Source organism: Pongo abelii, chromosome 11, assembly GCF_028885655.2.
Source record: "Pongo abelii isolate AG06213 chromosome 11, NHGRI_mPonAbe1-v2.0_pri, whole genome shotgun sequence".
Taxonomy (NCBI): Eukaryota; Metazoa; Chordata; class Mammalia; order Primates; family Hominidae; genus Pongo; species Pongo abelii.
The window spans coordinates 1,346,949-1,419,037 of record NC_071996.2 but is presented as its reverse complement, the minus strand read 5'-3'; positions in this window follow the sequence as shown (position 1 = coordinate 1,419,037).

Here is a 72,089-nt window from a genome sequence, read left to right as displayed (position 1 = left end):
AAATGTGAGCTGAGATTGTGCCACTGTACACCAGCCTGAGTGACAGAGTGAGATCCTCTCAAAAGAAAGTAATTGAATGGACTGTACTGGAATGCAATGGAATGGAGTGGAGTAGAGTGCCATGGAGTGGAAAGGAGTGGAATGGAATGAGATAGAATGGAGAGGAGTGGAGACGACTGGAATGGAATGGAGTGGAGTGGAGTGGAATGGAGTGGAGTAGAGTGGAATGGATTGGAATGGAGTCGAGTGGAGTTCAGTGGAATGCAATGGAATGGAAAAAAATGGAATGGAATGGAATGGAATGGTGAAATGAAATGTGAGCTGTGATTGTGCTTCTCTGCTGCACACTGGGTGACAGAGTGAGACACTCTCGAAAGAAAGGATTGGAATGGAATGCAGTGGAATTTAATGAAATGGAATGGAGTGGAGTGGACTGGAGTGGAGTAGAGTTGATTGGAGTAAGTGGAGTGGAATGGAAAGGAGTGGAAGGAATGCAGAGGAATTGAAAACAGTAGAGTGGACTGGAATGGACTGGAGAGGAGTAGAGTGGAAAGAATCGGAATGGCATGGAGTTAAGTGGAGTGGAGTGCAGTGGAATGGAATGTAGTGGAGTGGGGTGAAATTGAATGGAGTGGAGTGGAATGTAATGGAATGGAATGGAATTGCATGGAGTGTAGTGGAATGGAGTTGAGTGGATTGGAAAGGAATGGAATGGAGTAGAGTGGAGTGAACTGGAGTGCAGTGGAAAGGAATGGAATGGAATGGATTGGATTGGAATGGAATGGAACAGAGTGGATTGGAGTGGAATGGAGTGGAGTGGAGTGCAGTGGAGTGGAGTGAAATGGAATGGAGTGGAGTGGATTGGATTCGAGTGGAGTGGAATGGGATGGAATAGAGTTGAGTGGAATGGATTGGATTGGATTGGTCTGGATTGGAATGGAATTCAGTGGAATGGAATGCAATGGAGTGGAGTGGAGTGACATGGAATGGAGTTAAGTTAAATGGAATTGAATGGAATGGAGTGAAGGGGAATGGAATGGAAAGTAATGGACTGGAGTTGAATCAGGTGAAGTGGAATGGAGTGGAATGGAATGGACTGAAATGGAATCTAGTGGAGTGGAGTGGAGTGAAATGGAATGGAATGGAACGGAATGGAGTGGAATACAGTGGAATGGATTGGAAAGGAATGGAGTGGAGTGGAGTGGAATGGAATGGAATCAAAGGTAGTGGAGTGGAATGCAGTGGAATGGAGTGGAGTGCAGTTGAGTAGAGTGGAATGGAGTGGAATGTAGTGGAATGGGGTGAAATGGAATGGAGAGGAATGGAATGGAACGGAGTGGAATTCAATGTAATGGACTGGATTGGAAAGGAATGGAGAGGAGTGGAATGGAGTGGAATGGAATGGAGTGGACTGGACCGGTATGGAATGGAATGGAATGGACAGGAGTGGAATGGAGTGGAGTGGAGTGGAATGGAGTGGAATGGAATGGAGTGGAGTTTATCAGAATTTAGTGGAATGGAGTGGAATGGAGTGGGATGGAGTGGAGTGGAATGGAAAGAAATGGACTTGAATGGAGAGGAGTGTGTGGAATGGAGTAGATGGGAGTAGGAAGGATTCTAGTGAAGTGGAATGGAACGCCATGGAATAGAATGGATTGGAGTGGAATGGAGTGGCGAGGAGTGGAGTTCAATGGAATGGAGTGCAGTGGAGTGCAGTGGAGTGGTATAGAATAGAACGTAATGGAATTGAGTGGATTTGAGTGGAATGGAGTAGAGTAGAGTGGAGTGGAGTGGAATGGAATGGAGATGAGTGGAATGGAATGGAATAGAATGGAGTGGGCTAAAATGGAGTGGAGTGGAGTGGAATGGAATGGATTTAAGTGGAATGGATTGGAATGGAATGGAGTGAAGGGGAGTGGAAAGGAAAGGAATGGAGTGGAGATGAATGGAGTGGACTGCAATGCTGTGGAATGTAAAGGAGTGGAATGGAATGGAGTGAAAAGAGGTGGAGAGGAGTGGAATGGAGTGCGTGAAACGGAATGGAATGGAACGGAGTGGAGTGGAATGGAATTGAATGCAATGGAATGGTATGGTGTGGAATGGAATGGAATGCAGTGGAATGAAGTGGAATGGAATACAGTGGAGTGGAGTGGAGTGGAGTTGACTATAGCGGAGTGGAATGAAGTGCAGTGGGGTGAAATGGAATGCAGTGGAGTGTGGTGGAATGGAATGCAATGGAGTGGAATTGAATGGAATGGAATGGATTGCAAGGCAATGGAGATGAGTTAATGGAGTGGAATAGAATGGAGTCGAGTGTACTGGATTGGAATGGAATGGAATGGAGTGGAGTGGAATGGACTGGAGTGCAGTGGAGTGTAGTGGAACGGAATGGAATGGAGTGGAATGGAATGGATTGGAGTGGAATGGAATGGAATGGACTGGAATGCAGTGGAGTGGCGTCTAATAGTGTGGGTTGGAATGTAATGCTGTTGAGTGGAATGGAATTCAATGGAACAGAATGGAGTGGAGTGGGGTGGAATGTAATGGAGTGTAGTGGAATGGGGTGGAGTGCAGTGGAATGGAATGCAATGGAATGGAAAGGAGTGGAGGAGAACGGAGTGGAGGGAAGTGGAGTTGAATGGAATGGAGTGGAGTGTAGTCAATTGGTGTGGAGTGGAATGGGATGGAATGGAATGGAGTGGATTGGAGTGGAAAGTAGTGGGGTGGAGTAGAGTGGAGTGGAATGGAATGGAGTGGAGTGGAATGGAGTGGAGTGGAGTGGAATCGAATGGAATGGAGTTGAGTGGAATGTAGTGCAGTGGAATGGATAGGAGTGGAATGGAATTCAGTGGAATTCAATGGAGTGGAGTGTACTGGAGTGGAGTGGAGTGAAGTGGACTGGAACGGAATGGATTTAAGTGGAATGGAGTTAAATGGAATGGAGTGAAGGGGAGTCGAATAGAATGGAATGGAATGGAGTGGAGTGGAATGAATTGGGGTGGAGTGGGGTGGAATGGAGTGGAGTGGAATTCAATGGAATGGAGTGGATTGGAGCAGTTTGGAAAGAAGTGGAGTGGAGTGGAATGCAGTGGAATGGAATGGAGTGCAATGCAATGGAGTGGAGCTGAGTGGAGTGGAATGAAGTGCAATGGAATACAATGAAATGGAGTGGAATTGAAAGGGATGGAATGGAATGGAATGGAATGGAATGGAATAGAATGGACTGGAATATAATGGAATGAAGAAATGTGTGCTGAGATTGTGCCACTGCGGAACAGCCTGTGTGACAGAGGGAGATCCTGTCGAAGGAAAGTCGTGGAATTGAAGGGATAGGAATGGAATGGAATAGAATGGATTGGAATGGAGTGGAGTGGAATTGAGTGGAGTGGAGTGGAGTGCAGTGGAACATAATGGGAATAAATGGAATGGAAATGTGAAATGAAATGTGTGGTGAGATTGTGCCACTGCACACCAGTCTGGGTGACAGAGTGAGATACTGTCAAAAGAAAGGAATAGAATGGAATGGACTGGAATGGAATGAACTGCATTGGAGTGGAGTGGAGTGGAAAGGAGTGGAATGGAATGGGATGGAATGGAAATGAGGTGAGTGAACTTGAATGGACTGGAGTGGAGTGGATTGGAATGGACTGGAGTGGAGTGCTGTGGAATGGAATGGAATGGAATGGAATGGTGAAATGAAATTTGAGCTGAGATTGTGCCACTGCACTCCAGCCTGGGTGAGAGAGTGAGATACTATCAAAAGAAAGGAATGGAACGGAACGCAGAGGAATTTAATGGCATGGAGTGAACTGAAGTGAACTGGAGAGGAGTGGATGTAGTGGAGTGGAGTGGAAAGCAATGGGATGGAATGGAAAGGGGTAGAGTGGACTGGAATGGAGTGGAGTGCATTGGAGTGGAATGGATTGGAATGGAGTAGAGTGCAGTGCAATGGAATCGAATGGAATGGAATGCAATGGAATGGAATGGAATGGAATGGTGAGATGAAATGTGAGCTAAGATTGTGCCACTGTGACCCAGGCTGGGTGACAGAGTGAGATAATCTCAAAAGAAAGGAAAGGAATGGAATGCGGTGGAATGGAATGGAATGGCATAGAATGGAATGGCGTGACTTGGAGTGCAGTCGAGTGAAGTGGAGTGGGGTGGAATGGAATGGAATGGAATAGAATGGAATGGCATGACTTGGAGTGCAGTCGAGTGAAGTGGAGTGGACTGGAATGGAGAGGAATGGAATGGAGTGGAATGTAATGAAATGAAGTGGAGTGAAGTGGAGTAAAGTGGAGTGCAGTGCAAAGGAATGGAGAGGAATGGAATGTCATGGAGAGGAATGGAGTGGAGTGGAGTGGAGTGGAAAGGAGTGGAATGGAATTGGATTGAATGGAAAGGAGCTGAGTGGACTGGAATGGACTGGAGTGGAGTGGGTTAGAATGGACTGGACTGGAATGCAGTGGAATGGAATTGAATGGAATGGTGAAATGAAATGTGAGCTGAGATTGTGCCACTGCGCTCCAGCCTGGGTGACAGAGTGAGAAACTATCAAAAGAAAGGAATGGAATGGAATGCAGAGGAATTTAATGGAATGGAGTGGAGTGAACTGAAGTGAACTGGAGTGGAGTGGAGTTAGTGGAGTGGAGTGGAAAGGAATGGGATGGAATGGAAAGGAGTAGAGTGGACTGGAATGGAGTGGAGTGCATTGGAGTGGAATAGATTGGAAAAGAGTAGAGTGCAGTGGAATGGAATCGAATGGAATGGAATGCAATGGAATGGAATGGAATGGAATGGTGAAATGAAATGTGAGCGAAGATTGTGCCAGTAAAACCCAGGCTGGGTGACAGAGTGAGATACTCTGAAAAGAGAGGAATGGAAAGGAATGCAGTGGAATGGATTGCAATGGAATAGAATGGAATAGCGTGAGGTGGAGTGCAGTCGAGTGAGGTGGAGTGGACTGGAATGGAGAGGAATGGAATGGAGTGGAATGTAACGGAATGAAGTGGAGTGGAGTGGGGTGGAGTGGAGTGCATTGGAATGGAGAGGAATGGAATGTCATGGAGAGGAATGGAGTGGAGTGCAGTGGAGAGGAACAGATTGGAACGGAATGGAATGAAACGGAACAGAATAGAGAAATGTATGCTGAGATTGTGCCACTGCACTACAGCCTGTCTGAAAGAGGGATATCCTGTCGAAAGAAAGGAGAGGAATGGAATGGAATGAAATGGAATGGAGCGGATTGAAGCAGAGCGGAATGGAATGGAACGGAATGGAACGGAACGGAATGTGAGCTGAGATTTTGCCACTGTGCTCCAGTCTGGGTGACAGAGAGAGACACTCTCGAAAAAAAGGAAAGGAATGGAATGCAGTGGAATTGAAACGGAATGGTGTGGAGTGGAGTGGAGTGGAGTGAAGTGGAGTGTATTAGAATGGAGAGGAATGGAATGGTAAGAAATGAAATGGAATGAAGCGGAGTGGAGTGGGGTGGAGTGGAGTGCAGTGGAATGGAGGGGAATGGAATGGGATGGAGTAGAGTGGAGTGCAGTGCAGTGAAGTGGAGAGGAGTGGAATGGAGTGGAATGGAATCGGGTGTAATGGAATGTAGTGGAAAGGACTGGAGTCCAGTGGAACTGAGTGGAAAGGAATGGAATTGAATGGCATAGAATTGAATGTGATGGAGTGGAATGGAATAGAGAGGAGTAGAGAGGAGTTGAGTGAAATAGAATGGAATGGAATGGGTTGGAATGAAAAGCAAAGGAATGATGAAAAGGAGTGTGAGATGAGATTGTACCACTGCACTCCAGACTTTCTGACAGAATGAGATCCTGTGGAAACAAAGAAACGGAATGGAATGTAGTGGAGTAGAATGGAGTGGAGTGGAGTGGAATAGAGAGGAGTACAGTGGACCGGAGTGGAGTGGAGAGGAGTGGAAGGGAGTGGAGTGGAATGGAGTGGTAAGGAATGGAGTGCAGTGGAGTGGAATGTAGTGGACTGGAATCGGATGTAATTTAATGTTGTGGAGTGGAGTGGAGTGGAGTGGAACAGATTTGATTGGAATGGAATGGAATGGAACTGAGGGGAGTGGAGAGGAGTGAACGGATTGGAATGGAATGTAAAGAAATGGAATGGAACGGACTGAAATGCAATGGAATGCAATGGACTACAATGGAATAGAATGCAATGCAATGGAAAGTTGACATGAAGTGAGCTGAGATTGCACCAGTGAACTACAGCCTGGGAGACACAGTAATATCCCATCGAAAGAAAGTAATGGAAAGCAATGGAGTGAACCGGAATGGAATGGAATAGAATGCAGTGTAGTGGCGTAGAGTGGAGTGGAATGGAGTGGTGTGGAATGGAATGGATTGGAGTTGAAAGAAACGGAATGGAATGGAATGAAATGGATTGGAGTGGAGTGGAGTAGATGGAGGGAAGTGGAATTGAGTGGAATGGAAAGTAAAGGAGTGGAATGGAAAGGAATGGAGTGGAATAGAGTGGAATGGAATGGAATGGAATGCAGTGGAGTGGAGTGGAGTGGAGTGGAATGGAGTGGTGTGGAGTGGAATGGAGTGGTGTGGAATGGAATGGACTGAAGTTGAAAGGAACAGAATGGAATGGAATGGACTACATTGGGGTGGAGTGGAGTGGAGGGAAGTGGAGTGCAGTGGAAATTAGTGGAATGAAATGGAATGGAGTGGAATGGAGTGGAATAGAATGGAATGGAGTGGAATGGATTGGAATGGAATGGAGTGGAGTGGAGTGGAATGGGGTGGAGTGGAGTGAAATGGAGTGGTGTCGAGTGGAATGCAATGGAATGGAATGGAATGGAGAGGAATAGAATAACTGAAGTGGAGTGGAATGGAATGGAGTGAAGTGGAGTTGAGTGGAATGGAATGGAATGGAATGGAATTGAATGGAACGGAATGGAATGGAATGGGATGGAATGGGATGGAGTGGAGTGGAATGCAACGGAGGGGAGTGGAATGGAGTAGAGTGGGGTGGAATGGAGTGGAGTGGAGTGGAATGGAATGAAATGGAATTGAGTGGAAAGGAGTGGAGTGGAGTGGAATGGCGAGGAGTGGAGTGGAGTGGAATGGAGTGGAGTGGAAAGGATTGGAGTGGAGTGGAGTGGAGTTGAGTGGAGTGGAGTGGATTTAATTGAGTGGAGTGGATTGGAGTCTAGTGGAATGGAGTGGAGTGGAGTTTAATGGAGTGGAGTGGAGGGTAATGGAGTGGAGTGGAATGGAGTGTAGTGGAATGGATTGGAATGGAGTGTAGTGGAGTGGACTCGAGTGGAGTGGAATGGAATGGACTGGAATGGAAAGGAGTGGAATATAATGGAGCTGAATGGAAAGGAATGGAGTGGAACGGAATGGAATGGAGTGGAAATGACTGGAGTGGAGTGGAGTAGAGTGGAGTGTAATGGAGTGGAGTGGTATGAAATGGAGTGGAGTGAATCAGAGTGGAAAGGAGGGTCATGGAAAGGAATTGAATGGAAAGGAATGGAATGAAATGGAACGGAATGCAATGGAATAGAATGAGATGCAATGGAAAGTTGACACATAATGTGAGCTGAGATTGTGCCACTGCACTACAGCCTGGGTGACACAGTGATATCCTGTCGAAAGAAAGAAGGGGAATGTAAGTTAATGAAATGGAATGGACTGGAATAGAAAGAAGTGGTCTGGAGCGGAGTGAAGTGGAGTGGAGTGGACTGGAATGGATTCCAATGGAATGCGAGTGGAATGGAATGGAGTGGAGTGGAGTGAAGTGTAATAGAAAGCATGGAATGGGATGGAATGGAATGCAATTGAGTGGTGAAAAGAAATGTGAGCTGAGATTCAGCCAATGTACTCCAGCCTTTGTGACAGAGTGAGATCCTATGGAAAGAAAGGAATGGAATGGAAAGGAGTGGAGTGAAGTGGAGAATGGAGTTGAGTCGTGTGGAATTGAATGGAGTGGAGTGGAGTGGAGGGGAGTGGAGTGGAATGGAGTGGAATGGAATGGAGTGGAATGGAGAGCAATGGAGTGGAGTGGAGTGGATTGAAGTATAGTGGAGTGGAATGGAATGGAATTGAACGGAATGGAATAGAGATTAATGTGGAATAGAGTGCATTGGAGTGGAATGGATTTGGAGTGGAATGGAATGGAGTGAAGTGGAGTTGAATGGAATTCAGTGGAAAGGAATGGAAAGGAATGGAATGCAATGGAATTCAGCGGAATGGAATGGAATGGAATGGAATGGAATGGAATGGAATGAGATGCAATGCAATGGAATGGAATGGAATGGAATGGAATGGAAGCTAAGATTGTGCCACAGCTCTCCATGCTGTGTGACTGAGTGAGATTTTCTTGAAAAAAAAGAATGGAACGGAATGCAGTGGAATGGAATGGAATGGAATGGAATGCAATGCAATGGAATGGAATGGAAGCTAAGATTGTGCCACAGCTCTCCATGCTGTGTGACTGAGTGAGATTTTCTTGAAAAAAAAGGAATGGAATGGAATGCAGTGGAATGGAATGGAATGGAGTGTACTGGAGTGCAGTGCAGTGAAGTGCAGTGGAATGTGGAATGGACTCAAAGGCAGAGGAATGGAATGGGACGTAGTTGGATGGATTGAAGTGGAGTGGAATGGGCTGGAGTGTAGTACACTGGAAAGGAGTGGAATGGGATGGATTTGAATACAGTGGAGTGGAGTGCAGTGGAGTGGAGAGGAGTGGAATGGAGTGTATTGGAATCAGATGTAATGGAATGTACTGGAGTGGAGTGGAGTAGAATGGAATGGAGTGGAGAGGAGTGTAGCGGAGCAGAACGGAATGGAACAGAATGGAACAGCAGCTGAGATTGTGAAACCACACTCCAGACTGGTTGACAGAGTGAGATACTCTCGAAAGAAAGGACTGCAATGGAATGCAGTGGAATGGAATGGAAAGGAATGGATTGGAGTGGAGTGCAGTAGAGTGAAGTGGAGTGGAATGGAAAGGAATGGAGTGGAGTGGAGTGGAATGGAGGGGAGAGGAATGGAGTGTAGTGGAATGGAGTGGAATGGAATTTAGTGGAGTGGATTGGAATGGAGTGTAAAGGAATGGAGTTAAGTGAAATGCAGTGGAATGCAATGGAATGAATGGGTGTGGAAAGGAATGTAATGGACTGGAATTGAAAGTAATGTACTGGAATGGATTTGAATGGAGTGGAATGGTAAGGAATGAAATGGAGTGCAGAGGAGTGCAATGGAGTGAAATGGAATGGAATGGAGTGGAAGGGAATGGAATGGAACGGAGTAGAGTGGAATGGAATGGAGTGGAATGGAATTGAATGGAATGGAATGGAATGGAATGGAAGGGAGTGGGGTGGAGTGGAGTTTAGTGGAGTGAAGTGCAATGGAGTGGAATGGGGTGAAATGGACTGGAGTAGAGTGAAGTGGAATAGAATGGAATGGAGTGGAATGGAATGGAAACGAATGGATTGGAAGGAAATGGAGAAGTGTGGAATGGAGTGTAATGGAATGGAGCAGAGAGGACTGCATTGGAATAGATGGAATGGAGTGGAGTAAAACGAAGTGGATTGGAGTGGAGTGGAATGAAATGGAATGGAGTAGAAAGGAATGGAAGGGAGTGGAATGGAGTGGAATGGAATAGAGTGAAGTTTAGTGGAGTGGAATGGAGTGGGGTGGAGTGGAAAGGAATTGAATAGAATGGAGTGGAATGGAGTGGAGAGGAATGGAATGGAGTGGAGTTGAGAGAATTGGAAGGGAATGGAATAGAGTGAATTAGAGTGGAATGCCATGTATTGGAATGGAGTGGAGTACAGTGGAATGGAGTAGAGAGGAACGGAGGGGAATGGAAAGGAATGGAATGGAATGCAGTGTAGTGTAGGGGAATGGATTGGAATGGCATGCAGTTGAGGGCAGTGGAATGGAACGTAAAGGAGGGGTGTGCAGTGGACTGGACTGGAATGGAGTAGAATGGAGTGGAATGGAGTTTAGTGGAATGGAGTGGAATGGAATGGAATGGAGTGGACTGGAATGGAATGGATTCGCATGGAATGGAGTGGAGTGCAGTAGAATGGAATGGAATGGAGTGGAGTGGAATGGACAGGAATTAAGTGGAATGGAATGGAATGGACGGCAATAAAATGGAATGGATTCGCAGAGAGTGGAATGACATGGAATGGAATGGAGTGGAGAGGTGCGCATTGGAGGGGAGTGGAGAGGAAAGGAGTGGAAAAGAATGGAATGGAATGGAATGCGGTTCAGTGGAGGGGAATGGACTGGAGTGGAGTATAGAGGAATGGAATGGCGTGGAGTGGAATGGAGTGGACTGGAGGGTAAGGGATTGGAATGGAGAGGAGTGGAGTGGAATGCAGTCGAACGCACTAGAATAGAGTGGAATGGAGTGGAATGGAATGGATTGGAATGGAATGGAATGGAAAGGAATGGAATGGAATGGAATGGAATGGAAAGGAATGGAATGGATCGGAATGGAATGGAATGGAATGGAATGGAATGGAAAGGAACGGAACAGAACGGAATGGAACGGAATGGAATGGAATGGAATGGAAAGGAATGGAATGGAATTGACTGGAATGATATGGAATGGATTGGAATGGAATGCAATGGCATGGAATGGGGTGTAGTGGAGTGGAGGGGAGTGAAGTGGAGTGTAAATGAGTGGAATGGAATAGAGTGGAGTGGAGTGGAATATTGAGAAATTGACAGAAATGGAGTGGAGTCTAGAGGAATGGAATGGAAAGGAATGAAATGGAATGGAATGGAATGGAATGGAATGGAATGGTGTGGGGTGGACTGCAATGGAGTGGAATGGAATGGAGTGGAATGGAATGGAATGGAGTGGAGTGGAATGGAGTGGAGTGGAGAGCAATGAAGTGGAATGGAATGTACTGCATTTAAATGGAATGGAGTGGAACGGAATGTATTGGAGTGTAATGGATTGGAATGGAATGAAGTGGAGTGCAGTGGAATGGAAAAGAATGGAGTGGAGTGGATTGGAGGGGACTGGAATGGAGTGTAATGGAGTGGAGTGGAATGGACAGGAGTGGAGTGGAATGGAGTGGAATGAAATAGAATGGAATGGATTTGAGTGGAGTGGAGTGGAGTGCAATGGATTGCAATGTAGTGGAGTGGAGTGGAATGGAATAGAATTGCATAGAGTGAAGTGGAGTGGAATGGAGTGGAGTGGAATGGTTTGCAGTGAAGTGGAATGGAATGGAATGGAGTTGAGTGGAAAGCAGTGGAATGGAGTGGAATGGAGTGAAATGGAATGGAGTGGAATGGAGAGGAGTGGAGTGGAGTGAGGTATAGTGGAGTGGAATGTAATGGAGTGGAGTGGAAAGGATTGGAATGGAATGCAGTGGTGTGCAGTGCAGTGGAATGGAATGGAGTGGAATTGAGTGGAATGCAGTGGAATGGAGTGGAGTAGAATGGAATGGAATGGAGTAGAGTGGAATGGAATGGAGTGGAGTGGGTTGGAGTGAAGTGGAGTGGAATGGAGTTTAGTACAGCAGAATGGAATGGAGTGGAGTGGAGTGGAATGGAATGGAATATATTGGAATGGAATGGAATTGAGTGGGGTGGAATGGAAAGCAAAGTAGTGGAATGGAGTGAAATGTAGTAGAGTGGAATATAGTGGAAAGAAAGGAATGGAGTGGAGTGGAGTGAAGGGGACTAGAATCGAGTGTAATGGAATGGAATTGAATAGAGAGGATTGGAATGGAGTGGAGTGGAATTGAGTAGAGTGGAATGGAATGGAATGGCCTGGAAAGGAATTGACAGGAATGGAATGGAGTGGAGTGGAATGGAATGGAGTAGAAAGGATTGGAATGGAGAGATGTGGAGTGGAGTGGAGTGGAACGGAATGCAGTGGTGTGGAATGAAATGGAATGGAATGCAGTAGAGAGAAATGTAGTGGAATGGAATGGAACGGAGTAGATCAGATTGGAATGGAGTACAGTAGAATGGAATGGAATGGAGTGGAGTGGAATGGAATGGAATGGAATGGAGCAGAGTAGAGTCGAATGGATTGGAGTGGAATTCAGTGTAGTGGAGTGAAATGGAATGGAATGGAGTGGAGTGGAATTGAATGGAGTGGAACGGAGTGGAGTGGAGTGGATGGAGCGGAGTGCAATGGAATGGAATTGAGTGGAGTGGAATTGAATAGAGTGGAGTGGAATGGAATGTAGTGGACTGGAGATGAGTGGAATGGAATGGAGTGGAGTTCAATGGAATGGAATGGAGTGGAGTGGAATTGAATAGAGTGGAGTGGAATGGAATGTAGTGGACTGGAGATGAGTGGAATGGAATGGAGTGGAGTGGATTGGAACAGAGTTGACTGGACTCTAATGCAGTGGAATGGAATGGAATGGAATGGAATGGAGTGGAGTGGAATGGGGTGGAGTGGAGTGGAGTCGAATTCAGTTGAATGGAAAGGAATGGAATGGAGTGGAGTGGAATGGAGTGGAGTGGAATGGAGTACAGTGCATTGGAAGGGAATGGAGTGGAATGGAACTGAATGAAATGGATTTAAATGGAGTGGAGTGGATTGGAAAGGAGTGGAGTGGAGTGGAATGGAGTGGAGTGGAGTGGAATGGAGTGGAATGGAGTGGACTGGAGTGGAATGGAATTGACTGGAATGGAATGTAGTGGAGTGGAATGGAGTGAAGTGCAGTGTAGTGCAGTGGAGTGGAATGGAGAAGAGTGGAATGGTGTGAAGTGGAATGGTGTGGAGTGGAGTGCAGGGGCGTGGTATGGAATGGAGTGTAGCAGAGTGGAGTGGAAAGAAATGGACTGGAATGGAATGGGGTGGAGTGGAATGGAGTGTCCTGGAGTGGAATGGAGTGGACTGGAATGGAACGGGGAGGAGTGCAATAGAGAGCATTGGAATGGAGTCGAGTGAAGAAGAGTGGAATGGAATGGAATGGAGTGGAGTGAGGTGGAGAGGAGTGGAAAGGAATGGAATTGAGTGGAGTGCAGTGGAGCGGAATGGAGTTGAAAGGAACGGAGTGGAAATAAACGGAACAGAGTGGAGTGGAGTGGAGTTCAATTCAATGGAGTGGAGTGGAGTGGAGTTCAATTCAATGGAGTGGAGTGGAGTGGAGTGGAGTGGAGTGGAATGGAGTGGAGTGCAATGGAATGGAAAGGAATGGAGTGGAGTGGAGTGCACTGGAAAGGAATATATTGGAGTGGAGTGGAGTGGAATGGAGTGGAGTGGATTGGAATGGAATGGAGTGAAGTGAAGTGGAATTTAATGCAATGGAGTGGAGTAGAGTGGAATGCAATGGAGTGGTGTGGAGTGGAGTGTAATGGAATGGAATGGAATTGAGTGGAGTGTAGTGGAATGGAGTGGGGTGGAGTGGAATGGAATGGAGTAGAGTGGTTTGGAAGGGACTGGAGTGGATTGGGAGGGAATGGACTGTAATGGAGTGGAGTGGTGTCAAATGGAATGGAACGTAGCTGAATGGCATGGAGTGGAGTGGAGTGGAATGGAGTGGAATGGTTTGGAATGGAATTGAGTGTGGAGTGCAGTGGAATGGAATCAGATAGAGTGCAGTGGAGTGTACCGGAGTGGAATGGAGTTTACTGGAGTGGAATGGAGTGGAGTGGAATGGAATGGAGTGGATTGGAATGGAATGGAATGGGGTGTTGAGTAGAATGGAGCTGAATGGATTGGAATCGCTTGGAGTGGAGTGAAATGGAACGGAATGGAATGGAATCGAATGGAGTGGACACCATTTGAGTGGAGTCGAGTGGAGTGTTGTGGAGTGGAATTGAGTGGAAATGATTGGAGTAGAATGGAATGGAGTGGAGTGGAGTTGAGTAGAGTGGAGTGGAATGGAATGGAGTGGATTGGAACAGATTGAAATAAAATGGAGTTCAGTGGAATGTAGTGGAAGGGAATATAAGGGAGTGGAGGGGAGTGAAGTGGACTGGAATGGAGTGGAAGGGAGTTGAATGCAGTGGAATGGAGTGGAGTGGAATGGAGTGGAAAGGAGTGCAATGGAGGAGAGTGAAGTGGATTGAAGTGGAATGGAAAGGAATGCAGTGCAGTGAACATCAGTGAACTGGAATGGAGTGGAGTGGACTGGAATGGAGTGGAGCGGAATGGAGTGGAATGGAACGGAGTATAATGTAATGGAATGTAATGGAGTAGAGTGGAATGCAATGGAATGGGGAGGAGTGGAGTGGAGTGGACTGGAAAGGAATGGATTGGAGTGGAACGGAATGGAGTGGAAAGGAATGGAATGGAATGGAAAGAAATTCCGTGGAATGGAGTGGAATCAAAGGAGTGGAGTGGATTGAAATGCAATGGAATATAGTGGAGTGGAATGCAATGGAGGGCAGTGGATTGGAGTGGCCTGCAGTGGAGTGGAATGGAGTGGAATGGAGTGGAGTGGAATGGAATGGAATGGAATGGAATGGAGTAGAGTTGAGTGGAATGGAGTGGGGTGGAGTGGAGTGGAGTGGAATGGACTGGAGTTGAGTAAAACGGAATGGAGTGGAATGGAAAGAAACGCAATGGAATCAATGGAAAGGAATGGAGTTGAATGGAATGGATTGGAGAGGAATGGAGTGCAATGGAATGGAGAGGAATGGATTGAGGGGGAATGGAATGGAATGGATTGGAGCGGAATGGATTGGAATAGAATTGAATGGAATGGAGTAGCGTTGAATGGAATGCAGTGGGTTGGAGTGGAGTTGAGTGGAGTGGATTGGAAAAGATTGGAGTGGAGAGAAATGAAATGGAGTGGAGTGGAGAGGAATAAAATGGAATGGAGTGGAGTGGAATGGAGTGCAATGGAATGGAGTCGAGTGGAGTGAAGCAGAGTGGAATGGAAAAGAGTGGAGTGGAATGTAGTGGAATTTAATGGAGTGGAATGGAGTGGAATAGAGTGGAATGGAGTGGAGTGGAATGGAATGAAATGAAATGGAAAGGAGCGGAGTGGGGTGGAATGGAGTGGAAAGGACTGGAGTGGAATGGAGGGGAATGCAGTGGAATTGAGTGGAGTGGAGTGGAAAGGAGTGGAATGGACTTGAATGGAGTAATTCCACTCCACTCCATTTCCCTTCAGTTCACTCCTTTACATTCCATTCCAGTCCACTCCACTCCATTCCATTCCACTCCACTCCATTCCAGTCCACTCCACTCCATTCCACTCCAATACACTCCACTACCTTCCATTCCACTCCACTCCATCCATGGCTCTCCACTCTATTCCTCTCTATTTCATTCCACTCCATTCCACACCACTCAACTGCATTCCACTCCCCTCCTCTCCATTGCATTCCATTCCATTCCACTCCATTGCATTCCATTCCATTCCACTCTACTCCATTCCACTCCACTTCACTCCATTCCAATAGACTCCATTCCACTCCGCTCCACTCCACTACATTCCTTTGCATTCCGCTCCATTCAATTCCACTCCACTCCATTCCATTCAATTCCATTCCATTGCACTCCACTCCACTCCACTCCATTCCACTCCATACCACCCCATTCCACTCCACTCTATTCTACTCCATTCAAGTCCATTCCATTCTACTCCAGTACAATCAACTCACCTCCCCTCCATTCTATTCCATTCCATTACTCTCTACTCCACTCCCTTTGAATCCATTCCACTCCTCTCCACTCCATTCCATTCCATTCCACTCCCCTTCAATGCACTCCATTCAAGTCAATTCCACTCTATTCCAGTCCAATCAACTCCACTCCACTCCATTCCATTCCATTGCACTCCACTCCAATCGATTCCAATCCATTCCACTGCTCTCCATTCCATTCCTCTCCACTCCACTCCATTCAACTGCATTCCATTTAATTCCATTCCATTCGATTCCACTCCATTCCAGTCCACTAAACTCCATTTCACTCCACGCCACTCCATTGCTCTCTACTCAACTCCATTCCATTCCACTCCACTCCACTAAATTCCATTCCACACCATTCAAACACTCCACTCTATTCCATCCCATTCCACTCCACCCAGTCCACTCAAGTCCATTCCAGTACACTCCTCTCCATTCCTCTCCACTCCACTGCATTCCATTCCACTCCAATCCATTCCATTCCATTCCATTACACTGCACTGCCCTCCGTCCACTGTACTACACTCCATTCCACTCCATTGCATTCCACTCCATTTCACTCAAGGCCTCTACATTCCATTCCATTTCATTCCATTCCACTCCACTCCATTCCAACGCATTCCACTGCATTCCACTCCACTCCTCTAATTCCATTCCATTCCGTTCCATTCCATACCACTATAATCCAATCCCTTCCACTCCACTCCATTCCTTTACATTCCACTCCATTCCACTCCACTCCATTCCTTTCCATTCCATTGCTCTCTATTCCATTCCACTCCAATCCATTCCATTACACTCCATTCCATTCCATTACACTACATTCCATTCCATTCCACCCCATTCCATTCCATTCCACTCCACTCCACTCCATTCCACTCCACTCCACTTCATTCCCTTCCACTCCACTCCTTTCTACTCAAATCCACTCCACTCCTTTCAATTCCATTCCATTCAGTCCCATTCCACTCCACTCCATTCCACTTAATTCCACTATATTCCATTCCACTCCATTTCACTCCACTCCACTCCATTCCACTCCACTCCATTCAATTCCATTCCATTCCATTCCACTTCATTCAATTGCACTCCACTCCACTCCTTTCCAGTCAACTCTACTCCAGTAAACTCCACACCACTCCACTCCACTACATTACTTTCTACTCCACTCCATTCAATTCCACTCCACACCCTTTCATTCTATTACTTTCCGCTGCCCTCCACTCCATCCACTCCATTCCACTTCATTCCTCCCTACTCCGTGCCTTTCCATTCCTCAACACTCCACTCCATTCCACTCCACTCAATTCCACTCCACTCCATTCCACTCCACTCCACTCCACTGTATTCCATTCCATTCCATTCCACTACACTACACTCAATTCCAGTCCATTCCACTCCATTCCACTCCACTCCACTACATTCCATTCTGTTCCTTTCCATTCCAATCCTTTCCACTCCACTCCATTCCACTCCAATACGCTCCATTTCATTCCATTGCATTCCTTCCCACTCCATTCCATTCCAATCCACTCAAATACGCTCCATTTCATTCCATTCCATTCCATCCCACTCTATTCCTTTCCATTCCACTCCACTCCACTTCATTCAATTCCCTACCATTCCATTCCACTCGATTCCATTCCATTCCTCTCTCCTCCATTCCATTCCAATCCACTCCATTCCATTACACTCCACTCTGTTCCACTCCAGTTCATTACATTCCTTTCCATTCCACTCCATTACTTTCCACTCCACTCTATTCCAATCCATTCCATTTCACTGCACTCCAGACCTTTCCACTCCACACCACTCCATTCCACTCCATTCCATTCCACTCCCTTCCATTCCATTTAGCACCACTCCACTCCACTCCATTCCATTATAATCCATTCCACTTCAATCCATTCCATTCTACTACCTTCCATTCCTTTCCATTCCACTCCATTCCATTCCATTCCACTCCACTCCAATCCTCTCCAATCCACTCCTCTCCACTCCATTCCACCCGACTCCATTCCACTCCACTCCGCTCCATTCCATTCCTTTCCATTCCACTCCACTACATTCAATTCCTTTCCATTCCACTTTACTGAACTACACTCCACTCCATTACAATCCATTCCACTTAATTCCACTCCAGTCCATTTTATTCCATTCCACTTTACTCCATTCCTTTCCACACCACTCCACTCCACTCCACACCAGTTCATTTAATTCCATTTAATTCCATTCTACTCCTTTCCAATCGACTGCACTCCATTCCACTCCACTGCATTCCACTACACTGCACTCCATTAAATTCCATTCCATTCCACTCTATTCCTTTCCACTCTACTCCATTCTAGTCCGATTCACTCCATACCAGTCCATTCCACTCCAATCCAGTACATTACATTCCACTCCTTTCCATTCCATTCCACTCCACTTCATTCCATTCCATTCCATTCCACTGCAATTTACTCCATCCACTCCACTCCACTCAACTCCATTCCAGTCCACTCCACTCCATTGCATTCCACTTCAATCCATTCCATTCCATTCCATTAAACTGTACTCCATTCCACTCCACTCAAATCTATTCCCTTCCACTTCACTCCATTGCATTCCACCCCTATCCACTCCATTCCAAAACATTCCACTCCATTGCTCTCCACTCCACTCCATTCCATTCCATTCTTTTCCATTTCATTCCACTCCATTCCATTCCTTTCCACTCTACTCCATTCCATTCAAGTACACTCCATTCCATTCCATTCCACTTTGCTAAACTGCACTCCATTCCACTCCATTGCATTCCATTCCATTCCATTCCATTACAATCTTTTCCACTCCACTCCACTCCATTCCACTGCACACCACTTCACTCCACTCCTTTCCAGTCAACTCCACGCCATTCCACACCACTCCACTCCACTCCACTACATTCCATTTCACTCCACTCCATTCCATTCCAGTCCACTCCAATCCATTCCATTCCTTTCCACAGCACGACCCCTCCATCCACTAAACTCCACTCCATTCCACTCCATTCCACTCCACCCCATTCCATTCCATTCCACTCTACTCCACTACATTTCACTCCACTCAGTTCCACTATACTCCGCTCCATTCCTTTCGATTCTATTCTGCTCCACCCAGTTCCATTACATTCAACCCCACTCTGCTCCATTCCACTCCTCTCCAATCCCCTTCACTCCACTCAGTTCCACTCCACTCTGCTCCATTCCACTCCCCTCCATTCTCCACCACTCCACTCAATTCCATTCCATTCCATTCCACTCCATTCCATTCCACTCCATGCCATTCCACTCCAATCCATTCCAGTCCATTCCATTCCACTCCACTCCACTCCACACAACCCCTTTCCACTCCATTCCATTCCACACCACCCCATTCCACTCCAATCCATTCCATTCCACACCACTCCAATCCATTCCACTCCACTCCATTCCACTACACTAAACTCCATTCCACTCCATTCCACTCCACTCCATTCCACCTCACTTCGCTACATTCTAGTCCACTCCATTAATTCCAATCCACTCCACTCCATTCCATTCCAGTCCACTCCACTCCGTTCCATTCCATTCAATGCCACTGCACTCCACACCATCCACTCCACTCCAGTACATTCCAATCCATTTCTTTCCACTCCATTCCACTCCATTCCATTCCAATCCACTCCACTCCATTGCAAACCATTCCAGTGCATTCCACTCCACTCCTCTACTTTCCATTCCATTTCACTACATTCCATTCCGTACCACTCTACTCCAAACCATTCCACTCCACTCCGTTCTGTTCCATCAACTCCATTGCACTCCACTCCATTCCATTCCATTCCATTGCACTCCATTCCATGCTACTCAACTCGATTCCATTCCACTCCACTAAATTATATTAAACTACATCCCATTCCATTTCTTTCCACTCCGTTCCATTCCGTTCCACTGCACTCCACACCATTCAATTCCACTCCACTCCATTCCTATCCACTCCACTCCTATCCCCTCCAACCCACCCCACTCCACTCCACTCCACTCCAATCCTCTCCATTCCATTCCATTCCAATCCACTACACTCCATTCCATTTAATTCCACTGCATTCCATTCCACTCCATTCCAATCCACCCCACTCCATTCCACTCCACTCCATTCCACTCCTCTCCACTCCATTTCATTCTACTCCATTCCACTCCATTCAATTCCACTCCACTTCACTGCATTCCAGTCCAATCCACTTAATTCCACTCCACTCAACTCCACTCCACTACATAACATTCTACTAAACTCCACTCAATTCCACTCCACTACACTCCATTCTATTCAATTCCGCTGCACTCCACACCATCCACTCCAGTTCACTCCATTCCACTCCATTCCTTTCCAGTCCATTCCACTACACTCCATTCCATTCCATTCCCCTACACTCCATTCCATTGCACTCCACTCCATTCCACTCCAGTCCACTCCATTCCATTCCATTCCATTCCACTCCATTCCAATCCATTCCACTCCATTCCACTCCACTCCACTAAATTCCATTCCGTTGCATTCCATTTCAATCCTTTCCACTCCACTCTACTCCATTCTGCTCCACTCTGCTCCATTCCAATCCATTCCTTTACACTCCACTCCATTCCATTCCATTCCAATCCTTTCTACTCCACTCCACTCCATTCCACTCCATTCCACTCCACTCAACTCCATTCCAGTCTGATCCACTTCATTCCATTCCACTCCACTGCACTCTACTACGTTCCATTCCACTCCACTCCATTCCATTCCACTCCACTCCATTCCATTTCATTCCACTTCATCCCACTCCAACAACTACACTCCACTCTATTGCACCCCATTCCATTCCACTGCACTCCACTCGTCACCATTCCATTCCATTCCTCTCTTCTCCATTCCACTCCACTCCATTCTTCTCCACTCCATTCCATTCCTTTCCATTCCACTACATTTCATTCCACTAAACTACATTCCATTCCACTACATTCCATTGCACTCCACTCCATTCCATTCCACTCCCCTCCATTCCATTCCATTCCATTCCACTGCACTCCCCTCCACTATACTCCACTCCACCCCATTCCATTGCACTGCATTCCACTCCACTCCTTTCCATTCCACTACATTCCATTCGGTTCCATTCCACTCCCTTCCATTACATTATAATCCACTCTACTCCATTCCATTTCAATCCACTCCTCTCATTTCCCCGTCTCTTCATTCTACTCCTCTCAACCAAACTCCATTCCATTCCACTCTACTCTTTTCCATTCCTTTCCATTCCGCTCCTTTCAAATCCACTCCACTCCATTCCATTCCACTCTTTTCCATTCCACTCCACTCCATTCAATTCCACTCGAGTCCACTCCATTTCACTCCACTCTATTCGATTCCAATCCATTAAAGTTCACTTCATTCCATTCCGTTTAATTACACACCTTTCCATTCCACTCCATTCCACTTCACTCCTCTCCATTCCAGTCAACTCCACACCATTCCACTCCACTCCACTCCAATGTATTCCATTCCACACCACTGCATTCCATTCCACTCCACTCCAATCCATTCCATTCCATTCCACTACACTCCACTCTATCCACTCCACTTCACTCCACTCCATTTCACTCCATTCTATTCCACTCCATTCCACTCCACTCCATTCCATTTCATTCCACTCCACTCCATTCCATTCCACTCCATTCCATTCCACTCCAATAAATTCCAATCCATTCCATTCCACTACACACCACTCCACTCCACTCCACACCACTCGATTCCACTGCATTCCATTCCATTCCACTCCGGTCTACTCCATTACACTCCACTCCATTCCATTACACTAAAGTCCATTCCATTCCATTCCGTTCCACTCCTTTCTACTCCACTCCACTCCATTCTAGTCCATCCCACTAAATGCCACTCCACTCCACTCCATTCCATTCCATTCCATTCCATTCCACAACACTCTGCTCCAACCACTCCACTCCACTCCATTCCACTCTATTCTATTCCACTGCAATCTGCTCCATTCCATTCTACTACACTCCACTCCATTCCAAACCATTCCACTGCATTCCACTCCACTCCTCTACATTCCATTCCATTCCATTCCATTTCACTCCATTCCACTCCATACCACTCTGCTCCACTCCATTCCACTCCATACCACTCTGCTCCACTCCATTCCACTCCATACCACTCTGCTCCACTCCATTCCACTCCAGTCCTCTCCATTGCATTCCATTCCCTTCCACTCCATTCCATTCCTCTCTACTCAATTCCACTCCACTCCATTCCATTCCACTCCTTTGCCCTCCATTCCATTCCACTCAACTCCATTCCATTCCACTCCAATAAGTTCCATTACACTACATTTCATTCCATTCCATTCCCCTCCATTCCATTCCATTACACTCCGCCCCTTTCCTTTCCACCCCATCCCATTCCTTTCCACTCCACTCCTCTCCACTCCAATCCACCACAAACCATTCCAGTTTAATCCTCTCCATTTCATTCCAGTCTGATCCAATCCACTCCCGTCCAATGCATTTAATGCCACTCCATTACTTTCCACTCCATTCCACTAACCTCCACTCCATTCCACGATTCTCCATTCCATTCCACTCCACACCATTCCATTCTATTCCATTCCACTCCATTCAATTCCATTGCACTTCAATCCATTCCATTGCACTCCACTTCATTACACTCCACTCCACTCTACTACATAACATTGTACTCCAATCCATTCAATTCCACTCGACTCCATTCCATTCTATTACATTCCGCAGCACTCCACTCCATCCACTCCAGTCCTCTCTGTTCCATTCCATTCCTTTCCACTCCATTCCACTCCACTCCATTCCATTCCACTACACTCCTCTCCATTCCACTCCACTCCATTCGAGTCCAATCCACTCCACTCCACTCCGTTTCATTCCATTCCATTCCACTCCACTCCACTTCATTACAATCCATGCCACTCCATTCCACTCCTCTCCACTAAATTCCATTCTGTTACATATCATTCCAATCCTTTCCACTCCACTCCACTCCATTCCACTCCACTCTTCTGCATTCCATTCCCTTCCATTTCCCTCCACTCCATTCCATTCCATTTCACTCCACTCCATTCCGTTCCATTCCCTTCCATTCCGTTCCAATCCATTCCATTCCATTCCACTCTACTCCAATCCATTCCATTCTACTACACTCCTTTCCACTCCACTCCATTACATTCCTTTCCATTCCACTCCATTCCATTCCACCGCACTCCATTCCAGTCCATTCCACTGCACTCCACTCCACTCCACAACACTCCATTCCACTCCATTCTATTCTACTCCATTCCACTCTACTTCATTCCATTCCATTCCGCCCTACTCCACTCCACTCCATTCCACTCCACTCTTCTGCATTCCATTCCCTTCCATTTCCCTCCACTCCATTCCATTCCATTCCACTCCAATCCATACCATTCCATTCCACTCCACTCCACTCCTTTCCACTCCACTCCTCTCCACTTCAATCCTCCCCACTCCTTGCCACTCCACTCCACTCCATTCCTTTCCATTCCATTCCATTCCACTCCACTCCATTCCATTCAATTCCGTTATACTCAACTCCACTCCACTGTACTCCACTCATTCCATTCCATTCCAGTACACTCCAATCCATTCCATTCTGATCCATTCCACTCCACTCCTTTCCATTACACTGCACACCACTCCACTCCACTCCATTCCATTTAATTCCACTCCATTCCATTGTACTCCATTCCACTCCTCTCCACTCCATTCCATTCCACTCCATTGCACTCCACTCCACTCCATTCCATTCCAATGCATTCCACACCATTACATTCCACTCCACTCCATTGCACTCCACTCCAGTCCATACTTCTTCACTCCACTGCACTGCATTACATTCCAATTCACTAAATTCCATTCCATTCCATTCGACTGCAATCCATTACATCCATTAAACTCCACTCCATTCAACTACATTCTTCTTCACTCCATTCGACTCCACTCCATTCCATTCCATTCCACTACATTCCACTCCATTCCATCTACTCCATTCCACTCCACTCCACTCCATTGCATTCCAATCCATTCCACCCCATTCCACTCCAATCCACTCCTTTCCTTTCCATTGCATTCCAATCTTTTCCACTCCACATCACTCCATTCCTCTCCACTCCACTCCACTCCATTAAATTCCATTACATTCCACTTCATTCCATTCCACTCTACTCCCTTCCAGTCCACTCCACTCCACTCCACTCCACTACATTCCATTCCTCTCCACTCCATTCCATTCCTCTCCCCTCCCCTCTATTCCATTCCACTGCACTTCACTCCATTGACTCCACTCCAATCCATTCCACTCCATTCCATTCCACTCCATTCCACTCCACTTCATTCCATTCCATTCCTCTCCACTTCACTGCATTCCTCTCCACTCCATTCCACTCCACTCCACTCCTTTCCAGTCCATTCCATTCCACACTACTCCATTCCCTTCCATTCCATCCCACTGCTCTCCATTCCATTCCATTAACCTCTACTCCATTGCATTCCTCTCCACTCCATTCATTTCCATTCTATTCCACTCCACTCCATTCTAATCCTTTCCACTCCATTCCACTACAGTCCACTCTATTCCATTCTATTCCATTACAGTCCACTATATTGTGTTCCATTCCACTCTACTCCATTCCACTGTACTGCATTCCACTTCACTCCATTCCAATCCTTCCTTTCCACTCCATTCCATTCCATTCCACTCCATTCCAGTCCACTCCAATCCACTAAACTCCATTCCATTCCAGTCCACTCCATTCCATTCAACTCCCCTCCATTCCAATCAATTCCATTCCACTGCACTCCACTCCACTCCAATCCACTCCATTCCATTCCACTGCACTCCACTCCACTCCAATCCACTCCATTCCGTTCCACTCCATTCCACTCCACTCAGCTCCATTCCATTCCAATCCGTTCCACTCCATTCCATTCCACTCCATTGCATTCCACTCCATTCCACTCTACTCCATGACATTCCATTCCACTCCATTCCATTCCGTTCCATTCCACTCCACTCCATTCCATTCCCATACACTCCCCTCATTTCCAATTCTCTCCATTCCACTCCTCTCCACCACACTCCATTACATTCCACTCTACTTTGTTCAATTCCTTTCCATTCCACTCCATGCCACTCTACTCCACTACAATCCACTCTTTTCCATCCCATTCCACTCCATTCCTTTCCTTTCTAATCTACTCCACTTCCTTCCACTCCAATGCACTCCCCTCCATTCGATTCCAACGGATTGAAGTTCACTCCATTCCATTCTTCTCCACACCACTCCACTCCATTCCGTTTAATTCAACTCCATTTCATTCCACTCCATTCCACTCCACTCCACTCTATTCCAGTCCACTCCACTCCATTCTACTTCACTCCACTCCATTACATTCCACTCCACTTCATTCCACTCCATTCCACTCCATTCCACGTAATTGAGCAGTTTTGAGTGAGATTCTTAATCCTGAGTTCTAGCTTGATTGCACTGTTATCTGAGAGATAGTTTTTTATAATTTCTGTTCTTTTACATTTATTGAGGAGAGCTTTACTTCCAAGTATGTGGTTAATTTTGTAATAGGTGTGGTGTGGTGCTGAAAAAAATGTATATTCTGTTAATTTGTGGTGGAGAGTTCTGTAGATGTCTATTAGGTTCGCTCGGTGCAGAGATGTATTCAATTCCTGGGTGTCCTTGTTGAGTTTCTGTCTCGTTGATCTGTCTAATGTTGACAGTGGGGTATTAAATTCTCCCATTATTAATGTGTGGGAGTCTAAGTCTCTTTGTAGGTAACTCAGGGCTTGCTTTATGAATCTGGGTGCTCCTGTATTGGGTGCATTTATATTTAGGATAGTTAGCCCTTCTTGTTGAATTAATCCCTTTACCATTATGTAATGGCCTTCTTTGTCTCTTTTGATCTTTGTTGGTTTAAAGTCTGTTTTATCAGAGACTAGGATTACAACCCCTGCCTTTTTTTTGTTTTCCATTTGCTTGGTAGATCTTCCTCCATTCTTTTATTTTGAGCCTATGTTTGTCTCTGCACGTGAGATGGGTTTCCTGAATAGAGCACACTGATGGGTCTTGAGTCTTTATCCAATTTGCCAGTCTGTGTCTTTTAATTGGAGCATTTAGTCCATTTACATTTAAAGTTAATATGATTATGTGTGAATTTGATCCTGTCATTATGATGTTAGCTGGATATTTTCATCGTTAGTTGATGCAGTCTCTTCCTAGTCTCGATGGTCTTTACATTTCGGTATGATTTTGCAGTGGCTGCTACCGGTTGTGCCTTTCCATGTTTAGCCCTTCCTTCAGGAGCTCTTTTAGGGCAGGCCTGGTGGTGACAAAATCGCTCAGCATTTGCTTGTCTGTAAAGTATTTTATTTCTCCTTCACTTATGAAGCTTAGTTTGGCAGGATATGAAATTCTGGGTTGAAAATTCTTTTCTTTAAGAATGTTGAATATTGGCCCCCACTCTCTTCTGGCTTGTAGGGTTTCTGCCGAGAGATCCGCTGTTAGTCTGATGGGCTTCCCTTTGATGGTAACCCGACCTTTCTCTCTGGCTGCCCTTAACATTTTTTCCTTCATTTCAACTTTGGTGAATCTGACAATTATGTGTCTTGGAGTTGCTCTTCTCGAGGAATATCTTTGTGGCGTTCTCTGTATTTCCTGAATCTGAATGTTGGCCTGCCTTGCTAGATTGGGGAAGTTCTCCTGGATAATATCCTGCAGAGTGTTTTCCAACCTGGTTCCATTCTCCCCGTCACTTTCAGGTACACCAATCAGACGTAGATTTGGTCTTTTCACATAGTCCCACATTTCTTGGAGGCTTTGCTCGTTTCTTTTTATTCTTTTTTCTCTAAACTTCCCTTCTTGCTTCATTTCATTCATTTCATCTTCCAGGGCTGATACCCTTTCTTCCATTTGATTGCATCGGCTCCTGAGGCTTCTGCATTCTTCACGTAGTTCTCGAGCCTTGGTTTTCAGCTCCATCAGCTCCTTTAAGCACTTCTCTGTATTGGTTATTCTAGTTATACATTCTTCTAAATTTTTTTCAAAGTTTTCAACTTCTTTGCCTTTGGTTTGAATATCCTCCCGTAGCTCGGAGTAATTTGATCGTCTGAAGCCTTCTTCTCTCAGCTCGTCAAAGTCATTCTCCGTCCAGCTTTGTTCCGTTGCTGGTGAGGAACTGCGTTCCTTTGGAGGAGGAGAGGTACTCTGGTTTTTAGAGTTTCCAGTTTTTCTGCTCTGTTTTTTCCCCATCTTTGTGGTTTTATCTACTTTTGGTCTTTGATGATGGTGATGTACAGATGGGTTTTTGGTGTGGATGTCCTTTCTGTTAGTTTTCCTTCTAACAGACAGAACCCTCAGCTGCAGGTCTGTTGGAGTACCTGGCCGGCCGTGTGAGGTGTCAGTCTGCCCCTGCTGGGGGGTGCCTCCCAGTTAGGCTGCTCGGGGGCCAGGGGTCAGGGACCCACTTGAGGAGGCAGTCAGCCCGTTCTCAGATCTCCAGGTGTGTGCTGGGAGAACTACTGCTCTCCTCACAGCTGTCAGACAGGGACATTTAAGTCTGCAGAGGTTACTGCTGTCTTTTTGTTTGTGTCCTGCCCCCAGAGGTGGAGCCTACAGAGACAGGCAGGCCTCCTTGAGCTGTGGTGGGCTCCACCCAGTTCAAGCTTCCAGGCTGCTTTGTTTACCTAAGCGAGCCTGGGCAATGGCGGGCGCCCCTCCCCCAGCCTCGCTGCAGACTTGCTGTTTGATCTCAGACAGCTGTGCTAGCAATCAGCGAGACTCCGTGGGCGTAGGACCCTCTGAGCCAGGCGCGGGCTATACTCTCCTGGGGCACCGTTTCCTAAGCCCGTCGGAAAAGCACAGTATTCGGGTGGGAGTGGCCCGATTTTCCAGGTGCCGTCTGTCACCCTGGAAGGGGAACTCCCTGACCCCTTGCGCTTCCCGAGTGGGGCAATGCCTCGCCCCTGCTTCGGCTGGCGCACGGTGCGCTCACCCACTGACCTGCACCCACTGTCTGGCAATCCCTAGTGAGATGAACACGGTACCTCAGATGGAAATGCAGAAATCACCCATCTTCTGCGTCGCTTGCGCTGGGAGCTGTAGACCAGAGCTGTTCCTATTCGGCCATCTTGGCTCCTCCCCCCTCCATTCCTTTCTTTCAAAAGTATCTCAATATGTCTCCCAGGCTGGAGTGCAGTGGCAGAATCTCAGCTCACATTTCGTTTCACCATTCCTTTCCATTGCATTGCATTCCATTCCATTCCATTGCATTGCACTCCATTCCATTCCATTTGACTCCACTCCATCTATGCCATTGCACTCCACCAGATTCAATTTCATTCCTTTCCATTAGAATCCACTCCACTAAACTCAACTCTCCCCTACTCCACTGCACTCCATTCCATTCCATCAAATTTCATTTCATTCCATTCCACGCCACCCTACTCCTCTCAACTCCAATCCACTCCAGTCCATTCCATTCCACTACACTCCATTCCACTCCACTCCAATCCCCTCCACTCCAATCCATTCCATTCCGTCCCTTTCCATTCCATTCAACTCCACTCCATTCCAATCCTTTATATCCCTTTCTGTGCCACTGCAGTCCACTCCACTCCACTCTATTTAATTCCATCCCATTCCATTCCTCTCTACTTCACCCCACTACACTCCTTCCACTCCACTCCATTCAATTCCATCCCATTGCATTCCACTACACTTCACCCCATTCCACTCCTTCCACTCCACTCCATTCCATTCCATCCCATTCCATTCCACTACATTTCACTTCACGTCACCCCACTTCTCTCTGCTACACTCCACTCCACTCCATTCCATTCTGTTCCACTCCATTCCCCTCCACCCCATTCCACTCCACTCCTGTCCACTGCACTCCACTCCATTCCACTTCAAGCCATTCCATTCCATTCCATTCCATTCCATTCCTTTCTTTACACAGGATCTCACTCTGTCACCCAGGCTGGAGGGCAGTGGAACAATATCACCTCACATTTCACTTCACCATTGCATTGCATTCCATTCAATTCCACAACAATCCACTCCACTCCACTCCATTCCATTCCAGTCCACTCCACTCCACTCCAGTCCACTCCACTCCTCTCCATTCCATTCTATACGTTTCCATTCCACTCCAATCTACTCCACGCAAGTCCAGTCCACACAGCTCCCCTGCACTCCTATTCAGTCCAATTCCCTCCACTTTATCCCAATCTATGCCATTCCATTCCAATCCATTCCACTCCACTCCACTCCATTCCACTCCACTCTCTTCCATTCAATTCTATCCAATTCCCTTAAACTCCATTCTACTCCACGCCAGTCCACTGCACACAACTCCACTCCACTAAACTCCATGTCATTCTATTCCATTCAATTTCCCTTCCTTCCATTCCATTACTTTCTTTCAACAGTATCTCACTCAGTCACTCATTCTGGGGTGCAGTGGCAGAATCTCAGCTCACACTTCATCTCACCATTCCATTCCATTCCATTCCGGTCCATCCCATTCCACTCCACTCCACTCCACTTCAATCCACTCCACTCCATTCCGCTTCTCTCCACTCCATTCTACGCAACTCCACTCCTTTCCATTCCATTCCATTCCACTGCACCCCACTACTCTCCACCCCAATCCACTGAATTCCATTCCATTCCATTCCACTAAATTACACCCATTCTTTTCTATTGAGGGGATATCACTCTGACAACCAGGCTAGAGTGCATTGGCACAGTCTCAGCTCACATTTTATTTCGCTATTCCATTCCATTCCATTCCATTCCGTCCCATTCCCTTCCACTCCATTCCCCTCCACTCCTTTCCACTCCACTGCATTCCACTTCTCTCCGCTCCACTCCACTATACTCCAATCCATTCAATTCCATTCTATTCCACTCCATAGCATTGCATTTTTTTCTTTCGACATGATCTCCCTCTAACCCATGCTGGAATGCAGTGGCACAGTGTCAGCTCAAATTTCGTTTCAACATTCCATTCCATTCCATTCCATTCCGGTCCATTCCACTCCATTCCATTCCACTCCACTCCATTCCACTCCACTCCTGTGCAATCCACTCTGTTCCATTCCTTTCCATTCCACTCGATTCCATTCCATTCCATTCCATTCCATCCAAATCCACTCCACTCCACTCCATTCCATTCCACTCCATTCAATTCCATTCCATTCCATTCCATTCCATTCCATTCCATGCCACTCCACTCCACTCCCCTCCACCCCACTCCATTCTACTCAATTCCATTCCGTTCCATTCCATTCCATTCCTTTATTTCAATAGGATCTCACTCTGTCACCCAGGCTGGAGTGCTGTGGCACAAATTCTCCTCACATTTCATTTCACCATTCTATTCCATTCCACTCCACTCAACTCCTCTCCACTCCCCTCCATTCCATTCCATCCCATTCCATTCAACTCCATTTGACTCCACTCGTCTCCACTCCATTCCACTCCACTGCATTCCAATCCATTTCATTGCATTCCACTCCTTTCCAATCCACTCGACTCCATTCCACTCCAATCCACTCCACTCCATTCCATTCCATTCCATGCCATTCCACTCCATTCCATTCAGTTTCTTTCTTTTGAAAGAATCTTGCTGTGACACCCAGTCTGGAGTTCAGTGGCTCAATCTCAGCTCACATTTCATTTTATCATTAATTTCAATTCCATTCCATTCATTTCCATTCCATTCCATTCTATTCCATTACACTCCATTCCACTCCACTACACTTAACTCCACTAGACTCCACTCCACCCCACTCCATTCCATTCCATTCCATTGCATTCCACTCCACTCCACTCCACTCCAGTCAATTCCATTCCATCCCATTCCATTCCACTTCACTCCACACTACTCCACTCCATTCCATTCCATCCCATTCCATTCCTCTCCATTCTACTAAATTCCACTCCATTCCATTCCATTCCATTCCGTTGCTTTCCACGCCTTTACAGTCCAATCCACTCCACTCCACTTAATTCCATTCCATTCCATCGCATTCCATTCCACTCCAATCCATTCCACTCAATTACACTCCATTACACTCCACTCCACTTCATAAGATTCCATTCCATTCTGTTTCTCTCCAATCCATTCCATTACACTTCATTCCATTCCATTCCTTTCTTTCAACAGGATCTCACTGTGTCACCCAAACTGGGGTGCAGTGGGACAATCTCAGCTCACATTTCAATTCACAATTCCATTCCATTGCATTCCACGGCATTCCATTGCAGTGAATTCCTTTGCATTGCATTCCATTCCATTCTACTCCATTCCACTCCAGTCCACTCCACTCCTCTCCATTCCATTCCATTCCATTTTATTCAACTCCACTATAGTCCACTACACTCCTCTCCGCTCCACTTCAGTTAATTTCATTCCACTCCATCCCTTTCCTTTCCACTCCTTTCTAGTTCACTCCAATCCCCTCCACAACATTCCGTTCCATTTCATTCAACTCCATTCCTTTCAATTCCTCTCTTTAGAAAATATCTCAATCTGTCGACCATGCTGGACTGCAGTGGCACAATCTCAGCTCATATTTCATTTCACCATTCCATTCCATCTCATTCCATTCCACTACATTCCACTGTACTCCACTTGACTTTGATACACAGAGGTCTACTCCACTCCATTTCATTCCATAATATCCCATTTCATTCCCCTCCATTCCACTCCACACCACTCCACTCCACTCCGTTCCATTCCATTCCTTTCCATTCCATTCCTTTCCATTCCATTCCATTCCATTCCATTCCTTTCCATTCCACACGATTACACTCCTCTCCACTCCACTCCATTCCATTCCATACCATCCCATTCCATTCTTCTCCATTCCACTCCACTCCACTCCATTCAATTCTATTCGATTCCGTTACACTCCTTTACACTCCACTCCACTCCACTTAATTCCATTTCATTTCATCCCATTCAATTCCACTCCGGTCCTTTCCACTCCATCCCTTTCCATTCCTCTTCACACCACTCCAATCCACTCCATTGCTTTCCAATCCATTCAATTCCATTCCTTTCTTTCATCAGTATCTCACTCTGTCACGAAGCCTGCAGTGCAGTGGTACAATCTAAGTTGACATTTCATTTCACCATTCCTTTCCATTTCATACCATTCTTTTCCATTGCATTCCATTCCATTCAATCCCATTCCATTCCGCTCCACTCCACTACATTCCAATCCATTACATTCCATACTACCATTCCATTCCATTCCATTCCAAACCATTCCACTCCACTCCACTACACTCCATTCCATTCCTTCCCCTTCCATTCCACTCCACTCCACTCCATTCCATTCCATTCCATTCTGTTCCTTTCCACTCCATTACACTCCACTCCACTCTACTTAACTCCATTCCATTCCATCCCATTCAGTTCCAATCCAGTCCATTCCACTCAATTGCACTCCATTCCACTCAACTCCACTCCACTCCACTCCATAAGATTCCATTCAATTCCTTTCCTCTCCATTCCATTCCATTCCACTTCATTCCATTCCATTGCTTTCTTTCAACAGGATATCACCTTGTCTCCCAGGCTGGAGTTCAGTGGCAGTATCTCAGCTCACATTTCATTTCACAATTCCATTCCATTGCATTCCATTCCTTTCCATTCCACTCCATTCCACTACTCTCCCCTTCACTCCACTCCGTTTCATTCCATTCCATTCTATTCCACTCCACTCCAGTCCACTCCACTCCACCCCAATCCACTTCAGTTAATTTCATTCCACTCCATTCCAATCCATTCCACTACTCTCCCCTTCACTCCACTCCGTTTCATTCCATTCCATTCTATTCCACTCCACTCCAGTCCACTCCACTCCACCCCAATCCACTTCAGTTAATTTCATTTCACTCCATTCCACTGCACTCCACTCCATTCCATTCCATTCTATTCCAATACACTCCAATCCATTCCATTCCCTTCTTTCTACAGTATCTCTGTCGCCCTTGCTGGACTGCATTGGCACAATCTCAGCTCACATTTTATTTCACCATTCGATTCCATCTCATTCCATTCCACTCCATTCCACTGCAATCAACTCGACTCTGCTCCACAAAAATCTACTCCACTCCACTCCATTCCATAACATTCCATTCCATACCACTCCATTCCACTCCACACCACTACACTCCACTCCATTCCATTCCAAACCATTCCTTTCTAATCAACTGGATTCCATTCTTTTCTTTAAACAGTATCTCACTCTGTCACGCCGGCTGGAGTGTAGTGGCACAATCTCAGCAGACATTTCATTGCAACATTCCATTCCATTTCATACTATTCCTTTGTATTGCATTCCTTACCATTACAGTCCATTCCATTCCATTCCACATCATTCCACTCCACTCCATTCCGTTCCATTACATTCCATTTCACTCCACTGTACTCCACACCACTAGACCCCACTCCACTCCACTCTACTGTCTTCCATTCCATTCCTCTCCATTCCATTCCGTTCCTTCCTTTCAACAGGATCTCTCTTTGTCACCCAGGCTGCAGTGCAGTTGCACAATCTAAGCTCACATTTCACTTCAGCATTCCATTCCAATCCATTACATTATATTACAATCCACGCCACTCCACTCTACTCCACTCCCCTCCACTACAGTCCACTCCATTCCACTCCATTCCACTCCACTCCACTCCATTTCATTCCACTCCATCCCATTCCTTTCCATTCCATTCCACTCCACTCCACTCCATTTCATTCCACTCCATCCCATTCCTTTCCATTCCATTCCACTCCACTCCACTCCACTGCAGTTCACTCCACTGTACTCTACTCCACTCCATTTCATTCCTTTCCATTCCATTCCATTCCATTCCAGTGCACTCTATTCCATTCCATTCCTTTCTTTCAACAGGATCTCACTCTGTCACACAGGCTGGAGTGCAGTGGCACAATCTCAGTTGACACTGCATTTCAACATTCCATTACCTTCCATTTCATTCAATTCCGCTCCATTACTGTTCATTCCACTCCAATCTACTCAAGTCCACAGCACTCCCCTCCAACGCATTCCATTATATTTCATTCAATTCCACTCCATTCCACTTCATGACAGTCCCCTCCACTCCACTCCATCCCATTCCTTCCCACTCCTTTACACTCCACTCCACTTCACTCCACTCCACTCAACTCCTTTACAATCCATTGTATCCCATTCCATTCAACTTCATTCCTGTCCACTGAACTTCTGTCCACTCCACTTCACTCCACTCTTCACCACACTCCATTCCACTGCACTGCATTACATCACATTCCAACACATTCCATTCCACTCCTTTCCACTCCACTCCTCTGCATTCCAGTCCCCTCCACTCTACTCCAATCCATCTATTGCGTTCCATTCCATTCCAGTTCACAACATTCCATTCCTTTCTTTCGACCGGATCTCACTGTGTCACTCAGACTGGAGTGTAGTGGCACAATCTCAGCTCGCATTTTATTTCACCATTCCATTCATTTCCATTCTATTCATTTTCATTGTGCTCCATTGCATTCCTCTCCATTCCATTCCATTCGATTCCCCTTCAATCCTCTCAACTTTACTCCAGTCCACTCCATTCCATACCATTCCACTGCACCCCACTCCACTACACTCCATTCCATTCCACTCCATCCAATTAGACTCCACCCCATTCCATTCCATCCTGTTCCATTCCACTCCTTTAACTCCACCCCACTCCACTCCATTCCATTCCACTCCATCCAATTCCTTTCCATTCCATTGCACTCCACACCACTCCACTACACTCTATTCTATTCCATTCCTTTACTTTCCACTACATTCCATTCCATTACTTTCCACTCCATTCCATTCCATTCCACTCCATTCCATTCCATTCCATTCCATTCCATTCCATTCCATTCCATTCCTTTCTTTCGATGGGATATCTCTTGGTCACCCATGCTGAAGGGGATTGATACCATCTCGGGTCACATTTTATTTCACCTTTCCATTCCATTCCATTCCATTCCACTCCATTCCATTCCATTCCATTCCGTTCCACTCCACTCCGTTCCATTCCATTCCATTCCACTCCACTCCATTCCATTCCATTCCATTCCACTCCACTCCATTCCATTCCATTCCATTCCATTCCACTCCACTCCATTCGACTCCACTCCACTCCCCTCCACTCCATTTCACTGCATTCCACTCCATTCCATTCCATTCCATTCCACTCCTCTCCTCTTGATTCTATTCCATTGCAGTCCACTCCACTCAACTCCACTCCTTTCCTTCCCATCCCCTTTCGTTCCACTCCACTCCACTCTACTCCACTCCCCTCCACTCCATTGCCTTCCATTCCATTCCACTTAATTCCATTCCGTTCCTTTCTTTCAAAAGGATCTCACTCTGTCACCTAGGCTGGAGAACAGTGGCACCATCCAAGTTCACTTTTGATTTCACCATTCCATTCCACTCCATTCCATTCCATTCCATTCCATTCCATTCCATTCCATTCCATTCCATTCCTTTCCATTCCATTCCATTCGATTTCATTCCTTTCCATTCCATTCCATTCCATTCCATTCCATTCCATTACTTTACACTCTACTCCACTCCACTCCACTCCGTTCCATTCCATCCCATTCCATTCCACTCCATTTCACTCCAATCCACTCCTCCCCATGCCATTTCATTCAATTCCATTCCATTCCATTCCATTCCATTATATTCCATTCTTTTATTTCGACAGGATTTCACTCTGTCTCCCAGGCTATAGTACAGTGGCAAAATCTAAGCTCACATTTCATTTCACCACTACATTCCATTACAGTCCGTTCCACTTCACTCCACTCCACTCCATTCCACTCCCCTTCACTCCCCTTCACTCCCCTCCAATCCACTCCACTCCATTCTAATCCATTCCACTCTATTCCACTCCACACCACTCCACTCGACTCCAATCAAATATACACCTCTTCAATCCTCTCCAATCCATTCCACTCCATTCCCTTCCATTCCTTTCCGCTCAATTCTATTCCATTCATTTCTTTCAACAGGATCTCAATTTGTCACCCAGACTGGAGTGCCGTGGCACAACCTCAGCTAACATTTCATTTCACCATTTTATTATATTCCATTCCATACCACTCCATTCCATTAATTTCTATTCCACTCCACTCCATTCAACTCCACTTCCCTCCACTTCACTCCACTCCATTTCATTCCATTCATTTCCATTCCACTCCATTCATTTCCACTCCTTTCTTTCGACAGGATCCCACTCTGTCACCCAGGTTGCAGTGCAGTGACACACTCTCAACTGACTTTTCATTTCAGCATTGCATTCCATCACATTCTATTCCATTCCAGTCCATTGCATTCCATGCCATTCCATTTCATTCCAGTCCATTCCATTCCACTCCAATCCTTTACATTCCATTTCACTCCACTCCAGTCCAGCTTACTCCACTTCCCTCCATCCCATTCCATTCCACTCCCTTCCACTCCAAGCCACTCCCCTCCTCTCCATTCCATTCCATTCCACTCCACACCTCTCCACTCCACTCCATCGCATTTCATTCCACTACATTCCATTCCACTCCTCTCCTCTCTACACCACTCCACTCCTCTCTACACCACTCCACTCCACTACATTGCACTCCACTACACCACATTCCATTCCTCTCTGTTCAACTGTTCTCCAATCCATTGCATTGCATTCGATTCCTTCACATTCCACTTCATTCCACTCCACTCCACTCCAGACCACTCCATTCCATTCCATCCCATTCCATTCTTCTCCATTGCACTGCACTCCAGTCCACCCCACTTGACTCAAATCCAGTCCACTCCACTCCATTCCATTCCATTCCTCTCCACTCTACTCCTGTCTCTTCCATTCCTTTCCATCTCATTCCATTCCACTCCACTTCACTACATTCCATTCCATTCCATCCCATTCCATTCCACTCCATTCCACTCCATTTTTCTCCACTCCACTCCACACCACTCGACGCCACTCCACTACACTCTAATCCACTCCATTCAATGCCATTCCATTTCATTCCACTCCATTCCATCCCACTCCTTTCTTTCGACAGGATCTCACTCTGTCACCCTGGCTGGAGTGTAGTGGCACAATCTCAGCTCATATTTCATTTCACCATTTCATTTCATTGCATTCCATTACATTACATTCCATTACATTCCATCCCATTCCATTCCACTGCATTCCACTCCAGTCCACTCCACGAAATTCCACTGCAGTCCACTCTACTCCACTCCATTCCATTAAGTCTTATCACATTCCAATACATTCCACTACAATCCACTCCAATCTTGTCCATTCCACTCCACTATACTCCACTCCATTCCCTTGCATTCCACTCCATTCCATTCCATTCCACTCCACTCCACTCCATTCCACTACACTCCATTCCATCCCATTCCATTCCGCTCAACTCCACTTCACTCCGCTTGGCTCCACTTCAGTCCTTTCCATCCGATTCCATTCCACTCCATTCCACTCTATTCCAATCCACTCCATGGGACTCCACTCCACTCCATTCTACTCTATTCATTTCTTTGGAGAGGATCTCACAATGTCACGCAGGCTGGAGTACAGTGGCACAATCTCAGCTCTCATTTCATTTCAACAATCCTTTCCATTCCATTCCACCCCACTCCTATCCATTCCATTCCATTCCACACCATTCCCTTCCACTCAACTCCACCCCATTAAATTCCATTTAATTCTATTCCATTCCACTCCACTCCACTCACCTCCACTCCACTCCAGTCCAATCCCTTCCATTCCAGTCCATTCCATCCCATTCCATTCCACTGCATTTCATTCCATTCCTTTCTTTCGACAGCATCTCATTCTGTCACCGAGGCTGGAGTGCAGTGGCACAATCTCAACTCACATTTCATTTCGCCATTCCATTGCATTTCATTGCAGTTTTTCCATTCCATTCCATTCCACTCCACTCCACTCCATTCCACTCTAATCCAATCTAATCCACTCCACTCGTTGCGTTCCATTCAATCCCATTCCACTACACACTTATCCACTCCACTCCACTCCACTCAATCCCATTCTATCCCATTTCATTCAACTCCATTCCACTGCACTCCACTCCAAGCCACTCCATTCCATTCCATTCCTTTCAATTCCACCCCATTCCATTCCATTCCTTTCTTTCCACAGGATCTCACTCTGTCACCCAGGCTGGAATGCAGTGGCAGAATCTCAGCTCTCATTTTTATTTCACCATTCCATTCCCTGGCAATCCATTCCATTCGATTCCATTGCATTGCATTCCATTCCAATGCATTCCATTCCATTCCATTCCATTGATTTCCATTCCAGTGCATTCCATTCCATTCCATTCCTTTGCATTCCATTCCACTCCAATCCCCTCCACTGCATACCATTCCACTCCACTCCCCTCCACTGCATACCATTCCAGTCCATTCCAATCAATTCCATTCCATTTCATTCCATTCCACTGCTGTCCATTCCAGTCCACTCTACTCCACTCCACTCCATGGCATTCCATCCCATTCCATTCCACTCCATTACACTTCACTCCAGTCTACGCCACTCCACTCCACGGTATTCCATCCCGTTCCATTCCACTCCATTACACTTCACTCCACTCTACTCCACAACACTCACTCCATTCCATTCTATCCCGTTCCATTCCTCTCCATTCGAAACCACTCCACTCTAATCCACTCCATTCCATTCCTTTCCTTTCAATTCCACTCCATTCCATTCCATTCCTTTCCTTCAGCAGGATCTCACTGTGTCACCCGGGCTGGAATGCGGTGGCAGAATCTCAGCTCTCATTATATTTCACAATTCCATCCATGGCAATCCATTCCATTCCCTTCCATTGCATTGCATTCCATTCCATTGCATTCCATTCCATTCCATTGCGTTGCATTCCATTGCGTTGCATTCCATTACATTGCATTCCATTGCATTGCATTCCATTCGATTCCATTCTATTGCATTCCATTCTACTCCTCTCCACTCCATTCCGTACCATTCCAGTCCATTCCAATCAGTTCCATTCCATTTCATTCCAGTCCACTTCTGTCCATTCCAGTCCACTCCAATCCACTCCTCTCCACTCCATGCCATTCCATCCAATTCCATTCCACTCCATTCCACTCCATTCCATTCTACTCCACACCACTGCACTCCGTTCCATTCCATTCCACTCCATTCCATTCCACTCCTTTTTTTCGACAGGATTTCACTTTGTCATCCATTCTGCAGTTCAGTGGCACTATGTCAGCTAACTTTTCATTTCACTATTCCATTCCATTCCATTCCATTCTGTTCCATACTTTTCCTTTCACTTCCATTCCATTCCATTCCAGTCCAGTCCGCTCCAAGCCACTCCACTCCACTCCACTTCAGTGAACTCCATTACGCTACACCCCATTACACACCAATCCACTTCAATCAACTGCACTCCACTTCACTACACTCCATTCCATCCGATTCCATGCCATTCCTTTCCACTCGAATCTATTCCACTCTAATCCACTCCACTGCACTCCTTTCCATTGCATTCCATTCCCTTCCATTCCAATCCATTCTAGTACACTCAACTCCAATACCGTCTACTCCAATCCATTCCATTCCAATCCATTTCATTTCATTCTATTGCATTTCATTCCATTCCTTTCTTTCAACAGGATCTCCATCGGTCACCCAGGCTGGAGTGCAGTTGCACAATCTGAGCTGATATTTCATTTCACCATTCCATTCCATTCCATTCCATTCCATTCCATTCCACTCCATTCCATTGCATTCCATTCCATTTCATTGCATTCCACTACTTTCCACTCCATTCCACTCCATTACACTCCATTACACTCCACTCTAATCCACACCACTCCACTCCACTCCAATCCAATTCATTCAACTCCATTTCATTCTATTTCATTCCATTCTACTCCAATCCACTTCATTCTACTGCATTCTACTCCACCCCATCCCATTCCACACTATTCTTTTCACCTCCACTCCACTCCACTCCACTCCACTCCACTCCATTCCATTCCATTCCATTAAATTGTACACCACACCATTCCATTCCTTTCTTTCCACAGGATCTCACGCTGTCACGCAGGCTGGATTGCAGTGACACAATCTCAACTCACACTTCATTACACCGTTCCATTCCGTTTCTTTCCATTCCTTTCCATCCCATTCCATTGCATTCCTCTCCACTCAACTCCATTCCACTCCAATCCATTCCACTCCACTCTACTCCACTCTACTCTAATCAATTCCATTCCATCCGATTATATTGCAATCTATTCCACTACACTCCACACCACTCGATTCCACTCCATTCCACTCTGCTCCCCTCCATTCCATTCCATTCTGTTCCACTACATTCCACTCCACTTCATTCCATTGCACTCGATCACATTCCATTGCATTCCATTCCACTCTATTCCATTCCACTCCATTCCATTCCATTGCATCAGATTCCTCTAAATTCCATTCCATTCCACTCCACTCCACTCCACTCCACTCCACTCTATTCCATACCATACAATTCCATTCCTTTCTTTCGAGAGGATCTCACGATGTCACCCAAGCTTGAATACAGAGGCAGAATCTCAGCTCACATTTCATTTCACCATTCCATTACATTGCATTCCGTTCCTTTCCTTTCCATTCTATTGAATTCCATTCCATTCCATTCCACTCCATTCAACTCCACTCCACTCCATTCCACTACACTGCACTCCAGTCCACTCCATTCCATTCATTCCAATTCCAGTCCACTCCACTCCACTCCACTCCACACCTTTCCACTCCACTGTACTCCAGTCCACTTCATTGCATTCATTCCAACTGCATTCCAATCCACTTCACTCCACTCTACACCACTCCACCCCACTCCACTCCACTGCACTCCACTCCAGTTCATTCCATTCCATTCCATTCCATTCCATTCCATTCCATTCCACTCCATTCCATTCCATTCCACTCCATTCCACTCCATTCCATTCCATTCCACTCCATTCCATTCCATTCCACTCCATTCCATTCCATTCCACTCCCCTCCACTCCACTCCACCCCATTCCATCCTATTCCATTCCACTCCATTCAGATCCACGTTACTCCACTCCACCCCACTCCTTTCCATTCCACTCCACCCCATTCCATTCATCTCCACTCCACTCCACTCCATTCCATTCCATTCCATTCCATTCCATTCCATTCCATTCCATTCCCCTCCACTCCACTCGAATCCACTCCATTCCACTCTACTCCACTCCATTCCTTTGCATTCCTATCCACTCGTCTCCACTTCCCTCAATTCCACTCTACTCCATTCCATTCCATTCCTTTCTTTTCCACTACACACCATTCCACTCCATACGTCTCCAGTCCATCCCATTGCATTCCACTCCATTCCATGTCATTCCATTCCACTACATTCCACTCCACCGCATTCCACTCCAATCTATTTTATTCCAAACCACTCCATGCCACTCCATGAAACTCCACCGCACTCCACTCCATTTCATTCTACTTCGCTCCATTCCACTCCATTCCACTCCACTCCACTCCATTCCACTCCATTAGACTCCATTGCACTCCACCCTACTTCATTCCACTCCACTCCACTCCATTCAATTGCATTCCACTCCATTCCTCTGCATTCCATTCCATTCCACTCCACTCCACTTCACTCCCCTCCTCTTCACTCCTCTACAATCCATTCCGCACCATTCGTTTCAATTCCAATACATTCCCTTCGACACCACTTCATTCCACACCACTCTACTCTTCTCCACTCCTCTCCATTCCATTCCACTCCATTTCATTCCATTCCTTTTTTTCACAGGATATCACCCTGTCACAAAAGATGGAGTGCAGTGGCACAATCTCAGCTCACATTTCTTTTCACTGTTCCATTGCATTCCATTCCATCCCATTCCATTCAATGCCATTTCACTCCCCTCCACTGCACTCCACTCCATTCATTCCACTCCATCCCATTCCTTTTGGCTCCATTCCAATCCACTCCACTGTACTCCACTCCACTCCATTCCATTCCATTTCACTCCATTGCATTCCATTCCTTTCTTTCTACATGTTATCACTGTCATCCAGGCTGGAGTGCAGTGGCACAATCTCAGCTCACATTACATGTCACTTTCCATTGCATTGAAATCTATTCCACTGCATTCCATGGCTTTCCATTCAATACCATTCCATTCCATTCCATTCCATTCCATTGAATTCCATTACACTCTTTCCACTCCATGTAACTCTAGTGCACTACATTCCATGCCATCTGAATCCATTCCACTGAATTCCACTCCTCTCCACTCCACTGCGCTCCAATCTACTCCACTCCACTCCATCACATTCCTTTCTGATCCATTCCACTGCACTCCACTCCACTCCACTTCATTCCATTCCACTCCATCCCCTTCCATTCCTCTCCATTCCACTCCACTCCACTTCACTCCACTCCACTGCAGTCCACTCCACTCCAATCCATTCCATGTCATTCCATTCCAGTGAATTCCATTCCATTCCTTTCTTTCGACAGTATCTCACTCAGTTATTCATCCTGGAGGGCAGTGGCACAATCTCAGGTTCTATTCCATTCCGTTCCATTCGACTCCAGTCCACTCCACTGCACTCCACCATACTCCATTACACTCCATTCCACTCCATTCTATTCCACTACATTTCACACAACTCCATTCCATTCCATTTCACTCCACTCCACTCCATTCCATTCCAATCCATTCCACTCCACTCCATTCCATCATTCCATTCTATTCCACCCCACTACACCCCATTACATTCCACTACATTCCACTCCACTCCACTCCACTCTATTCCGCTCCATTCCATTCCATTCCATTCCATTCCATTCCATTCCATTCCATTCCATTCCTCTCCATTCCATTCCATTCCATTCCATTCCATTCCATTCCTCTCCATTCCATTCCATTCCATTCCATTCCATTCCATTCCATTCCTTTCCACTCCATTCCACTTCATTTCATTCCACTCAACTCCACTCCATTCCACTCCACTCCATTCCAATCCATTCCACTCCATTCTTTGCCACTCTATTCCACTCCACTCCATTCCACTCCACTCCACTGAATTCTACTCCATTCTGTCCGTACGTTTCCATTATATTTCACTGCATTCCATTTCTCTCCACTCCGCTCCATTCCTCTCCAGTCAACTTCATTCAACTCCACTCCGCTACACTCCACTCCACTCCACTCCTCAATATTCTAATTCATTCCATTCCATTCAATTCCATTCCATTCCACTGCACTCTACCCCACTCCACTCCAGTAAAATCCATTCCACTCCATTCCACTCCATTCCATTCCTTTCCATTCCATTCCACTCCATTGCACTCCACTCCAATCCACTCCACTTCATTCCATTCCACTCCACTCCACCCCAATCCACTCCATCCCATACCACTGCACTCCATTCCATTCCATTCCACTCCCCTCAACCCCATTTCACTGCCCTACACTCCATCAAACTCCAGCCAATTCCACTCCACTACTTCCACTCCACGCTGTTCCATATAATTCCATGCCATGCCACTCAACTAAACTTCTTTCCACTGTACTCCACTCCAGTACATTATGCTCCATTCCATTCCACTCCATTCTATCCCAGTCCACTCCAATCCATTGCACTCCATTGTGTTCCATTCCATTCCATTCCATTCCACTCCACTCCAATCGACTCCAATCCACTCCACTCCACTACTGTCCACTCCACTCCACTCCACTCTATTCCTCTCAACTCCATTCCATTCCATTCTATTCCACTCCACTCCTCTCCATTCCACTCCACTCCCCTCCACTCCCCTCCATTCCACTCCACTCCACTCCATTCCAATCCATTCCACCCGATTCCATTCCATTCAACTCCATTCTAGTTCAATCCACTCCATTCCACTCCACTCCACTCCACTACATTCCATTCCATTCCATTCCATTCCATTCCTCTCCGCACAACAACCCTCCACTCCAATTCAGTCTATTCCATTCCACTCCACTCCATTCCATTAAATTCCACTACATTATCTGCCACTCCATTCCACTCCATTCCATTCCACTCCAATCCATTCCATTCTACTCCACTTCTTTCCATACCATTTCATTCCATTCCACTCCATTCCATTCCACCTCATTCCATTCCATTCCATTGCATTCCACCCCACTCCACTCTACTCCACTGCATTCCATTCCACTCCACTCCTCTCCATTCATTCCTATCCATTCCATTCCATTCCACTCCACTCCACTCCACTCCATCCCATTCCATTCCATTCCATTCCATTCCACTCCACTCCATTCCACTGCACTCCATAACATTTCATTGCATTCCATTCTACTCCACTGCATTTCACTCCACTCCACTCCATTCCACCCCAATCCACTCCAGTCCATTCCATTCCATTTCACTCCATTTCATTCCATTCCAATCCATTCCTATCCACTCCACTCCACTGAATTCCACTCCACTCCTCTCCATTCCACTCCTTTCCATTCCACTCCACTCCACTCCACTCCACTCCATTCTACTCCACTGCAATCCATTCCATTCCATATCATTCCTCTCTACTCCTCCCTACTCTACTCCACTTCATTCCAGGCTACTCCATTCGATTCAATTCCATTACATTCCCCTCTACTCCACTCCATTCAACTCCAGTCCACTCCAATCCATTACATTCCACTCTATTCCACTACACTCCACTCCATTCCATTCCGTTAGATTCTACTCCATTCCATTCCAATCTATTCCACTTCACTTCACTCCAATCCACTCCATTCCATTCCATTCCATTCAAATCCACTCCATTCTACTCCAGTCTACTTGAATCCACTCCACTACACACCATTCCGTTCCACTCTATTCTATTCCATTCAATTCCTTTCTTTCCATAGTGTCTCACTCTGTCACAAAGGCTGGAGTGCAGTGGCACAATGTCAGCTTACATTTCTTTTCACCTTTCCATTGCATTCCATTCCATCAATTTCCATGCCATACTATTTCACTCCACTCCACTCCATTCCATTCCATTCCACTCCATCCGAATTCATTCGAATCCATTCCACTCCAGTCAAGTCCACTCTACTCCACTCCATTTCATTCCATTCCATTCCTCTCCACTGAATTCCACTCCACTCCACTCCATTCCATTCCACTCCATCCCATTCCATTCGATTACATCTCACTGCACTGCATTCCACTCTACTCCATTCCACTCCACTGCACTCCATTCCACTCCATTCCACTCCCCTTCATTCCACTCCACTCCATTTCATTCCACTCTAATCCATTCCAGTCCACTGCACTCCATTCCATTTCATTCCATTCCACTCCATTCCACACCAATTCAATCCATTCCACTCCATTCCACTCCAATCCCTTCAACCCCATTCCAGTCCATTCCACTGTATTTCAGTCCACTCCACTCCATTCCACTCCATTCCATTCCCTTCCACTGCACTCCACTCCTTTCAATTAGAATCCATTCCACTCCACTGTATTCTATTCCACTCCACTCCACTCCACTCCATTCCACTCCATTCCTTTCCATTCCACTCTACTACACTCCATCCCAATCCAATCCACTACATTCTATTCCCCTCCACTTCATTCCAATGATGTAGAGTGAAGTTTATTGGATTGATGTGGAGAGGAGTGGAGTCAGTGAAGTGGAATGGAGTTTAGTGAATTGGATTCGAATGGATTGGAGTGGAGTGGAGTGGCGTTGAGTGCAGTGGAGTGGAGTGCAGTGGGTTCGAATGGAATGGAGTGGAAGCTGAGATTGTGCCAATGCACTCCAGGCTGAGTGACAGAGTGAGATAATGTCGAAAGAAACGAATGGAAGGCAACGTATTGGAGTGGAATGGATTGGAGTGGACTATAGTGGAGTGGAGTGAAATGGAGTGGTTTGGAATGAAGAGGAATGGAATCAGATGGAATGGAATGAAATGAAGTGGAGTGGAGAGGAGTGGTTTGAACTGCAATGGAATGGAGGGGAATGGAAAGGAATGAAGTGGAATGGAGTGGAGTGCAATGGAGTAGAGAAGAGTGTAATGGAGTGGAATGGAATTGGATATAATGGAATGTAGTGGAGTAGAGTGGAGTGTAAAAGAGCGGACTGCAGTTGAATGCAAATGAATGAAATGGAATGGAATGGAATGCAAAGGAATGCAATGGAATTGAATTCAATGCAATGGAAAGTGACATGTAACGTGAGCTGAGATTTTGCCACTGCACTCCAGCCTCAGTGACACAGTGATATCCTGTTGAAGGAAAGGAGTGGGATGCAATGGAGTGAAATAAAATGGAATGGAACGGAATGGAGTGGAGTGGAGTGCAGTGGAGTGGATGGGAATAGAGTCGAATGGATGGGATAGAGAGGAATGGAATGGAGTGGAGTGCAGTGAAGTGGAGTGAAATAGTATTGAATGGAAAGGGATGGAATGGAATGCAATGGGGAGGTGAAAAGAAATTTGAGATGAGATTGTGCCACTGCAATCCAGCTTTGTTACAGATTGAGATCCTGTGGAAATAAAGGAATGGAATGGAATGGAGTGGAATAGAATGGAACGGAGTGGAGTGGAGTGGAGTGGTTTGGAATATAGTGGCGTGGAATGGAATGAAATGGAGTTGAAAGGAATTGAATGGTATGGAATGGATTGGAGTGGAGAGGAGTACAGTGGATTGCAGTGGAGTGGAGTGGAATGGAGTGGAATGAAATGGAATTCAGTGGAATGGAGTAGAGTGGAATGGAATGAAATGGAGTGGAAGTGAATGGAGAGGAATGGAGGGTATTGGAGTGGAAGAGTAGAGTGGGTCAGAATGGAGTGGAATGGATTGGAATGGAGAGGAATGTAATGTAATGGAATGGAATGGAATGAAGTGGAGTGGAGTGGAATGAACTGGAATGGAATGATTAGGAGAGGAATGGAATGGAATATAATGGAATGGAATGAAATGGCGTGGAGTGGAAAGAACTGGAATGGAATGTATAGGAAAGGAATGGAATGGAAGGGAGTGGAATAGAATAGAGTGGAATGGAATGGAATGGTACAGAATGGAGGAGAGTGGAGTGGAATAGAGTGGATTGGAGCGGAAAAGAGTGGAATGGAATGGAATGGTATGGAATGGACTGGAGTATGGTGGAACGGAGTGAAATGGATTGGAATGGAGAGGAATGGAGTGCAATGTAATGGAAAGGAATGAAGTAGAATGGTGAAGAATGGAATGGAATGCAGTGCAGTGGAATGGAATGGAGTGGAGTGGAATGGAGAGGAATGGAATGGAGTGGAATGGAGGGGAATGGAGTGGAATGGAGTGGAGTGGAGTGGAAAGAACTGGAATTCAACGGAATGGAATGGAATGGAATGGAATTCAATAGAATGGAGTGGAATGGAATGGAATGGCATGGAATGGAGTGGAGTAGAGTGGAATGGAGTTGACTGGAGTGGAAAAGAAGAGTGGAATGAAATGGAATAGAGTGGAGTGGAGTGGAATTGAGAGGAATGGATTGGAATGAAGTGGAGTGCACTGGAATGCAATGGAATGGGATGGAGCAGATTGGAGTCGAATGGAGAGGAGTGGAAGGGAGTGCAGTGGAATGGAAAAGAGTGGAATGGAGTGGAGTGGAATGGGGTGGAGTGGAATGGAATGAAATGGAGTGGAGTGGAATGGAGTGGAGAGCAATTGACTGGATTAGTGTGGACTGGAATGGCGTGGAGTGGATTGGAGTGGAGTAAAGTGGAGTGGAATGGAATGAAGTGGAGTGAAATGGCACGGAGTGCAGTGGAATGGAATGGAATGGAGTGGAATGGAATGGAGTAGAGTGGAATGGAGTGCAATGGAATTGAGTGGAGTGGAGTGAAGTGGAATGGAGTGGACTGGACAGGAATGGGGTGGAGTGGAATGGAATGGACTGGAATGGAAAGGAATGGAATGGTGTGGTATGAAATGGAGTGGTGTGAAATGAAATGGAATGGAGTGCAATGTAATTGAGTGGAGTGGAGTGAAGTGGAATGGAGTGGAGTGGACAGGAATGGGGTGGAGTGGAATGGAATGGACTGGAATGGAAAGGAATGGAATGGTGTGGTATGAAATGGAGTGGTGTGAAATGAAATGGAATGGAGTGAAATGGAATGGAACGGATTCGAGTGGAGAGAAATGGTGTGGAGTGGAGTGGAATGGATTGGAGTTGATTGAAATAGATTAGAGTGGAACGGAGTGTAGTGTAGGTCATTGGAGGTAATGGATTGGAGTAGAATGGAGTAGCGTGGATTTTAATGGAATGGAGTGGATTGGAATGGAATGGAATGGAATAGAATGGATTGGAGTGCAGTGGAACGGATTGCAGGCAAGTGGAATGGATTTGAGTGTAGTGTAGTAGAATGGAATGGAGTGGATTGGAATGGAGTAGAGTAGCACGGAGTGGAGTGGAGTTCAGTGGAGATTAATGGAATGGAGTGGAGTGGAGTGGAGTGGAATGAAATTGAATGGAATGGAGTGGAGTGGAGTGGAATGGAGTGGAGCGGAGTGGAATGGAGAGGATTGGAATTTAGTAGAATGGAGTGGATTGGATTGGACTGGAATGGAGTGGAGTGGAATGGAATGGAGAGGATTGGAATGTAGTAGAATGGAGTGGATTGGATTGGACTGGAATGGAATAGAGTGGCATGGAGTGGAATAGAATGGAGTGGAATGGAGGGGAATGGAATGGAATGGAGTGGATTGGAATTGAATGGGATGTAGTGGAAAGGAATGTAATGGAGTGTTGTGGAATGGAATGGAGTGCAATGGAATCGAGTGTAGTGGAGTGGAGTGGAACGGAGTGGAGTGGAGTGGAAAAGAGTTGAATGTAATGGAATGGAATGGAGAAGACTGGAATGGAGTGGACAGGAACGGAGTGGTGAGGAAAAGAATGGAATGGAAAGGAATGGAATGGAATGGAATGGACTGGAGTGAAGTGGAATGGAGTGGAGTGGAGTGGAATGTAGCACAGTGGAATGTAACGGAATGGAAAGGAATGGATTGATTGGAGTGGAACGGAGTGGATTGGAGTGCAGGGGACTGGAATGGAATGGAATGAAGTGGAGTGGAGAGGACTGTAAAGAAATGGAATGGAATGGAAAAGGATGGAGAGGAAAGGAGTGGAGTGGAATGGAGTGCACTGGAAGGGAGTGGGATGGAGGAGAGTGGAATGGAACAGAGTGGGGTGGAGTGGAGTAGAAAGGAGTGTAGTGGAGTGCAGTGGAGTGATGTGGTGTGGAATTTAGTGGAAAGGAAAAGAATGGAGGGGAGCTTAATGAAATGGAGTGGATTGGAGTGGAGTGGAGTGCAATGGAATGGAATGGAGTGGAATGGAATGGAGTGCAGTTGAATGGAAAGGAGTGGAGTGGACTGGCGTGGATTTCAATGGAGTGAAGTGGAGTGGAGAGGAGTAGAGTAGAGTGGAACGGAGTGGAATGGACTGGAGTGGAGTGAAGTGGAGTGGAATCGATGGAGTGATGTGAAGGGGAATGGAGTGGAATGGACAGGAGTGGAGTGGAGTGGAATGGAATGGAGTGGAGTGGAGGGGAAAGGAGTGGAATGGACTTGAGTGGAGTGGAGTGGAATGGAATGGACTTGAGTGGAGTGGAATGGAGAAAAAAGGAATTGATTGGATCGGAGTGAACTGGAGTGGAGTTGAATGGAGTGGAAAGGAATAGATTGGATTGGAGTGGACTGCAGTGGAGTGGAGTGGAGTTGAGCGCAATAGAAGGAGTGGAATGGAATGGAAGGGAGTGGAGTGGAATGAAAGGGAACAGAATGGAGTTCAACGAAGTGGAGAGTAGTGGATTGGAATGGATTAGGGTGGACTGGAAAGGAGTGGAGCAGAGAGGAATGGACTGGAATAGAGTGTAATGGAATGGAGAGGAATGGTATCTAATGGAAAGGAGAGGAGTGTAATGTTATGGAATGGAGTGGAAGGGAGTGGAATGGAGGGTAGTGCATTGGAAAGGAGTGGAATGGAATGGAAAGGTTTGGAGAGGAGTGGAGTGGAATCGAGTGGAATATAGTGGAGTGCAATGGAGTGTAGTGTAGTGGAATGGAATGGAGTGGAATGGAATGGAGTAGAATGGAATGGAGTTGAGTGCAGTGGAGTAGAGAGGAGTGGAATGGATAGGAAGGAATAGAATGGATTGGAGTGGAGTGGAATGGAATAGAATGGAGTAGAGTGGAAGGGAGTGCAATGAAATAGAGCGGAGTGGAGTGGATTGCAGTGCAATGGAATGGAATGGAGTGGAGTGGAGTGGGGTGGACTGGCATGGAGTAGAATGGAGTGGAATGGAATGGAGTGGAGTGGACAGGAAAGGAATGCAATGGAGTAGAGTAGAATGGAGTGGAGCAGAGTGGAACTGAGTGGAAAGGAATTGAGTAGAGTTAAATGGAATGGAGTAGAGTGGAGTGCAGTGGAGTGGAATGGAATGGAAAGGAGTGGAGTGGAGTGGAATGACTTGGAGTGGTGTGGAATGGATTGGCGTGGAATATAGTGGAATGGAAAGGAGTGGAGGGGAGTGGATTGGACTACAGTGGAATGTATCGGAGTGTAGTGGAGTGCAATGGAGTGGAGTGGAGTGGACTTGAATGGAGTGGAGTGGAATGGAATGGAGTGGAATGGAATGGAATGGAGTGGAGAAGAATGAAGTGGAGTGGAATGGAATGGAGTGGAATTTAATAGCGTGGGTTAAATGGAATGGAGACGAGTGGAGAGGAGTGGAGTGGAATGTAACGGAGCGGAGTGGAATGGATTGGAATCGAGTGGAATGGAAAGAAGTAGAGTGGAATGGAGTGGAATGCAGTGAAGTGGAATGGAGTGGAAAGGAATGGATTGGAACGGAGTAGAGTGGAAAGGAATGGAGTTGGTGGAGAAGAATGGAACGTAGAGAAGTGGAAATGAGAGGAGTGGATTGGAATGGAATGCAGTGTTGTGGAGTTTAAAGCAATGCAACGAACTGGAATGGAATGGAATGGAATGTAGTGGAATGGAATGGAATGAGATGGAGTAGACTCGTATGTTATTGAATGGGGTGGAGTGGAGTGGACTGGAAAGGAGTGGATTGGAGTGGAATGGAATGCAGTAGATTGGACAGGAATGGAATGGAGTGGAGTGGAATGGAACGGAATATAGTGGAATGGAATGGAGTGGAGTCAAATGTTCTGCAATGGAATGGAGTGGAGTGGAGTAGAGTGGATTGGGGTGCGATGGATATTAATGGAATGGAATGTAGTGGATTGGAATGGAATGGAGTGGAGTGGAACGGAATGGAATGGTGTGGAATGGAATGGAGTTGAGTGGAGTGGAGTGGAGTGGACTGGAATGGATTGCATTGGAATGGAATGGAGTATAATGGAAAGGAATGGAATGGAGTGTAGTGGAATGGAGTGAATTGGAATGGAATGGAATGGAATGGGGTGGAGTGGACTGGAACGGAGAGGAATGGATTGGAATTGGGTAGATTTGAATGGAATGGAAAGGAATGGGATGGAGTGCAGTGGAATGGAGAGGAATGGATAGGAATGGACTGGAACAGAGTGGATAGGAATGAAAGGGAATGGAATGGAGTGAAGTGGAATGCAATAGAGTAGAGTGGAATTGAATGGAATGGAGTGGAGTGTAATGTAACTGAATGGAATTGATTGGAGTGGAAATTATCTGACAAAGGGCTAATATCCAGAATCTACAATGAACTCCAACAAATTTACAAGAAAAAAACAAACAAACCCATCAAAAAGTGGGCGAGGGACATGAAGAGACACTTCTCAAAAGAAGACATTTATGCAGCCAAAAACACATGAAAAAATGCTCACCATCACTGGCCATCAGAGAAATGCAAATCAAAACCACAATGAGATACCATCTCACACCAGTTAGAATGGCAATCATTAAAAAGTCAGGAAACAACAGGTGCTGGAGAGGATGTGGAGAAATAGGAACACTTTTACACTGTTGGTGGGAATGTAAACTAGTTCAAACCTTGTGGAAGTCAGTGTGGCGATTCCTCAGGGATCTAGAACTAGAAATTCCATTCGACCTAGCCACCCCATCACTGGGTATATACCCAAAGGACTATAAATCATGCTGCTATAAAGACACATGCACACGTATGTTTATTGTGGCATTATTCACAACAGCAAAGACTTGGAACCAACCCAAATGTCCAACAATGATAGACTGGATTAAGAAAATGTGGCACATATACACCATGGAATACTAGGCAGACATAAAAAATGATGAGTTCATATCCTTTGTAAGGACATGGATGAAATTGGAAATCATCATTCTCAGTAAACTATCGCAAGAACAAAAAACCAAACACCGCATATTCTCACTCATAGGTGGGAATTGAACAATGAGAACACATGGACACAGGAAGGGTAACATCACACTTCGGGGACAGTTGTGGGATGGGGGGAGGGGTGAGGGATAGCATTTGGAGATACACCTAATGCTAGATGACGAGTTAGTAGGTGCAGTGCACCAGCATGGCACATTTATACTTAAGTAACTTATCTGCACATTGCACACATGTACCATAAAACCTAAAGTATAATAATCATAGTAATTAAAAAAAAGAAAATGTCACACATATACACCACGGAATACTACGCAGCCATGAAAAGTGATGAGTTTATGTCCTTTGTGGGGACATGGATGAAATTGGAAATCATTATTCTCAATCAGCTATCACAAGAACAAAAAACCAAACACCACATATTCACACTTATAGGTGGGAATTTTAAATGAGAACACATGGACACAGGAAGGGAAACATCACACTCTGGGGACTGTTGTGGGGTCTGGGGAGGGGGGAAGGATATCATTGGGAGATACACCTAATGCTAGAAGAAGAGTTATTGGATGCAGCACACCAGCATGGCACATGTATACATATGTAACTAAACTGCCCATTGTGCACATGTACCCTAAAACTTAATGTATCATAATAATAAATAAAAAACGAGAAGTTTCTGAGAATGCTTCTGTCTAGTTTTTATGTGAAGATATTTCCATTTCCAGCACAGGCCTCAAAGGGCTGCAAATATCCACTTGCTGATTCTACAAACATAGTGTTTCAAAACTGCCCTATCGAAAGGAAGGTTCAACTCTGTGAGTTGAATGCACTCATCAAAAAGAATTTTCTGAGAATGCTTCTGTCTAGGTTTTATGTGAACATATTTCTTTTTCCAGCATAGGCCTCAAAGCACACCAAATATGCAATTGCAGATTCTACAAAAAGTGTTTCAAAACTGCTCTATCAAAAGGAACGTTCAACTCTGTGAGTTGAGTGCACACATCACAAATAAGTTTCTGAGAAAGCTTCTGTCTGGTTTTTATGTGAAGATATTTCCTTTTCCAGCATAGGCCTCAAAGGGCTCCAAATATACATTTTCCGATACTTCAAAAAGAATGTTTCAAAACTGCTCTATAAAAAGGAGGTTTAACTCTGTGAGTTGAATGCAGATATCGCAAACAAGTTACTGAGAATGCTTCTGTCTGCTTTTTATGTGAAGATATTTCCTTTTCCTGTACAGGCCTCAAAGCGCTCCAAATATCCAGTGGCAGATTCTACAGAAAGAGTGATTCAAAACTGCTCTATCAAAAGGAAGGTCCAACTCTTTGAGTTGAATGTACACATCACAAAGAAGTTCCTGAGAATGCTTTTGTCTAGTTTTTATGTGAAGATATTTCCTTTTACAGCATAGCCTTCTAAGCGATCCAAATATCCACCAGCAGATTATACAGAAAGAGTGTTTCAAAACTGCTCTATCAAAAGGAAGGTTCAACTTTGTGAGGTAGATGCACACATCACAAATAAGTTTCTCAGAATTCTTCTGTCTAGTTTTTATGTGAAAATATTTCCTTTTCCAGGATGGGCTTCAAAACTCCAAAAAAATCCACCAGCAGATTGTACAAACAGAACGATTCAAAACTGCGCTATCAAAACAAAGGTTCAACTCTGTCGGTTAAATGCACACATTGCAAAAAAGTTTCTGAGAATGGTTCTGTTTAGTATTTATGTGAAGATTCTTCCTTTCCCAGCATAGGCATCAAAGCACTCTAAATATCCACTGGCAAATTCTACAAAAAGAGTGTTTCAAAACTGTACTATCAAAAAGAAGGTTCAACTCTGTGAGTTGAATGCACACATCACAAAGAAGTTTCTTAGAATGCTACTGTATAGTTTTTATGTGAAGATATTTCCTTATCTAGCATAGGCGTCTAGGCCTTCCAAATACACACTTGCAGATTCTACAAAGAGAGTGTTTCAAAACTGCTCTATCAAAAGGAAGATTGAAGTCTGTGCGCTGAATGCCCACATAACAAAGAACTTTCTGAGAATGCTTCTGTCTATTTTTTATGTGAAGGTAATTCCTTTTCCAGCCTAGGTCTCAAATCGCTGCAAATATCCCCTGGCAGTTTCTACAAAAAGAGTGATTCTAAACTGTCGTCTCAAAAGGAAGATTCAACTCTGTGCGTTAAATGCACACATCACAAAGAAGTTTCTGATTATGCTACTGTCCAGTTTTTATGTGAAGATATTTCCTTTTCCAGCATAGGCCACAAAGCGCTCCAAATATCCACTTGCAGATTGTGAAAAAAGAGTGTTTCGAAACTGCTCTATCAAAAGGAAGATTCAACTCTTTTATTTTGAATGTACATATCACAAAGAAGTTTCTAAGAATGCTTCTATCTAATTTTTATATTAAGATATTTCGTTTTCCATCATAGGCCTCAAAGCGCTCCAAATGTCCACTTGCAGATTCTACAATAAGAGTGTTTCAAAACTGCTCTATCAAAACGAAGGTTAACCTCTGTGAATTGAGTGCACACTTCACAGAGAAGTTTCTGTGATTGTTTCTTTCTAGTTTTTATGTGAAGGTATTTATTTTTCCAGCCTAGGCCAGAAAACGGTCCAAATATCCACTTCCAGATCCTACAAAAAGTGTGTTTCAAAACTGCTCTATCAAAAGGAAGGTTCAATTCTGTGAGTAGAATGCACACATCACAAAGAAGTTTCTGAGAATACTTCTGTCTAATTTTTATGTGAAGGTATTTCCTTTTCCAACATAGGCCTCAAAACTCCCCAAATATCCACTGGTAGATTCTTCAAAAATAGTGTTTCAAAACTGCTCAATCAAAAGGAATTTTCAACTCAGTGAGTTGAATGCAAACATCACAAAGAAGTTTCTGAGAATGCTTCTGTCTACTTTTTATGTGAATATATTTCTTTTTCCAGCATAGTCCTCAAAGCGTTCCAAATATCCACTGGCAGATGCTTCAAAAAGAGAGTTTCAAAACTCTTCTATCAAAAAGAAGGTTCAACTCTGTAAGTTGATTGCACATATCATAAAGTAGTTTCTGAGAATCCTTATGTCTAGTTTTTATGTGAAGATATTTCCTTTTCCAGCTAGGTCTCAAAGCGCTCCAAATATCCACTTACAGATTCTACAAAAAGAGTGTTTCAAAACTGCTCTCTATCAAGAGGAAAGTTCAACTCTGTCAGTTGAATGCACACATCACAAAGAAGTTTCTGAAAATGCTTCTGTCTGGTTTTGATTTGAAGATATTTCCTTTTCCAGCATAGGCCTCAAAGCGCCCCAAATATCTACTTGCAGATTCTACAAAAAGTGTGTTTCTAAACTGCTCTTTCGAAAATAAGGTTCAACTCTGTGAGGTGAAATCACACATCACAAAGAAGTTTCTGAGATTGCTTCTATCTAGTTTTTATGTAAAGATATTTTCTTTTCCAGGATTGGCCTCAAATCACTCCAAATGTCCACTTGCAGATTGTGCGAAAACAGTGTTTAAAAACTGCTCTGTGAAAAGGAAGGTTCAACTCTTTGATTTGAATGTACACATCACAAAGAAGTTTCTGAGAATGCTTCTGTCTAATTTTCATGTGCAGATATTTCCATTTGTAGCAGAAGCCTCAAAGCACTCCAAATGCCCACATTCAGATCCTTCAAAAAGAGTGTTTTTAAACAGTTCTATCAAAGGGAATATTCAACTCTTTGGATTGAAAGTAGACATCACAAAGAAGTTTCTGAGAATGCTTCTTTCTAATTTTTAGGTGAAGATATTTCCTTTTCCAGTATAGGCCTCAAAGCGCTCCAAATATCCACTTGCAGATTCAACAAAAAGAGTGTTTCAAAACTGCTCTATGAAAAGGAAGGTTGAACTCTGTGAGTTGGATGCACACATCATAAAGAAGTTTCTGAGAATGCTTCTGTCTAGTTTTTCTGTGAAGTTATTTCCTCTTCCAGCATTGGCCTTAATGCGCTCCAAATATCCTTTTGCAGATTCTACAAAAAGAGTGTTTCAAAACTCCTCTATGAAAAGGATGGTTCAACAATGTGAGTTGAATTCACATACCACAAACAAATTTCTCAGAATAATTCCAATTTTTCTGTGAAGATATTTCCTTTTTACAGCAGAGGCCTCAAATCGCTCCAAATATCCACTTGCCGATTCTACAAACAGTGTGTTTCAAAACTGCTCTATCAAAACGAAGATTCAACTCTGTGATTTGAGTGCACACATCACAAAGAAGTTTCTGAGAATGCTGCTTTCTAGTTTTTACGTGAAGATATACCCTTTTCCAACATAGGCATCAAAGTGGTCCAAATATCCACTTCCAGATTCTACCAAAAGAGTATTTCAAAACTGCTCTATTAAAAAGAACGTTCAACTGTGTGAGTTGAATGCAGACATCACTAAGAAGTTTCTGAGAATGCTTCCAACTAATTTTTATGTGAAGATATTTCATTTTCAAGCATAGGCTTCAAAGCGCTCCAAATATACACGGGCAGATTATTCAAAAAGAGTGTTTCAAAATTGCTCTACCAAAATTAAGGTTCAACTTTTTTGTGTTTCAAAATTTTTATGTGAAGACATTTCCTTTTCCAGCCTATGCATCAATGCGTTCCAAATATCCACTTGCAGATTCTACAAAAAGATTTTTCAAAACTGCTCTATCAAAAGGAAGTTTCAACTCTGTGAGTTGAATGCACACATCACAAAGTAGTTTCTTAAAATGCTTCTCTGTTGTTTTTATTTGAACATATTTCCTTTTCCAGCCTATGTCTCAAAGCGCTGCAAATATCCACTGGCATATTCCACAAAAGATTGTTTCAATCCTGTTCTATCAAAGGGAATGTTCAAATCTGTGAGTTGAAGGCACACATCATGTAGAAGTTTCTGAGAATGCTTCTGTCTAGTTTTTATGTGAAGATATTTCCTTTTCCAGCATAGACCTCAAAGCGCTCCAAATATCCACTTGCAGATTCCACGAAAAGATTTTTTCAAAACTGCTCTATCAAAAGGAAGCTTCATCCCTGTGAGTTGAATGCACACATCACAAAGAAGTTTCAGAGCATGGTTGTGTCTAATTTTTATGTGAAGATATTTTCTTTTCCAGCATAGTCCTCAAAGGGCTCCAAATATCCGCTTGAAGATTCTATAAAAAGAGTGTTTCAAAACTGCTCTATCAAAAGAAAGGTTCAACTTTGTGAGATGAATGCGCACATCACAAAGAAGTTTCTTAGAATTCTTCTGTCTCGTTTTTATGTGAAGATATTTCCTTTTCAAGAAGTGGCCTCAAAGAGTTCCAAATATCCACTTGCAGGTTCTACAAAGAGAGAGTTTCAAAACTGCTTTATCAAAAGATAGGTTCAATTGAGTGAGTTGAATTCACACATCACAAAGAAGTTTCTCAGAATGCTTCTGTTTAGTTTTTCTGTGAACATATTTCCTTTTTCACCGTAGGCAGCAAAGACCTCCATATATCCACTTGCAGATTCTACAAAAAGAGGCTTTCAAAACTGTTCTATCAAAAGATAGGATGAAATCTGTGAGAAGAATGCACACATCCCAAAGAAGTTTCTCAGAATGCTTCTGTGTAGTTTTAATGTGAAGATTTTTTTCCTCAATAGGCCTCAAAGAGCTTCAATTATCCACTTTCGTATTCTACAAAATATGTATTTACAAACTGCTCTGTCAAAAGAGAAGTTCAACTCTGTGAGTTAAATGCACACATCACAAAGAAGTTTCTAAGAATACTTCTGTGTATGTTTTATGTGAAGATATTACTTTTTCCATTCTAGGCCTCAAAGGACTCCAAATATCCAATTGCAGATTCTACGAAAAGAGTGTTTCAAAACTGCTCAATCAAATGAAATGTTCAACTAGGTGAAATGAATGCACACATCACAAAGAAGTTTCTCAGAATGCTTCTTTGTAGTTTTTACATGAAGATATTTCCTTTTACTCCATCGGCCACAAAGGACTCCACCTAACCACTTGCCGATCCTACAGAAAGAGAGTTCAAAACTGCTCTAACAAAACATTGGTTCAACTCTGTGAGGTGAATGCCTACATCACAAAGAATTTTCTATGAATACTTCCGTGTAGTTTTTAGGTGAAGATATTTCCTTTTCCACAATAGGCTGCAAAGGCCTACAAATATCCACTTGCAGATTCTTCAAATAGACAGTTTCAAAATTGCTCTCTCAAAAGATAAGTTTAACTCTGTGAGTTGAATGCACATTTCAAAAAGTAGTTTCTCAGAGTGCTTCTGTGTATTTTTTATGTGAAGATATTTCCTTTTCCACCTTAAGTTACAAAGCGCTCCAAATATCCACTTGCTGATTCTCCAAGAGAGTTTCAACACTCCTCTGTCAAAGTATATGTTGAATTCTTTGAGATGAATGCACACGTTGCAAAGTAGTTTCTCAGAATGCTTCTGTGCAGTTTTTATGTGAAGACATTTAGTTTTCCACAGTTGGCCTCCTATGGTTCCTAATATCAACTTGCAGATTCTAGTAAAAGAGTTGTTTCCAAACTTCTCAATCAAAAGAAATTTCAACTCTGTGAGATGAATGCATATATCACAAAGAAGTTACCCGGAATGCTTCTGAATAGTTTTTATGTGAAGATATTTCCTTTTCCAACATAGGCCTCAAAGCGTTCCAAATATCAACTTGCAGATTCTATGCAAAGAGTGTTTGAAAACTGCTCAATCAGAAGAAAAATTAAATTCTGTGAGATGAATGCACGCATCACAAAAAAGTTTCTTAGAATGTTTCTGTGTAGTTTTTAAGGGATTATATTTCTTTTTCCACCATCGGCCACAAAGGACTCCAAATACCTCTTGCAGATTCTACCAAAAGGGAGTTTCAAACTGCTCAGTCAAAAAGTAGGTTCAGTTCTGGAGTTGAATGCACACATCACAAAGAAGTTTCTCAGAATGCTTCCATATAGTTTTTATGTGAAGATATTTCCTTTTCCACCATAGGTCTCAAAGCCCTCCAAATATCCACTTGCAGATTCTACAAAAGAGTGTTTCTCAACAGATGCTGGAGAAGATGTGGAGAAATAGGAACACTTTTACACTGTTGGTGAGAGTGTAAACTAGTTCAACCATTTTGGAAGTCAGTACGTCGATTCTTCAGTTATCTAGAACTAGGAATACTATTTGACCCAGTCATTTCATTACTGGGTATATACCCAAAGAACTATAAATCATGCTGCTATAAAGACACATGCACACGTATATTTATTGCTGCACTATTCACAATAGCAAAGACTTGGAACCAACCCAAATGTCCAACAATGATAGACTGGATTAAGAAAATGTGGCATATATACACCATGGAATAACTGTGCAGCCATAAAAAAAGATGAGTTCATGTCCTTTGTAGGGATACGGTGGAAATTGGAAATCATCATTCTCTGTAAACTATCGCAAGGATAGAAAACCAAACAACGCATGTTCTCACTCATAGACGGGAACTGAAAAATGAGAACACATGCACACAGGAAGGGTAACATCACACTCTGGGGAATGTTGTGGGGTGGTGGGAGGCGAGAGGGATAGCATTAGGAGATATTCCTAATGCTAAATGACGAGTTAACGGGGGCAGCACACCAGCATGGCACATTTATACTTATGCAACTAACCTGCACATTGTGCATAGGTACCGTAAAACTTAAAGTATAATAACAATAAAAATAATAATAATAAATAAAAAAGAGAGATAGAAAAAAAAAGAGCATGTCAAAACTTCTCAATTAAAAGAAAGGTTCAACTCTGTGAGATGAATGCACACATTACAATGTAGTTTCTCACAGTGCTTCTTTGTACTTTTTATGTGAAGATATTTCCTTTTCCACCATACGTTGCAAAGGGCTCCAAATATCCACCTGCAGATTCTACAAAAAGAGAGTTTCAAAACTCTCAATCAAAATATTTCTTCAACTCTGCGAGATGAATCCACACATCACAAAGAAATTTCTCAGAATGCTTCAGTGTAGTTTTTATGTGAAGGTATTTCCTTTTCTACCATAGGACGCAAAGGCCTCCAAATATCCACTTGCAGATTCTACAAAAAGACAGTTTCAAAACTGCTCTCTCAAAAGATATGTTGAAATATGTGTGTTGAATGCACACATCAGAAAGTTGTTTCTCAGAGTGCTTCTGTGTAGTTTTTATGTGAAGATATTCCCTTTTCCACCAGAGGTTGCAAAGGGCTCCAAATATCCACTTGCAGATTCTACAAAAAGAGAGTTTCAAAACTGCTCTATCAAAAGATAAGTTCAACTCTATGAGATGAATGCTCACATCACAAAGAAGTTTCTCAGAATCTTTCTTTGTGTTTTTTATGTGAACATATTTCCTTTTTCACCATGGGCAGCAAAGGGCTCCAAATATTCACTTGCAGATTCTACAAAAAGAGGATTTCAAAACTGCTCTACCAAAAGATAGGTTCAACTCTGTGACATGAATGCACACATCACAAAGAAGTTTTTCAGAATGCTTCTGTGTAGTTTTTATATGAAGATAGTTCATTTTTCACCGTAGGCCTCAAAGGACTCCAAATATCCACTTGCAGATTCTACAAAAAGATAGTTTCAAAAGTACTCTCTCAGAAGATAGGTTCAACTCTGTGAGTTGAATGCACACATCACAATGTAGTTTCTCAGAGTGCTTCTGTGTAGTTTTTATGTGAAGATATTTCCTTTTCCACCATAGTTTGCAAAGGGCTCCAAATATCCACTTGCAGATTCTAGAAAAAGAGAGTTTCAAAAGTCCTCTGTCAAAATATATGTTCAACTCTTTGAGATGAATACACACATCATAAAGAAAAGAAGTTTCTCAGAATGCTTCTTTGTAGTGTTTATGTGATTTCCTTTTCCACCATAGGGCACACAGGGCTCCAAATATCTACTTGCAGATTGTACAAAAAGAGAACTTCAAAACTGCTTTATCAAAAGATAGGATGGATTCTGTTAGATGAATGCACACATCACAAAGTGATTTCTCAGAATGCTTCTGTGTAGTTTTTATGTGAAGATATTTCCCTTTCCACCATCGCCACAAAGCGCTCCAAATATCCTCTTGCAGATTCTACAAAAGGTGAGTTTCAAAACTGCTGAATCAAAATAAAGGTTCAACTCTGTCAGATGAATGCACACAAAATAAAGGAGTTTCTGACAATGCTTCTTTGTAGATTCTTTGTGAATATATTCCCTTTTCCAGAATAGGCCTCAAAGTGTGGCAAATATCCACTTGCAGATTCTACCAAAACAGTTTTTCAATACTGCTCAATCCAATGAAAGATTCAACCACGTGAGATGAGTGCACACATCACAAACAAATTTCTCAGAATGCTTCTGTGTAGTTTTTATGTGAAGATATTTCCTTTTATACCATAGGCTGCAAAGGTCTCCAAATATCCACTTGCGGATTATACAAAAAGAGAGATTCAAAACTTCTGTGTCAAAAGATAGGTTCAGCTCTGTGAGATGAATGCACACATCACAAACTAGTTTCTCAGAATTATTCTGGGCAGTTATTATGTGAAGAGATTTCCTTTTCCACAATAGACCTCAAAGTGCTCCAAATATCATCTTGCAGATTCTACAAAAACAGTTTCAAAACTGCTCAATCAAAGGAAAGTTTCAACTATGTGAGTTGAATGCACACATCACAAAGAAGTTCCTCAGAATGCTTCTGTGTAGTTTTTATGTGAAGATATTTCCTTTTCCACAATAGGCCTCCAAGAGCTCCAAATACCCACTTGCAGATTCTACTAAAAGAGTTTTTCCAAACTACTCAATCAAAAGAAAAGTTCAACTGTGTCAGATGAGTGCACTGAAACAAAGAAGTTTCCGAGAATGCTTTTTTTAATTTCTATGTGAAGATAATTCCTTTTCCAAAATAGGCCTCAAAGCACTCCAAATATCCACTTGCAGATTGTACAAAAAGATAGTTTCAAAACTGCTCAATCAAATGAAAGGTTCAACTCGGAGAGGTGAGTGCATACATCACAATGAAATTTCTTAGAATGCTTCTGTGTAGTTTTTATGTGAAGATATTTCCTTTTCCACCATAGGCCTCAAAGCAGTCCAAATATCCAACTGCAGGTTCTACAAAAAGAGTGTTTCAAAACTGCTCAATCAAAAAAAAGTTCAACTCTGAGAGATGAATGCACACATTATAAAGAAGTTTCTCAGACTGCTTCTGTGTAGTTTTTATGTGAAGATATTTCCTTTTCCAAAATAGGCCTCCAAGGACTCCTAATATCCACTTGCAGATACCACTAAAAGACTTTTTTCAAACTGCTCAATCAAAAGTGAGGTTCAACTCTATGAGATGGATGCACACATCACAAAGGAGTTTCTCTGAATCCTTCTGTGTAGTTTTTATGGGTAGATATTGCCTTTTCCACCAGTGGCCCTAAAGGGCTCCAAATAACCACTTGCAGTTTCTACAAAAACAGACTTTCAAAACTGCTCTATCAAAAGATAAGTTCAACTCTGTGAGTTGAATGCACTCATCACAAAGAAGTTTCTCAGGATGCTTCTCTGTAGATTTTATGTGAAGATATTCCCTTTTCCACCATAGGCCACAAAGCACTCCAAATATCCACTTGCAGATTCTACAAAAAGAGTGTTTCAAAACTGCTCTTTCAAAAGATAGCTTCAACTCGGTGAGATGAATACACATATCACAAAGAAGTTTCTCCTAATGCTTCCGTGTAGTTTTTATGTGAAGATATTTCCTTTTCCAGCATAGGCCGCAAAACCCTCCAAATATTCACTTGCAGATACTACAAAAAGTTTGTTTCAAAACCGCTCAATCAGAACAAAGGTTCAACTCTGATAGATGAATGCACACATCATAAAGAAGTTTTCCAAATGCTTCTGTGTAGTTTTTATGTGCTGATATTTCCTTTTCCTCTGTAGGCCTCAACGTGCTCCAAATATCCACTAGCAGATTCTACAAAAAGAGATTTTCAAAACTGCTCAATCAAAACAAAGGTCCAACTCTGTGAGATGAATACCCACATCACAAAGTAGTCTCTCAGAATGCTTCTGTGTAGTTCTTATGTGAAGATATTTCCTTTTCCACAAAAGGCCTCCAAGGTTTCCAAACATCCACTTGCATATTCTACTAAAAGAATGTTTCCAAACTGCTCAATCAAAAGAAAGGTTCAACTCTGTGAGATGAATGCAATCAAAACAAAGAAGTTTCTAAGAATGCTTCTTTGTAGTTTTTATGTGAAGATATTTCCTTTTCCACAATGGGCCTCAAAGCACTCCAAATACCCGCTTGCGGATCCGACAAAAAGAGTGTTTCCAAACTGCTCAATCAAATGAAATATTCTACTCTGTGAGATAAATGCACACATCACAAAGAAGGTTCTCAGAATGCTTCTGTGCAGTTTTGAAGGAAGAAATTTCCTTTTCCGTCATCAGCAACAAAGGGCACCAAATATCCACTTGCAGATCCTACAAAAAGAGAATTTCGAAACTGCTCTATCAAAAGATAGGTAAAACTCTGCGTGTTGAATGCACACATCATAAAGAAGTTCCTCTGAATGCTTCTGTGTAGTTTTTATGTGAACATATTTCCTTTTCAACCATAAGCCTCAAGGCACTCCAAATATCCACTTGCAGACTCTACAAAAAGAGTGTTTCCAAACTACTCAATCAAAAGAAAGGTTCAAATCTGTGAGATGAATGCACAAAAAACAAATAAGTTTCTGAGAATCCTTCTGTGTAGTTATTATGTGAAGATATTTCCTTTTCCACAATAGTCATGAAAGTGCTCAAATATCAACTTGCAGATTCGACAAGAAGAGTGTTGCAAATCTGCTCAATCAAATGAAAGTTTCAACTCTGTGAGATGAATGCACACATAACAAAGTAGTTTCTGAGAATGCTTCTGTGTGGTTTTCATGGGAAGATATTTCCTCTTTCACCATTGGCCACAAAGGGCTCCAAATAACCACTTGCGGATTCTACAAAAAAGTGTCTGAAAACCTCTATCAAAAGACAGGTTTAAGTCTGCGAGTTCAATGCACACATCACAAAGAAGTTTCTCAGAATGCTTCTGTGTAGTTTTTATGTGAAGATATTTCCTTTTTTGCCATAGGCCTAAAGTGCTCCAAATATCCATTTTCAGAATCTGCAAAAAGAGGGTTTCAAAACTGATCAATCAAAAGAAAGTTTCAAATCGTGAGATAAATGCACGCAAAACAAAGAATTGTCTGAGAATGCTTCAGTGTAGTTTTTATAAGAAGATATTTCCTTTTCCACAATAGGCCTCAAAGGGCTCCAAATATCCACGTGCAGATTCTACAAAAAGAGTGTTTCAAAACTGCTCAATCAAATGAAAGGTTCAACTATGTTAGATGAATTCACGCATCACAAGGTGTTTCTCAGAGTGCTTCTGTGTAGTTTTTATGACAAGATATTTCATTTTCCACCATTGGCCTCAAAGAGCTCCAAATATCCACCTGCAGATTCTACAAAAAGAGTGTTTCAAAACTTCCCAATCAAAAGAAAGGTTCAACTCTGTGAGATGAATACTGACATCACAAAGAAGTTTCTCAGAATAATTCTGTGTAGTTTTTATGAGAAGATATTTCCTTTTCCACAATAGGCCTCCAATGGTTTCAAATATCCATTTGCAGATTCTACTAAAAGAGTGTTTCCAAACTGTTCAAAGAAAAGAAAGTTTCAACTGAGTGAGACGAATGCACACATCACCAAGAAGTTTCTGAGAATGATTCTGTGTAGATTTTTTGTGAAGATACTTCCTTTTCCACAATAGGCCTCAAAGCAATCCAAATATCCACTTGTAGATACTACAAAGGAGTGTTTCAAAACTGCTAAATCAAACGAAATGTTCAACTCTCTGAGATGAATGGAAACATCAGAAAGTAGTTTCTCAGAATGCTTCTGTGTAGTTTTTATGGGAAGATTATTCGTTTTCCACCATCGGCCACAAAGGGCTCCAAAGAACCACTTGCAGATCCTACAAAAAGAGATTTACAAAACTGCTCTATCAAAAGAAAGCTACAGCTCTGTGAGATGAATGCACACGTCACAAAGAAGCTTCTGTGAGTGTTTCTGTCTAGTTTTTATGTGAAGATATTTCCTTTTCCTCAAAAGGACTCAAAGCGCTCAAAATATCCCTTGCAGATTGTAACAAAAGAGTGTTTCAAAACTGCTCAATCAAATGAAAGTTTCAACTTGGCGAAATGAATGCACACATCACAAAGTAGTTTCTAAGAATGCTTCTGTGTAGTTTTTATGGGAAGATATTTCCTTTTCCACCATCGGCCATAAAGGGCTTGAAATAAACACATGCAAATTCTACAAAAAGAGAGTTTCAAAACTGCTCTATCAAAACATAGGTTCAACTCTGCGAGTTGAATGCACACATCACAAAGAGGTTTCTCAGAATGCTTCCGTGTAGTTTTTATGTGAAGATATTTGCTTTTCCATCATAGGCCTCAAAACGCTCCAAATATCCACTTACAGTTTCTAAGAAAAGAGAGTTTCAAAACTGCTTAATCAAAAGAAAGTACAACTCTGTGAAATGAATGCACACATCACAAAGATGTTTCTCAGAATGCTTCTGTGTAGTTTTTATGTGAAGATATTTCCTTTTCCATAACAGTCCTGAAAGTGCTCCAAATATCCATTGCAGATTCCACAAAAAGAGTGTTTCAAAACTCCTCTATCAAAAGGAAGGTTCAACTCCGTGAGATGAATGCAAATGTCACAAAGAAGTTTGTTAGAATGCTTCTATGTAGTTTTTATGTGAAGACATTTCCTTTTCGACCATAGGCAGAAAAGGGCTTCAAATATCATCTTGCAGATTCCACAAAAAGAGTATTTCAAAACTGCTCTATCAAAAGATAGGTTCAACTCTGTGTGTTGAATGTGCACATCACAAAGAAGTTTTTCAGAATGCTTCTGTGTAGTTTTTATATGAAAGTATTTCCTTTTCCACAATAGGCCTCCAAAGGCTCCAAATATCCACTTGCAAATTCTACTAAAGGAGTGTTTACAAACTGCTCAACCAAAAGAAAGGTTCCACTTTGTGAGATGAATGCACACATCACAAAGAAGTTTCTCAGAATGCTTCTGTGTAGTTTTTCCTTTTCTATAATAGGCACCCAAGGACACCAAATATCCACTTGCAGATTCTACTAAATGAGTGTTTCCAAACTGCTCAATCAAGAGAAAGGTTCATCTCTGTGAGATGAATGTTCACATCACTAAGGAGTTTCTCAGAACGCTTCTGTGTACTTTTTATGTGAAGATATTTCCTTTTCCACCATAGGCGTCAAAGGTCTCCAAATATCTATTTGCACATTCTACAAAAACAAAGTTTCAAAACTGATCTATCAAATAAATTTTGATATCATCAAAATTTATTTTGATGGTTCAACTCATTGAGATGAATGCACACATCACAAGGAATTTTCTCATAATGATTCTGTGTAGTTTTTCTATGAAGATATTCCCCTTTCCAAAATGGGCCTGAAAGCACTACAAATGTACACTTGCAGATTCTACAAAAACTGTGTTTCAAAACTGCTCAATGAAAAGAAAAGTTCTACTCTGTCAGATGAATGCACACATCACAAAGCAGTTTGTCAGAATGTTTCTCTATAGTTTTTATTTTAAGAAATTTCCTTTTCCACCATTGGCCTCAAAGCCTTCTAAATGTATAATTGCAGTTTCTAGAAAAAGAGTGGTTCAAAGCTGCTCAATCAAAAGAAATGTTCAAATCTGTGAGATAAATGCACACATTACAAAGAAGTTCCAGAATCCTTCTGTCTAGTTATTTTGTGAAGGTATTTCATTTTCCACCATATGCCTCAAAGTGATCCAAATATCCACTTGTAAATTCTACATAAAGAGTGCTTCAAAACTGCTCAATCGAAAGTAATGTTCAACTCTGTGAGATGAATGCACAAATCACGAAGAAGTTTGTCAGAATGTTTCCGTCTAGTTTTTATGTGAAGATATTTCCTTTTCCATCATAGACCTCAAAGCGCTCCAATTGTCCACTTGCAGATTCTGTAAAAGGAGTGTTTCCAAACTGTTCAATCAAAGAAAGGTTCCACTCTGTCATTTGAATTCACACATTGCAAAGAAGTTTCTCAGAATGTTTCTGTCTACTATATATGTGAAGATATTTTCTTTCCCACCATAGGCCTTAAAGCGCTCCAAATGTCCACTTGCAGATTCTACAAAGAGAGTGTTTCCTAACTTCTCAATCAAAAGAAAGGTTCAACTCTGTGAGATGATTGAACACATCACAAAGTATTTTCTCAGAATGATTCCGTCTAATTTTTATGGGAAGATATTTCCTTTTCCACCATAGGCCTCAAAGAGCTCCAAATGTACAATTGTGGATTCTTCAAAAAGGGTGTTTCAAAATTGTTCATTGAAAAGAAATGTTCAACTCTGTGAGATGAATGCACACATCACAGAGTGGTTTGTCAGAATGTTTCTGTATAGTTTTTATGAGAAGATAATTCCTTTTCCACCATAGTCCTCGAAGCACTCTAAATGTCTAATTGCAGAATCTACAAAAAGTGAGTTTCAAAGCTGCTAAATAAAAAGAAATTTTCAACTCTGCGAGATGAATGCAAACATCACAAATAAGTTTCTCACAATGCTTCTGTCTAGTTATTATGTGAAGATATTTCATTTTCCACCATAGGCTTCAAAGCGCTCCAAATGTCCACTTGCAAATTCTACAAAAAGAGTGTTTCAAAACTGCTCAATTGCAAGTAAGGTTCAACTCTGGGAGATGAATGCACACATCACAAAGAAGTTTGTCAGAATGCTTCTGCCTAGTTTTTATGAGAAGATATTTCCTTTCCCACGACAGGCTGCAAAGCACTCAAAATATCCACTTTCAGATAGTACAAAAAGGATGTTTCAAAACTACTCAATCAAAAATAGAGTTCATCTTAGTGAGATGAATTCATATATCACAAACAATTTTCACAGAATGATTCTGTGTAGTTTTTATGTGAAGATATTTCCTTTTACAACTTAGGCCACAAAGCTCTGCAAATGTCCACTTGCAGATTCTACAAAAAGAGTGTTTCAAAACTGCTCAATCAAAAGAAAATTTCAACTCTGTGAGATGAGTGCACACACCAAAAGAATTTTCTCAGAATGATTCTGTCTAGTTTTTATGTGAAGATACTTCCTTTTCCACCATAGGCCACAAAACGCTCCAAATGTCCTATTGCAGATTCTACAAAAAGAGTGTTTCAACCCTGCTAAATCAACAGAAAGTTTCGACTCTGTGAGATGAATGCACACATCACAAAGGAGTTTCTCAGAATTCTTCTGTCTAGTACTTAAGTGAAGATATCTCCTTTTCCACCATGAGCCTCAAAGCGCTCCTAATGTCCACTTGCAGATTCTACAAAAAGAGATTTTCCAGACTACACAATCAAAAGAAAGGTTCAACTCTGTGTGATGAATGCACACATCACAAAGAAGTTTCTCAGAATGCTTCTGTCTAGTTCTTAAGTGAAGTTATTTCCTTTTACACCACAGTCTTCAAAGCCCTCCAAATGTCCACTTGCAGATTCTACAAAAAGAGAGTTTCCAAACTATTCAGTCAAAAGAAATGTTCATCTCTGTTAGACCAATGTGCACATCAAGAACAAATTTGTCAGAATGCTTCTGTCTTGTTTTTATGTGAAGATATTTCCTTTGCCACCATAGGCCTCAAAGCACTCCAAACATCCAAATGCAGGTAGTACAAAAACAGTGGTTCAAAAGTGCCCCATCAAATGTAAGATTCAACTCTGTGAGATGAATGCACATATCACAAAGGAGTTTCTCAGAATGCTTTTGTCTACTTTTTATGTAAAGATATTTCCTTTTCCACCAGAGGCCTCAAAGTGCTCCAAATGTCCACTTGCAGATTCTACAAAAAGAGAGTTTCCAAACTATTCAGTCAAAAGAAATGTTCATCTCTGTTAGACCAATGTGCACATCAAGAACAAATTTGTCAGAATGCTTCTGTCTTGTTTTTATGTGAAGATATTTCCTTTGCCACCATAGGCCTCAAAGCACTCCAAACATCCAAATGCAGGTAGTACAAAAACAGTGGTTCAAAAGTGCCCCATCAAATGTAAGATTCAACTCTGTGAGATGAATGCACATATCACAAAGGAGTTTCTCAGAATGCTTTTGTCTACTTTTTATGTAAAGATATTTCCTTTTCCACCAGAGGCCTCAAAGTGCTCCAAATGTACACTTGCAGATTCTACAAAAAGAGTGTTTCCAAACTCCTAATCAAAAGAAAGTTTCAACTCAGTTAGATGAATGAACACATCACAAAGAATTTTCTAAGAATGATTCTGTCTAATTTTTATGTGAAGATATTTCCTTTTCCACTATAAGCCTCAAAGCGCTCCAAATGTACAACTGCAGATACTTCAAAAATGGTGTTTCAAAATTGATCATTGAAAAGAAAGGTTCAACTCTGTAGATGAATTCAAACATCACAGAGTAGTTTGTCAGAATGTTTCTGTATAGTTTTTAGAGAAGATAATTCCTTTTCCATCATAGTCCTCGAATCACTCCAAATGTCCAATTGCAGATTCTACAAAAAGTGTGTTTCAAAGCTGCTCAATAAAAAGAAACTTTCAACTCTGTGAGATGAAATCACACAGGACAAAGAAGTGCCTCATAATGGTTCTATGTAGTTTTTATGGGAAGATAATTCATTTTCCACCATCGGCCACAAAGGGCTCCAAATAACCACTTGCAGATTGTACTGAAAAGGTGTTTCAAAACTGGACGATCAAAAGAAAGTTTCGACTCCGTTAGATGAATGCACACATCACAAATAAGTTTCTGAGAATGCTTCGGTGTAGTTTTTGTGAAGGTATCTCCTCTTCCACAATAGGCCTCAAAGCGCTCAAAATATAAACTTGCAGATTCTGTAAAAAGAGTATTTCAAAACAGCTCAATGAAATGAAATGCTCAACTCTGTGAGATGAATGAACACATCACAGATAATTTTCTCAGAATGATTCTGTCTAGTTTTTATGTGAAGATATTTCCTTTTCCACCATAGGCCTCAAAGTGCTCCAGATGTCCACTTGCAGATTCTACAAAAAGAGGGTTCCAAAACTACTCAATCGAAAGTGAGGTTCAACTCTGTGAGATTAATGCACACATCACAAAGAAGTTTGTCAGAATGCTTCTGTCTAGTTTTTATGTGAAGATATTTCCATTTCCACCATAGGCCACAAAGCGCTCCAAATGTCCAGTTGCAGATTCTACAAAAACATTGTTTCAAAACAGCTCAATCAAAACAAAGTTTCAACTCTGTGAGATGAATGCACACATCACAAAAAGTTTCTCAGAATATTTCTGTCTAGTTTTTAAGTGAAGATATTTCCTTTTCCACCATGGGCCTCAAAGCACTCCAAAAGTCCACTTCCAGATTCTACAAAAAGAGGGTTTCCAAACTACTCAATCAAAAGAAAGCTGAAACTCTGTGAGATGAATGCACACATCACAAAATAATTTGTAAGAATGCTTCTGTCTAGTTTTTATGTGTAGATATTTCCTTTCTCACCATAGCAATCAAGGCACTCTCAATGTTCACTTGCAGATAGTAAATAAAGGGAGCTTCAAAACTGCTTAATCAACAGTAAGGTTCAACTCTGTGAGATGAATGCACATATCACAAAGAGGTTTGTCAGAATGCTTCTGTCTATTTATTATGTGAAGATATTTCTTTTTACACAATAGGCCTCAAAGCCCTCCATATATTCACTTGCATATACTACAAAAAGTGTGTTTCACCTCAATTGAAAGTAATTTTCAACACTGTGAGATGAATGCATTCTTCACAAAGAAGTTTGTGAGAAGGCTTCTGTCTAGTTTTTATGTGAAGGTATTTCCTTTTCCACCATAGGCCTCAAAGCGCTACAAATGTCCACTTGCAGATTCTACAAAAACAGTGTTTGCAAGCTGCTAAATCAAAACAAAGTTTCATCTCAGTGAGATGAATGCACACATCACAAAGAAGTTTCTCAAAATGCTTCTGTATACTTATTTTGTGAAGATATTTCGTTTTCCACCATAGAACACAAAGCACTGGAAATGTCCACTTGCAGATATTACAAAAAGAGTGCTTCAAAACTGCTCAACCAAAAATAGGTTCAACTCTGTGAGACGAATGCACACGTCACAAAGAAGTTTCTCAGAATCCTTCTGTCTAGTTTTTATGTGAAGATATTTCCTTGTCCAAAATAGGCCTCAAAGCACTCCAAATGTCAACTTGCAGTTTCTACAAAAAGAGTGTTTCAAAACTCCTCAATGAAAAGAAATGTTCAGCTCTCCGTGATGAATGCACACATCACAAAGCAGTTTGTCAGAATGTTTCTGTACAGTTTTTATGTTAAGATACTTGCTTTTCCACCATAGGCCTCAAAGAGCTCCAAATGTACACTTGCAGATTCTACAAAAAGAGTGTTTCAAAGCTGCTCAATCAAAAGAAATGTTCAACTCTGTGAGAAAAATGCACGCATAACAAAGAAGTTTCCAGAATCTTTCTGTCTAGTTATTATGTGAAGATATTTCCTTTTTCACCATAGGCCTCAAAGCGCTCCAATTGTCAACTTGCAGATTCTACAGAAAGAGTGTTTCCAAACTGCTCAACCAAAGAAAAGTTCAACTCTCTCAGATGAATGAACACATCACAAAGAAGTTTCGCAGAATGCTTCTATCTAGTTTTTATGTGAAGATATTTCCTTTTCCACCATAGGCCTCAAAGCGTTCCAAATGTCCCCTTGCAGATTCTACAAAAAGAGTGTTTCAAAACTGCTCAATCAAAAGAAATGTTCAAC